General features: G+C 39.5%; 4 protein-coding genes across 6 annotated transcripts; 1 reads left to right on the top strand and 3 right to left on the bottom strand.

Annotated features, from left to right (window-relative positions):
* Nucleotides 1-22,273: 22,273 nt before the first annotated feature.
* LOC122030473 (F-box protein SKIP24-like) lies at nt 22,274-25,521 on the bottom strand. 2 transcript variants are annotated; one of them, XR_006125434.1, is made up of 6 exons: nt 25,220-25,521; nt 24,975-25,148; nt 24,054-24,216; nt 23,835-23,967; nt 23,003-23,294; nt 22,274-22,860 (listed from the first exon to the last, which is right to left on the bottom strand). XR_006125434.1 is itself a non-coding variant. In XM_042589689.1 (5 exons), exons 1-5 carry the CDS (start codon nt 25,432-25,434, stop codon nt 23,236-23,238), a joined length of 744 nt encoding a protein of 247 aa, XP_042445623.1. In that variant the 5' UTR covers nt 25,435-25,521; the 3' UTR covers nt 22,467-23,235. The 2 variants fall into 2 exon arrangements, 1 of the variants encoding a protein (XP_042445623.1); XM_042589689.1 differs by having other exon boundaries at nt 22,467-23,294.
* Nucleotides 25,522-26,838: 1,317 nt separating this feature from the next.
* Nucleotides 26,839-48,466, bottom strand: LOC122030482 (regulation of nuclear pre-mRNA domain-containing protein 1B-like). Of its 2 annotated transcripts, XM_042589703.1 has the most exons (8): nt 48,208-48,466; nt 46,711-46,827; nt 32,573-32,820; nt 29,254-29,409; nt 28,984-29,140; nt 28,764-28,903; nt 28,636-28,671; nt 26,839-27,988 (listed from the first exon to the last, which is right to left on the bottom strand). In XM_042589703.1, exons 2-8 carry the CDS (start codon nt 46,784-46,786, stop codon nt 27,224-27,226), a joined length of 1,578 nt encoding a protein of 525 aa, XP_042445637.1. In that variant the 5' UTR covers nt 46,787-46,827; nt 48,208-48,466; the 3' UTR covers nt 26,839-27,223. The 2 variants fall into 2 exon arrangements, with proteins under 2 accessions (XP_042445637.1, XP_042445644.1); XM_042589710.1 differs by lacking the exon at nt 28,636-28,671.
* Nucleotides 48,467-50,106: 1,640 nt separating this feature from the next.
* LOC122030496 lies at nt 50,107-51,789 on the bottom strand. The gene is made up of 2 exons (XM_042589718.1): nt 51,686-51,789; nt 50,107-51,522 (listed from the first exon to the last, which is right to left on the bottom strand). The coding sequence occupies exon 2, from the start codon at nt 51,442-51,444 to the stop codon at nt 50,425-50,427; it is 1,020 nt and encodes a 339-aa protein (XP_042445652.1). The 5' UTR covers nt 51,445-51,522; nt 51,686-51,789; the 3' UTR covers nt 50,107-50,424.
* Nucleotides 51,790-52,042: 253 nt separating this feature from the next.
* Nucleotides 52,043-56,691, top strand: LOC122030508 (histone-lysine N-methyltransferase, H3 lysine-9 specific SUVH1-like). Its single transcript, XM_042589726.1, has 3 exons — nt 52,043-52,152; nt 52,661-54,791; nt 56,412-56,691. Exon 2 carries the CDS (start codon nt 52,749-52,751, stop codon nt 54,738-54,740), a length of 1,992 nt encoding a protein of 663 aa, XP_042445660.1. The 5' UTR covers nt 52,043-52,152; nt 52,661-52,748; the 3' UTR covers nt 54,741-54,791; nt 56,412-56,691.
* The last annotated feature ends 15,220 nt before the right edge of the window (nt 56,692-71,911 follow it).

Genomic DNA, 71,911 nt, shown 5'->3' on the forward strand with positions numbered 1-71,911 from the left:
GCAACCTTAGGTCAAGGTTGACCTAGTTGAGTTGTATTTTGATGTTTGACACTCGTGGAAGAGTTGTATTCTTGATATGGGACAAGAATAGATGTTTGGGAGATTATTGGTGCAACCGTAGGTCAAGGTTGACCTGGTTGACCTGATTCGGGAAAAAGTCCAAGTATGGAGACTTGGCAACGGAAAAGTCCAAGCAGGGAGCTTGGCACGCGAAAAGTCCAAGTATGGAGACTTGGCACTGGAAAAGTCCAAGCAGGGAGCTTGGCACGCGAAAAGTCCAAGTATGGAGACTTGACACGGAAAAGTCCAAGTATGGAGACTTGGCACGGAAAAGTCCAAGTATGGAGACTTGGCATCGGAAAAGTCAAGTATGGAGACTTGGCACGGAGAAGTCCAAGCAGGAGCTTGGCACGAGGAAAGTCCTAACGGGATGTTAGGCGGTTGGAAAGTCCGGTGAGTGAAGCCGAGTGAGGAAGTCCTAACGGGATGTTAGGCGGTGTGGAAAGTCCTGAGTGAGCCGGGCACAGGAAAAATCCAGATGGATCAAGGTGATCGGACATCGGTGTGGAGAAGTCTAAGTGGGTCAAAGGATTGACCCGGACAATTAGCGGGAAGTGCTAGCAGTCAAGGGAGTGACCGGATGCTAGAATGATGTACCAACAGTCAAGATTGACCGAATGTTGGTGTGGAAGCCTTAGGTCTAGGGCTGAGTTTTGATCGGTCCCGTGACCGATCCGGTATCTGCGTTTGCCCGATCGGTCGGTGATCGATCGAATCGATCGCTGGCTCATCGATTGAATCGATCGGTGCGGAGACCGATCGAGGCAACGCAACCTCGCGAAGAAAGCCGTAGATCGGTCTGGCCGACCGATCCACCCATGGCTCGATGGTCGGCAAGACCGATCAGCATAAGCTTGATCGGTCGTGGACGATCGGGGCTTCGATCGCGACACCGAACGGCGGGGACCGATCGGTGACAAGCAAGCTCCATGCGCTGGGTCGATCGACGGACCGATCAGGGTTCTAGCCGTTGCGACGCAACGGCTAGTTTCTTCGCTGTCTTCTTCGCAGGTATAAAGGAGTCGAGGGCTGCTGCTGCACGACTTCTTCTTTTTCTTCCTTCCTGTTGCGAAGTGCTGTTGTGCTTGAGCTTTGTTGAGCTCCTCCTTGTCGAAGCTTCGCGTGAGCTTCATTCCACGACTGGATCAGCTGCTGCTGCTGAGGTGCTTGTTGCATCTGTCCGTGACCCCAGTCGACGAGAAGGCAAGCTACTGTGTTTACATTCCTGTTGTATTTTGTTCTTGCTATTCTCTTGTACTCTTAGCTTGCTGTTGCAAGTGATTGTGGCGAGGTTTCTCCACCCACAAGGAGTTTGATTTAGCCGGTTTTCCGGGGACTCATCCACCGACGGATTAATAGGCTTCGTCCACCTTACGGACACGCCGAGGAGTAGGAGTTTCATCTCCGAACCTCGTTACATCCTTGCGTAGAGGTTTGATTTCTTCTCCTGTTTTCTTTCTGCATTTAGTTTCCGCTGCGCTAACCCTAGTTTGTAGAAAGAAACGCGAGCAATTGGGGTCGGCTATTCACACCCCCCCTCTCTAGCCGTACGAAGAGATCCTAACAAGTGGTATCAGAGCAAAGGTTTGCTCTTCATCGGATTAACACCCGGGGAGCACGAGCTAGAGGATGGATCTACTCGGAGAAGATGTCACCATTCCACCATTCTACGAATGCGGTGACTTCGCGTATTGGAAGGTAAGAATGAAGTACTTTCTTATGACTAACATAATGAATTGGTTTTGTGTACAAGAAGGTTTTATTCCTCCGGTGGATAAGGAAGGAAAACCACTTGAGAAGAAGGAGTGGACAAGAGAACAAATTCACAAATCCGAAATCAACGAAGAGGTAACGAGAATAATTGAATTTTCATTGCCTACTAACATCTTGTGTAAGATAGGTTACAACAATGCCAAGGAATTATGGGATAACTTGGCCAAGTACCATGAGGAGAGCTCCACTTCAAGCCATGAAGAGGAGCCTAGTGAGCCAAGTAGCTCACATCATGGAGGGAGCGAATTGGGAGTTGAGGGCTACTCAACATCCAAGGAAGAAGAGGAGGAGAGTTCCTCTTGTTCAAGATCGGAGCAAGAAGAAGATTCTACCTCCGGAAGGGATAAAGAAGAAAGCTCATCTCCATCCACAAACCTAGGTAACTCAAACACTTTAATTTCGAGCAAATTACATATATTATGCTTTGAGTGTAGGGAGTATGGACATTACAAGAGCAAATGTCCAAAGAGAGTTAGGAAGACTCCACCGGCGCCTAAGGTCAAGGAAGCCGGAGGCCCGATACGCAAAGGCAAGGAGCACGTGGTGTGCTTCCAATGCAAGCGAAGGGGACACTATAGGAGCCAATGTCCGAGGGGGAGGCAACCTCACAAGGACAAGAAACCAAGCACATCAATAGGGGGCTAAGGCAAACCCTAAGGTAATCTCTAAGGTTCATTATTGCAATTCTAATAAAACTCATGCTAGTAGTTTTGTTGCAATTGTTAATAATGATAAGCATGTTAACTTTAGGAACCAATACATGTGCTTAGGAGCTAAACATGTTAGCCTAGGTAAGGATAACACTAGAAATACCAACCCTAGGATTAACGCTTCTAAAGTTAAGGAAAACCTAGGTAGAAATCCCAAGAAGACTAGACACATGCCTAGGAATATCTCAAGAGAAAATGACAAATTAACACTTGAGGTATTAGAGAGGGAAAATCAAGTCTTGAGGTCAAGACTTGACAATTTAGAAAAGGCTCTTAAAAACATGGAGAAGTCATCTCTAGGGTTTAAGAGTCAAAAACCCAAGTCCAAGGACAAGAAAGGTTTGGGTCACAAACCTAAGTCCCAAGTGGTCAAGCCCACTTATCATAGTGTTCCATTCGATTATGGAACAAAACCTAGGGCTAGGAAGACCACCACCAAGGTCACAAGGGGAGTCACCCCTAGAGTTGATCTTGATGAGTCCCAAATGACCAAGGCTTCAAAGCCTAAGAGGGTCATTAGGAGGGTTGCTAGGGAAGACATCCCTAGTGAATATTTAGTGAACCCAATGAGCTCACATAGATATTGGGTTCCTAGGAGCATCTTCTCTATCCCATAGATGGGTTAGAGAGTATCAACTCCAATTAGAAGGGTAGTTAACCAAACTTTGAGGAAATTGACACTCAAGGAGCATTTTCAAGGTTTTGATAACCTTTGAAAATGAAAAAGAATTATTATTTACTCCTTGAAGAGTAATTTGTGTCATATTTGAAAAATATCGATTTTAATCTTATTTGGCACAATTTAAGAAAACCTAGAGAAATACCATAATTGGGATTTTGGTTTTCTCTTAGGGATATATGGGCAATCTAGGGTTAGATTTTAAGTTAGCTAAGGCTAAGGATACTTAGATAGGGAATTTAGGTATTTTATTTGTGCTAACTTGCCATGATTGATTGCCATATTCCATGCCATGACATCATATTTATTTTATTGTCATTTGAAATGTCATGATAATGCTTAGGCTAGTTTATATGTCATGCTTTATTTAAGTTTTCAAACTTTATGCCATGACATCATGACATTGGCACATGTTTTTACTTATGATATCATTATATGCCATGTCATCATCTCTTGCATTATAATCAATGAAATTGATTTGAGGACAAACATATAATTTGATATTGAGATCAAATTGGTGTTTAGAAAATGCATGAGAACTTAGCCTAAGTTGACCTTAACCCATATCTCACATCAAATTGACTTGAATGTGGTTTGATACACCTTAGATGTGTGTGAGATATTAGGATCATGAGTTAGGATCAAGGTGCATTGTCCTTGTACCTAGATGACCCTAATTCAAGAAATTAAGGATCATAGGGAAAGCTTGTGTACAAGTCATGTACATCTAGCCCTAAGATTATGGTCCTAAATTCAAATGGTTTTAAAAGAATTTTAAAATTGATTTGAAAAACCTTGATGAAGCTTTCCTAGTGATAGCATTCATCATTGAACATTGTGATACAAAGTTGAGTTAAACTTGAACTATTTCAAAGTTTTTGAACTTTGTATCAAGATTGAAAATGGAAGTTATTTTCATAGAAAACTATTTTTCCATGATAGTATATGTTATGAGGAATGTATCCTCAAAATTTCACAATTTTTGAATTTTCTGAATTTTCTAGGAGTTTCTGAATTTCGGGAAGGAAATTTCGAAATCAGAGTCAGAGGTTGGGGACCGATCAGGAGGTTCCCTGATCGGTCCAGGTCTGTATGGATCGGTCCTGGACCGATCCAGAAGGAGCTTGGTCGATCTGGTGACCGATCAGGGCGGGCCAACCTGGGTCTGATCGGTCTGGGGACCGATCAGAGCGTGCCAGTTTCTGATTTTCAGCTGTTGGTCTGAAATTTTAGCTGGAAGTTGGGTTTTGTGGATTTCTAAAGGTTTGGAACTCACAAAGACATTGTTGGTGCAATGGTCAAGGGGGAGTTTTACCTAATTGTCAAGGGGGAGTTGACTGTCAGGGGGAGTTTTTACTCCTTAAGACTTTTGAGGATTAGTGATATGGGATTATCACTAAGCTGATTGTTGAGTTTAGTATCAAGGGGGAAATTAAGAGTTTCAATGAAATGTATGGGACTTTCATTAGGAAGAAACTCTTGACCTTGATACCCTTTTTTCCTTTTTGATGTGTGTCAAAAAGGGGAGAGTGTTCATTGGAGAATTATTGGAGAACCCAAGTTAGGTTATCGGGTTAACCTAAGCTAGGGAAAGAATGTCAAGGAATGTTCAAGAAAAGAACATTGAAATTCTTTTTGATGTGTGTCAAAAAGGGGGAGAATTATTGGAGAACCCAAGTTAGGTTATCGGGTTAACCTAAGGGGAGAATGTTCAGAGAATGTTCAAGGAAAGAACATTGGACATTGGAAGATGGTTGGAAAACCTAAGTTAGGTTATCGGGTTAACCTAACTTGATTATGGGTTTTGTCAAACATCAAAAAGGGGGAGATTGTTGGTGCAACCTTAGGTCAAGGTTGACCTGGTTGACCTGACTCGAGTTGACCTGACTCGAGTTGTATTTTGATGTTTGACTTAGGAAGATTGTTGGTGCAACCTTAGGTCAAGGTTGACCTAGTTGAGTTGTATTTTGATGTTTGACACTCGTGGAAGAGTTGTATTCTTGATATGGGACAAGAATAGATGTTTGGGAGATTATTGGTGCAACCGTAGGTCAAGGTTGACCTGGTTGACCTGATTCGGGAAAAAGTCCAAGTATGGAGACTTGGCACTGGAAAAGTCCAAGCAGGGAGCTTGGCACGCGAAAAGTCCAAGTATGGAGACTTGGCACTGGAAAAGTCCAAGCAGGGAGCTTGGCACGCGAAAAGTCCAAGTATGGAGACTTGGCACGGGAAAAGTCCAAGTATGGAGACTTGGCACTGGAAAAGTCCAAGTATGGAGACTTGGCACGGAAAAGTCCTAACTGGGATGTTAGGCAGTGTGGAAAGTCCTGGTGAGTGAAGCCAGGCAGCGAGGAAGCCAAGCAGTGAGAAAGTCCTAACTGGGATGTTAGGCAGTTGGAAAGTCCTGGTGAGTGAAGCCAGGCAGTGAGGAAGTCCTAATTGGGATGTTAGGCAGTGTGGAAAGTCCTGGTGAGTGAAGCCGGGCAAGGGAAAAATCCAGATGGATCAAGGGTGATCGGACATCTGGTGTGGAGAAGTCTAAGTGGGTCAAAAGGATTGACCGGACAATTAGCGGGAAGTGCTAGCAGGTCAAGGGAGTGACCGGATGCTAGGAATGATGTACCAACAGGTCAAGGTTGACCGAATGTTGGTGTGGAAGCCTTAGGTCTAGGGCTGAGAAGTTTGGATCGGTCTGGTGACCGATCCAGTGATACTGCGTTTGCCCTGATCGGTCTGGTGATCGATCAGAATCAGATCAGTGGCTCACTGATTGTAATCTGATCGGTCTGGAGACCGATCAGGAGGCAACGCAACCTCGCGAGAAGAAAGCCGTGGATCGGTCTGCCGACCGATCAGGGCTTCGATCGCGACACCTGATCGGTCTGGGGACCGATCAGGTGACACACAGACGCTTCATGCGCATAGCCTGATCGGTATGCAGACCGCTCAGGGTTCTAGCCGTTGCGCCGCAACGGCTAGTTTCTTCGCTGTCTTCTTCGAAGGTATAAAGGGGTCGAGGGCTGCTTCTTTGACTTCTTCTTTTCTTCCTTCTCTTGTGCTTGAGCTTTGTTGAGCTCCTCCTTGTCGAAGCTTCGCGTGAGCTTCATTCCACGACTGGATCAGCTGCTGCTGAGTTGCTTGCTGCATCTGTCCGTGAAATTGCTACTTCATCTGGGACCCCAGTCGACGAGAAGGCAAGCTACTGTGTTTACATTCCTGTTGTATTTTGTTCTTGCTATTCTCTTGTACTCTTAGCTTGCTGTTGCAAGTGATTGTGGCGAGGTTTCTCCACCCACAAGGAGTTTGATTTAGCCGGTTTTCCGGGGACTCATCCACCGACGGATTGATAGGCTTCGTCCACCTTATGGACACGCCGAGGAGTAGGAGTTTCATCTCCGAACCTCGTTACATCCTTGCGTAGAGGTTTGATTTCTTCTCCTGTTTTCTTTCTGCATTTAGTTTCCGCTGCGCTAACCCTAGTTTGTAGAAAGAAACGCGAGCAATTGGGGTCGGCTATTCACACCCCCCCTCTCTAGCCGTACGAAGAGATCCTAACACTTACCTCGATTTCGGACTCTTCTGTCGGTGGCTCGGTGTCTATCGAGGTGTCAGCTTCTGAAGGTTCTTCGTAGAGCTGCAAGAACTTTTCCCAAAGTTCTTTTGCGCTTTCATAATCTGCGACCTTTTTGAAATCTTCCTTTGGTATTACATTCAGAAGATAATATTTTGCCCTCCCATTTGCCATAGACTTCTCACGTTGCTTTTCGTTCCAGAGGCGTAGATCGAGTTTTTCTCCGTTCGTGTTCTTTGGTTCTTCATAACCAAATTTTATTATTAAAGAAATACCAGAATCTGAGTTAAGGTATACCTCCATTTTTTGTTTCCAGATGGAAAACTCCCCCTCGAGTGCAGGTGGGTAGTCGCTAGCTCCGGCCATCGTTTTTGTTGCGTCAGACGGCGGTTAGTCCTTCTGAGGCGTACTCGGCTCTGATACCACTTGTAGGACCGTTGAGCCGGCTAGAAGGGGTTGGTAAATAACCTGTTAATTAAAAACAAAAAACCCTTCCTCGAACGATTAAGCTAACACTTGTAAAATGAATTAAGCAGATAAATAAAAGCATAAAAGAAAAGACGAGGCACCAGATGTTTACTTGGTTACAACCGATGTGGTTGTTAATCCAAGGAAGAGAAGCCTCTTACAGCGTTTAGGCACAGAAAATAGAAGCTTAACTACAACTAAAGATACAAGTGTTTAGAAATAGAATGATCGTGATTGTTGAAAGCCGGACCAAGGCTATATTTATAGCCTTGGTCGCGGTGCCTTGGGTGCCGGCGGGGATAAAATTTATCCCCAGCGGTTGGATCGAGTCAAAGCTCGATCCGTGAAAGTCCTTCCGGCGCCTCGGATGGTTCCGGGCCCGGGGCCCCGGATAGTTCCGGCGCCGGGCCAAAAGTCAACCAGTTGACTTTTGGTCCGTGCTCTCTTCTCTGGTTCAGCTCGCCTCGGTCCGGTCTTCCGCTCGGCTCCGCTTGCTTGGGTGATCTCGACATCCGGAATAGGGCTCACCCAACCCATCTTCGGTCTTCTCGAGCGTGCTTCCTGGCCCTCAGAATTACCGCGTGTCCCTTCTCGTCCACCAGCGTACTCATCCGCAGACTTCGTCCCTCGGTCGCACCCCGTGCCGACCTTCGCGCTAGCTGCGTCTCTTGCTCCCCGAGCAATCTTCCGCTCCGGCTTTCGTACCTCGGAACCATCGCGCGCACTTCCTTCTCGTCCGCCGGTGTACTCTTCCGCAACACCTCGTCCCTCGGATGCACAGCGTGCCATCCTTCTCGCTAGCTGCGTCTTCCGCTCGAGTACCTGTGCTCCTAAGCTCCTGCACACTTAGACACAAGGTTAGAAACAACGCAGGACCTAACTTAACTTGTTGATCACACCAAAACAAGCTTGGGGTTCCAACAATTACTTTGATCTCAAGAATATATTCATTCTCCCAAGTCCTTTATATCGAATTGTTTGGACAACCATACCCTTACTTCTGACAACATTTTGATATTGTTTCCAACTACCAAAAATGTTATCTACATATAGTACAAGAAATAACACCACGCTTCCATCACACCTTTTGTATACACAAGACTTACCCGGTTACTAAATAAATCCATAGGTCTGAATTACTTTTGATAAACCAGATGTTCCAAGACCTTGAAGCTTTACCTCAGTCCATAGACTGATTGAGCTTTACACAAGATACTCTTAGCTCTTTGCAATGAACCCTTCTGGTTGCTTTATATGGATGCTTTCTTCAAGACTTCCATTAAGGAATGTTGTCTTGGCATCCACTTGCCAAATAGATAAAAGAATCTGGATAGACTTAAGCATGGCTACCAGTGAAAAAAGTTTCCTTTTTCATCAAGCCTTGCTTTGAAGGTTTCTACCTCCCTGTCTATCCCTCTTTTTTTCCTATTATAGACCTTTTACACCCAAAGGCTTTTACACCACTTGGTGGTTCTACAAGCTTCCAGATTTTATTAGAATACATATATTATAATTCTATTATTCATTACTCTTTGCCAAGATGCTGCATATTTATCTTGGAGTGCTTCGTCATATGTCCGGAGATCAGGTTCATGTCCTTCAGGGATCGAGTTCAAAAACTCTTCCAAAACATGAATCTTTTAAGGTTGCTTAACAACCCTCCCACTATGACAAGGCATTTTCTGCAATTGTGTATCATTTGTGATACGTGTTACAGTTTTCTTGTGATATCTCATCTTGTACAGTTGGTACTAGATTAGACATGTCTTTTATTATTTCCTTAAGAACAAATTTACTTATGAGCACGTGGTTCATTATATAGTCCTTTTAAAATCAGTCATTGATGCTAACAATGACCTTCTGATTTTTAAGACTATAAACCTACTTTTGTTTATCTAGGATAACTTACAAACAAGTGAACTCCTATCCAACTTATCATTATCTCTCTTTAACATATGTGCTGGATTACCCAAAATCGAATATGCTTCAAAATAGGCTTACGCATATTCAGCAATTCTATATGAGTAGAGAGTTCTAACTTGGAAGGTACTATGTTCACTTTCGTTTTCAGAGTTTTATCCTTAAAACAAACTTGGTAATTCTCTGAATAACTCATCATCTATCTAATTATTCCATAAGAGTCCTTTACCTTCTTTCTACTACACCATTCTGTTGGGGTGTATCAGATGCAGTTAGTTGGGATTGAATCTCTACTTCTGATAAGTGACTCCTAAATTCTCCCAAGAGGTACTTGCCATTATGATCTCACCATAGTGTCTTTTTACTTTGTTGTTTCTCCACATCAGCCTTAGTACTCTTTGAACTAATCAAAGTACTTAGTCTTGTGGTACATTAAGTAAATTTATTTGTATCTTGAATAGTTGTCTATAAAATAGACGAAATATTCAATACTACCTCTTGTCTGGATAGTCATAGGGTCACACAAATCAGAATTAACCAATTTCAACATATCTTTGACTCCATACCCCTTAGACTTAAAAGCTTCTTGGTTATTTTTCCTTCCAAGTAAGACTCGCAGGTTTGGAAAGATTTCCACTACTAATGAACCCAAAAGTTCATCAGCTACCGATGAATCCTACTTAAGTTAATATAACCTAGCTTTAGATGCCAAAGATATAATTGGTTCATTTCTAAAGGTTGCTTTATCTTAAAATTAGAAGATGTGTTACTAATTTCCATTTGTTGCATCGTGGGAGTTATTGGATTATAAATTGTCAACCATCATACCAGAATAGATAACTTCCCTATTTTTCTTGATAACAACTTTGTTATCAAAATAGACACAATATCTATAATAGTTTAGAAACTGAAATCAGGTTCTTTCTAAACTTGGTACGTAAAGACAATTACTTAAAATCCATATTTTATTCTTATCAAAAGATAAACATCTCCCACTGCAACAGCTACCACTTTTACAGTAGTGCCCATGTGGACGGTGATTTACCTTTCATTTAGTTGTCGGGTTTCCTGGAACCCTGCAATGAATTGCAGGCATGATTAATGGCATCTTGTATCTACACTCCAGGTTCTGGTAGATAACACCACTAGACATGTTTCAACTAATGAATTAAATACACCTAAATTGTTCTTAGTTCTAAGAAGACAGTCTACCTTAATGTCCAAGTCCTATTTCCAATCATTACAATTGGGACTACTAAGTCTTTTTCTATAGTATGACTACTAGGGATTGACAAACATCCTAAGAATCACAAAAATATTTGGTCAAGATCAACTCCTTAAAATTTCCATGAATTTTGTGTATACAAAATCGAAGAGGAGATTTTATTCATTAATTTTATTATCTCGTCAACTTTACTTTATGATGAATAAAATTAATAGTTGATCTGTCTTTGATCAAATATTTGGTCAAAACTTTGAATTTAAAATAACATTGATTCCTCAAACAATATTATTTAAATTCACCAACACCTCAAACACCGTGAATTTTGCATGCCACGTTAGTGTGGACGTATACAAATTCATCATTTGTAAGAGGAGGGTTTTACCCATTGACTATCTTGTCAATATAACTTTTTGACAAATAAAATTACCTCAAACACCATGAATCTTGTATGCCACGTTAGTGTGGACGTATACAAATTCAAACATTTGTAAGAGGGATTTATTAATTTTATTATATTGCCAATCTAGTTTTATGACAAATCAATAGTTGGTTTCCCTTTGGTCACACAAGTGATAGTAGTGACTCCGTTGGGGAGGATACTATTAAATGTGTCTAAGTGTATACCATTACTTGACACTAAGTCCATTAATAAGATTATGTCCCTTCCGTTGGGGAAGATCACACGCTCTTAATTAACTTCCTATAGTCATCCAAAAATGGAAGTCTGTTCTAGTGATCCACAAACAAGCTCATCCGTTATGGAGGAAGGCACTCAGAGCCAACGCGCAAGCTTGTTTGCATCACTTACAAACCAGTAATGGAGACCATGGGATTTACTTAAAAAATCCTCTCCCACTTAGTTATTTATAAATGAGGAATTTTAACTATGCTAGCCTACTAAATATATAAACCAACAGCACAATATAAAAGCAATAAATAGAAAATCTAATTTTCAACTATTATGGCTTTTATCTCTAGTTGTCCTCCGTGTGTTGTCATCCCAAGCTGTTGCCATATTTGGCCACCGCCACCGGGTCTAGCTGTCGCATCCATCTTGCTCCTAGTTCCGCTGCGCCTCTGGTCCTTAGAAGGTTACACGCTTTGCAAGATTCGATCCGCGACATAAATAGAATTTTACATTTTTGATCCTATATTCCATAAAAGGAATGTACATGTATCTAGATCAAAAATAAAATCCTAATAAAACTAAATACAGCTCCTGCTGTATTTTATAATACAATCATGCACACACATATAAATGCCCTTGATATGTCCAAGGGTCCAATCACACACATAATAACTAAAAGCCATAATAGTTGGATCCTGCATCCACAAAGTTAGCACATCCTACTATTATCCTGCCTAAATTATGTATGACATGTGCATAATTAAACTAATACCAAATACACAGAGGCAAAACCCTAGCTCTGATACCAATTGTTGGTTGCTACTCGGAAAACCTAGAGGTTCCACTGTACAAAAATTTTGTACAAAGGTCTGAACCTTTTCTTAGCTACCATGTGTTCTTTTAAATTAAATTTTGGATCGCCTGTGGAACTTAACACGTTTGATCCAAAACTTAATCTATTCATTCTTTTAGGTTTTAACTTGGGTCTCCTGTGGAACTTAACACGTTCGACCCAAATCGCCTTAAGTTATTAATTCCATTAAATATTAATTTCTATAATTGGTTCCCAGTACTGACGTGGCGAGGCACATGGCCTTCTTGGATATGGGAGCAACCACCACCGACTAGACAAAACCTTTTATAGAAATCTAATATTTAATTTCCTAAAATAACTTTAGGTTAACCGAAAAGAACAATCAAATCACAAGGAAAAAAATAAAACAAAAGAACACAACTTCGAAAAACATATTCGAAATACTAGAACGTAAGCCTCTTGTATTTGGTATTATTTCCATAAATAACTAGCATGATGAGGAAAGAAAAATTACTAGTTATACCTTCTAGAAAGACCTCTTGATCTTCTACCGTATTCCTCTTCTAACCTCGGGCGTTGTTTGGGCAACGATCTTCCGAGATGAGAAACCACCAAGCACCTTCTTCTTCTCCTAGCTAGGTTCGGCCAACACAAAAGAAGCTTCACCAAGGACGAAGAACAAAACACCAACCAAGCTCCAAGGGATACAAGCTTTCTCTCCTTCTTCTTCTTCTTCTCCAAGTAGTATCCGGCCACCACAAGAACTCCAAGCAAGAGATTAGTTTCGGCCACCACAAAAGAGGAAGAAAGAAAGAGGATGGCCGGCCACAATAATTTTCTTCAAGGATGAATAATTTCGGCCACCACCAATGCTCCAAGGGATGCTAGAGATGAGACTTGCTTTCTCTCCTTCTTCTCCTTCCTTGATCCGGCCACAAACAAAAGCTCCACCAAGAAGATAGGTTTCGGCCAACAAGAGGAGAAGAGAGAAAGGGAAGGGCCGGCCACCACACCAAGGAAAAGAGGGAGAAAAAATAATAGAGGTTGTACCCCATGAAGGCACCCCTACCATTTCTTTTATATTCCTTGGTTTTGGCAAATAAAGAAATTTATTTATAATAAAATTTCCTTAACTTTCCTTGACAACAATTAATTAATAAAAAATTAAATAAATTTTCCTAATTAATTGTATGTGGCCGGCCACCTCATGTAGAGCAAATATGATAATTTTAATCAACAATTAAAATTTCATTTTTTTCTTTGGAAATTTTAAAAAATAAAATTTCCTTTTAAAATCCCTTCATGGTTGATAAAAAGAAATTTCTATAATTTTAATTTTCAACATGTGAATAATTTTTCAGAGAGTAAAAATAAAATATGTTTCCAATCTACAAATAAGGAAAGAGATCTAATCTTTTTCTTTTAATCCTTTTGTAGATCTTTTTAAAGAGAGATATTTTAATTTTAATTCTCTGTAATAAATTATATCTTCCACATAATAAAAATAAAAATTAAAATTCTTTTTAATTTAATGGGGGCCGGCCACCTAAGCTTGGGTTCAAGCTAGGGCCGGCCACCCATGAACCAAGGCTTGGCCGGCCCTAGCTCGAACCACAAGCTAGCTTGGCCGGCCCCTTTCTCATGGGTATGAAGGTGGGTATAGGTGGGTATAGTACTCTATAAATAAGAGGCTACGATAGGGACCGAGAGGAGGAATTGGTTTTGGTCTCCCGATAAAATTAAGCATCCCGTGTTCGCCCCGAACACACAACTTAATTTTATCAATAATAATTCATTCCACTAGAGAACTATTATTGAACTACCGCACCAATCCCAAATTACATTTTTTGGGCTCCTTCTTATTATGAGTGTGCTAGTCTCCCTGTGTTTAAGATATCGAATGTCCATTAATTAAGTGAGTTACTGACAACTCATTTAATTAATATCTTAGTCCAAGAGTAGTACCACTCAACCTTATTATCATGTCGGACTAAGTCCACCTGCAGGGTTTAACATGACAATCCTTATGAGCTCCTCTTGAGTACATTATCAACCTAGTATCTCTAGGACACAATTTCCTTTTATAATCAACAACACACACTATAAGTGATACCATTTCCCAACTTATCAGGCTTATTGATTTATCAAACTAAATCTCACCCATTGATAAATTAAAGAAATAAATATCAAATATATGTGCTTGTTATTATATTAGGATTAAGAGCACATACTTCCATAATAATTGAGGTCTTTGTTTCTTTATAAAGTCAGTATAAAAGAAACGACCTCAAATGGTCCTACTCAATACACTCTGAGTGTACTAGTGTAATTATACAGTCAAGATAAACTGATACCTAATTACACTACGACCTTCCAATGGTTTGTTCCTTTCCATTATGGTCGTGAGCTACTGTTTATAATTTATAAGATACTGATAACATGATCCTCTGTGTGTGACACCACACACCATGTTATCTACAATATAAATTAATTGAACAACTACATTTATCATAAATGTAGACATTTGACCAATGTGATTCTTATTTCTAGATAAATGTTTATACCAAAAGCTAGGCTTTTAGTATACACTCTAACAACCGCAAGTCTGAGTGCTTTGATAAGTTCAAAGAATACAAGGCTGATGTGGAGAAACGACTAGGTAAAAGTATCAAGACACTACGGTCTGATCGTGGTGGCAAATACCTCTTAGGAGAGTTTAGGAATTACTTATCAGAGGCCGGGATTCAATCCCAACTGTCCACACCTGGTACACCCCAACAGAATGGTGTGGCAGAACGAAGGAATAGGACTCTTATGGAAATGATTAGATCGATGATGAGTTATTCAGAATTACCAAATTCGTTTTGAGGATACGCTCTGGAAACAGCAGTGTACATTCTGAACTTAGTACCTTCTAAATCAGTTTCTACTACTCCCACAGAATTGTGGAATGGGCGAAAGCCCAATCTAAGACATATTCGGATTTGGGGTAGTCCAGCACATGTGCTAAAACCAGATGCTGATAAGTTAGAATCTCGTACAGAAGTTCGCGTGTTTGTGGGGTATCCCAGAGGAACGAAAGGTGGTTTATTTTATAGTCCTAAAGACCAGAAGGTCATTGTTAGCACCAATGCTCAGTTTTTAGAAGAAGACTATATAATGGATCACAAGCCCAGTAGCAAAGTTGTTTTAGAAGAACTTAGAGAGGACCCGTCTACTTCAGTACAATACAAGATGAAGTACCACAAGAGATGCAACAGTGTCACACACGATACACAACCACGATAGTGCCTCGTCGTAGTGGGAGGGTTGTAAGCTGAAAGATTCATGTTTTGGGAGAGTCTTCGGACTTGATCCCGGGTAAACATGAACCTGATCCCCGAACATATGACGAAGCACTCCAAGATATAGATGCAGCATCTTGGCAAAAGGCAATGAATTCTGAAATAGAGTCTATGTACTCTAATAAGGTCTGGGAGCTTGTAGAACCACTTGATGGTGTAAAAGCCGTTGGATGCAAGTGGATCTACAAAAGGAAAAGAGGGACAGACGAGAAGGTAGAAACCTTCAAAGCTAGGCTTGTAGCGGAAGGGTATACTCAGAAAGAGGGAATCGATTATGAGGAGACTTTTTCACCGGTAGCCATGCTTAAGTCTATCCGGATACTCTTATCCATTGCTGCTCATATGGATTATGAGATTTGGAAAATGGATATCAAGACAGCTTTCCTTAATGGAAGTCTTGAAGAGAACATCCATATGAAGTAACCAGAAGGGTTTATTGAAAAAGGCAAAGAGCATCTAGTGTGCAAGCTCAATCGGTCCATTTATGGACTGAAGCAAGCTTCAAGGTCTTGGAACATCCGGTTTAATGGAGTAATCCAGTCATATGGATTTATTTAGTGTCCGGATGAGTCTTGTGTATACAAGAAGTGTAACGGAAACGTGGTGGTATTTCTTGTACTATACGTAGATAATATTTTGTTAATTGGCAACAATGTCAAGGTATTATCGGACGTAAGGGTATGGTTGTCCAAACAATTTGATATGAAGGACTTAGGAGATTGTGCACACATTCTTGGGATCAAAGTTATAAGGGATCGCAAGAAAAAAATGTTGTGTCTATCCCAAGCTTCATATATAGATGCAATCCTTGCTCGTTTTAGCATGCATGATTCCAAGAAAGGTTTCTTACCTTTTAGGCATGGAGTAGCTCTATCTAAAGAGATGTCTCCGAAGACATCAAAGGAGATAGAAGACATGAAAGTAGTTCCTTATGCTTCGGCTGTAGGAAGCCTTATGTATGCAATGCTATGTACGAGACCTGATATCTGTTTTGCTGTGGGCATGGTCAGCAGATATCAGAGTAACCCTGGACAAGGACATTGGACTGCGGTAAAGCATATATTAAAGTACCTGAGAAGGACTAGGGATTATATGCTAGTATACCAAGCAGACGATTTGCTCCACATGGGTTACACGATTGATTTCCAATCGATAGGGACAGAAGTCTACATCGTGTTATGTGTTTACTTTAGAGGTGGAGCCATTGCATGGAGGAGTGTTAAGAATAATTCGGACTCAACCATGGAAGTTGAGTATGTAGCAGCCTCTAAGGCAGCTAAAGAAGCAGTATGGCTCAGGAACTTTCTAATGGACTTAGATGTGATTCCTGGTTTGCCCAAAATCATCAAAATTTATTGTGATAATAGCGGTGCAGTTGCAAACTCGAAGGAACCACGAGCCCATAAGGCAAGTAAACATATAGAGCGCAAGTACCACCTGATAAGAGATATCGTGAAGCGAGGAGAAGTTGTCATCGCCAAGATTGCATCAGCAGATAACCTGACAGATCCTTTCACTAAGGCCCTTCCAGCCAAAGCTTTCGATTGGCATGTGGAGGAATGACAGAAGATATGGCAGCTTAGTCGTTAGTATAAGTGGGAGATTGTTAGAGTGTATACTGAAAGCCTAAGCTTTTGTAAACATTTATTTTGAATAAAGAATCACATTTGGTCAAATTGTTTACATTTAGTTGTAGTTGTTCAATTAATTTATATTGTAGATAACATAGTATGTGGTGCCACATACAGAAGATGATGTTATCAGTACCTTATAAATTATAAACAGTAGCTCACGACCAAAATAGAAAGGAATAAACCATTGGAAGGTCGTAGTGTAATTAGGAATTAGTTTATCTTGACTATATAATTACACTAGTACACTTAGAGTGTATTGAGTAGGACCATTTGAGGTTGTTTCTTTTATACTGTTTTTATAAAGGAACAAATACCTCAGTTATTATGGAAGTGTGTGCTCTTAATAACAAGCACATATATTTGATATTTATTTCTTTAATTTATCAATGGGTGAGATTTAGTTCGATAAATCAATAAGCTCGATAAGTTGGGAAATGATATTACTTATAGTGTGTGTTGTTGATTATAGAAGGAAACTGTGTCCTAGTAATCTAGGTTGATAATGTCCCCAAGATGAGCTCATAAAGATTGTCATGTTAAACCCTGCAGGTGGACTTAGTCCGACATGACGATGAGGTTGAGTGGTACTATTCTTGGATAAAGATATTAATTAAATGAGTTGTCAGTAACTCACTTAATTAGTGGACATTTGACATCTTAAACACAGGGAGACTAACACACTCATAACAAGAAGGAGCCCAAAAATGTAATTTGGGATTGGTGCGGTAGTTCAATAATAGTTCTCTAGTGGAATGAATTATTATTGATAAAATTAAGTTGTGTGTTCGGGGCGAACACGGGATGCTTAATTTTATCGGAAGACCAAAACCAATTCCTCCTCTCAGTCCCTATACCCACCTATACCCACCTTCTATACCCACCTAAAGGGGGTCGGCCAAGCTAGCTTGGGGATCAAGCTAGGGCCGGCCTAAGCATGGTTTATGGGTGGCCGGCCCTAGCTTGAACCCAAGCTAAAGGGGGTCGGCCCTAATGAAATTAAAAGAATTTTAATTTTAATTTTTTCTTATGTGGAAGATATAATTTATTGGAGAGAATTAAAATTAAAATATCTCTCTTAAAAGGATCTACAAAAGATTAAAGAAAGAGATTAGATCTCTTTCCTTATTTGTAGATTGGAAAGATATTTTATTTTTTCTTTGAAAATTATTCACATGTTAAAAAATTAAAATTATAGAAATTTCTTTTTATCAACCATAAAGGGATTTTAAAGGGAAATTTTATTTTTTAAAATTTCCAAAGACAAATAAGGAAGTTTTAATTGTTGATTAAAAATTATCTTATTTGCTATCCATGAGGTGGTCGACCACATACAATTAATTAGGAAATTTTATTTAATTTTTCTTAATTAATTGTTGTCAAGGAAAATTAAGGAAATTTTATTGTAATTAAATTTCCTTATTTACCAAAGCTAAGAAATATAAAAGAGGGGGTTGGGGTGCCTTCATGTGTGACAACCTCTACTATTCTCTCCCTCTTTTCCTTGGTGTTGTGGTCGGCCATCCTCTCTCCATCTCTTCCTCTTTGTGGTGGCCGAAACTTTCTCTTGTTTGGAGCTCTTGTTGGTGGCCGGATACTACTTGGAGAAGAAGAAGAAGAAGGAGAGAAAGCTTTCATCCCTTGGAGTTTGGTTGGTGTTTTTCTTCATCCTTGGTAAAGCTTTTGATTTGGCCGAACCTAGCAAGGAGAAGAAGAAGGTGTTTTGGTGGTCCTCATCTTGGAAGATCGTTGCCCACACAACGTCCGAGGTTAGAAGAGGAATACGGTAGAAGATCAAGAGGTCTTTCTAGAAGGTATAACTAGTATTTTTCCTTTCCGCATCATACTAGTTATTTTTGGAAATAATACCAAATACAAGAGGCATACGATTTTAGTGTTTTGAATTTGCTTTCGATGTAGTGTTCTTTTGTTTGTTCTTTTCCTTGTGATTTGATTGTTCTTTTCAATTGACCTAAAGTTATTTTAGGAAATTAAATATTAACTTTCCTTAAAAGGTTTTGTCTAGTCGGTGGTGGTTGCTCCTATATCCAAGAAGGTCATGTGCCTCGCCACGTAAGTACTGGGAACCAATTATGGAAATTAATATTTAATGGAATTAATAACTTAGGTGATTTGGATCGAACGTGTTAAGTTTCGCAGGAGATCCAAGTCAAAATCTAAAAGAACAAATAGATTAAATTTTGGATCAAACGTGTTAAGTTCCGCATGCGATCCAAGTTTAATTTAAAAGAACACATGGTAGCTAGGAAAAGGTTCAGACCTTTGTACAAAATTTTTGTACAGTGGAACCATTAGGTTTTCCGAGTAGCAATCAACAAGACTCTCCACCTAGACTTGCAAGCCAAATGAAGATAGTCAGCGCCAATCAGGAAAGGTAAAGAAAAGACTTCATTAAACTTACCCCAGTTGATTTCTGGGTGAAATCGTCTGTGAACTCCCTAGGCAGGATGGTTGCCACACAGATCCTAGCGACCGCTCAGACTTGCGTTAGAGGACCTTGGATTGTTATTTGATGCTGGGGGAGCGTGACTCAGTGTCATCCGAATGGCACCATTCATCAGTCGGCAAACAGAGGATTGCTTTGATGTGTCTACCACCGCTCAGAGTTGAAGGTGTTGAGGAGGTCAGGCCCTTGGATTTGGACTGCGAGGAGGAGTGAATAATGGACATGGGCGCTTCTACACTAGTTGGTGGAGGTGGAAGATAGGCAACTGGCAGTGCGATTATTATCTCGGACAGCAATACGGATAGCGAGGGGGTCCGATCATAAGAAGGAGGATTCGGCAGCACAACCTCCCTCTCAAGAATCGTAGAAGTAGAGGATTCGCCTTGCTAAGATGGAGGTCGGGAGGTCGTCGTTGGAGCCTGGGCCTGCAAAGCCGACGTTGTAGAGCGGGAGGATGATTCCGCTCGGTGCCACTTGTGGCGTTGGATAGCGGCTCGCCAGAAGTGACCGACTCGATGGGATCGCAACAGGCACCATGGATGGGCACTCAGGTGGCATCTCGCTAGTATAAGTGGTTGCCTTGCTAACTGTCACCCAGCTTCCCCCTGCCTCGCTTGCTGCCTCCCGACTTTCTCTTGCCTTGTTGGTAGGCTCGTCCGAGTGCTCGACTGGCAATAAGTCGCGTCTCTGCAACTCGGCCACGCCCTTGGCATTGATGTTCACATCAAAGAGCTTGCACTTGCCACTTAGCAACGCTTGGTTCATGATGTGATCTATAAAAAAAGAGAGAGAAATAAGTTAGATTCAAAGACGACGGGTAGAAAAAGAGGTATACCTAGCAGGACGAGCAACCGTGTTTAGATCGAACTTAGCCCAAACATATACAAGACCTCTTCCAAGAGAAGCTTGTGTATATGGTATTTCTGACCAGCCAAGCTCGTGGCTTCTTCGAGGTAGATCGATGAGCTTCGGTACCTTCTGAGTGGGGGAGGTTTAGACAACTCGATCTGCCAACCGGTCGGAAAGGCCAACCAAACGGGCAAGCGCACATAGAAATAGCGCTCTTTCCAATGTTTATTTGAGGAGGGCATTTTGTAGAAAATTACAGCGCCCACTCGAGCTTGGAATAGAAAGGTACCTAGCTCAGAAAGCTTCAGGTAATAGTAGTGGAAGATGTGAGCCACAAGAAGAATCCTGTGCAGACGGAATAATACCACAACCCTACAAAGCAGTATGAAGGAATTGGGTACTAACTGATGTATAGAGATATGAAAATATGTACAAATTTCGAAGAAAAAAGGATGAATAGAGAGGCATAGACCGGCAAGGAATTGGTCTTTGAAGAAAGGCAAAAAATCATCGGGAGATAGGTGAGGGCGGTCATAAGCGGAGGGAATGGCGATTTGATAGCCATCATCAAAGTGATAGGTGAGTTTTATTTGATCGACCTCATCGCCAATAAATTTGGATTCGATGGAAGTGTACCACAACCTAAGGGCGATCGAGAGTGGGGAGGGAGAGACTGTCATCGAACAAAAGACAAAAATTGAAGGTCGGAAGGCAGAAAAGAGATGAAACTTACGGATGAGAAGGAGATTGCCGATGATGAACAGAGAAGAGAATAGACAATGAAGACGAAGAATGCAGTAAGGAAAAATGTAATGGCTAAGGGTTTAAAAACCATATGGGCAATCGACTTGAGACGTCCGATCAAGAGTTTTGGAAAACGAGATTTAACTGGGGTCGTTGAATTCGAAAAGACCCTCGTCGCATCAAACCCAAATAGTCATCTGTCACATCACGCATGCAGCGGCATGCAAGGGCAACACGTGGTATTCGGTTACAGGTGACATTAATGAGGAGGCGCAGAGCATGATTATAGGGCATGGTCAGGCGTGCGTTGCATTAATGGTTGGGGATTTGAATGACTTTCAAGAAATTATAGTAATGTCAACGGTAGTTAAAAGGCACTACGTGGGCTGAGTGGTTGGAGCAGAGAGCAGAACGAAGACAAAAAACGGCTAAGTGTTAGTCAAGATATCGCCGAGCGACAGTAGAGTATCGTAGTCGAGCGATAACTATAAACTCTTGAACAAAGAAGATCACATTCGAACGACGACAACAAACTCTTGAATAAAGAAGATCATAATCGAGCAACGACTATCACAATCGACCAACGACTATAAACCCTTGAACAAAGAATATCACAATCAAATAGCGACTATAAACCCTTGAGCATCGAGTATCACAGTCAAACGATAGCTATAAATTCTGGAGTGGTAGACATCACAGCCGAACGACGACTCTAAACTCTAGCACACTCGATTGGGAAGAAAGAATGATATGCCACACTAACTGTCTAGTGAGTCAACCTTGCAACCTCCTTCGACTAGACTTAAAAAGAATGCTTGTGATGCGGGGATAAAGAGGGGCCCGACCAAAGATAGGCCAGAGAAAGGAAGACCAGCTGATATGGAAGTTAAAGTCAGCCGAATGAACAAGTTACGACAGAGTGGACGACATGTCTGAGTGGACGAACAAGGCCAAACGGATAACTTAGGTTAAGAGACAAACAGGCAGTACATCGCCCGACTATCATCCCTGCCGAGCGGTAGGTGCGTCCATCCGGATGAGAGACAGGCCTCCGACAACAAGAAAGCTGAGTGAAGGGAGAGTGCTCAGTGCAGCACGGTCGAGCGAGCATGTCCCGACTGAGCGACCATCGCTCGGCCTATAACAGGACCCACCTATGTATCTCCTCGTACTCTTTTGGAAGTTTGTGTCACTGACAACAAAGCATATTCTGCAAACAAATTGTACTTTAGAAGCTTTCAACCTGTCACATCAGAAATATGGATGTTCACTTAAGGAAAGGTGTCAGAGACACTTTTTGTCTGATCTTTTTATAGAACACTCGGTAAAATGTGCACAATGTGAGATGCATGCACAAACATTATAGTGACACTATAAAAGAAAATTCCCATCTACAAGAACAGATATATTTACTACAACATTTTTGATATTTTCTACATCGTCGGAGACTAATTTGAACATCACAGAGCCAACGCCGAAAACCCCTTCCCATCTCGGTATTGACACTTTTGTGTTACATAACCACGGGGAGTCTTCACTTCATCAACTTTTCAGCCACATTTCCAGCTAACCATCTTCTCCACTTTCGAACAAAAACATCTATTATTGAATTCTAATAAATATCTCAATCAGATGAACTATATCTATTGTATCATTCTTAAATAATAACATTCTCATTATGATCAGACGAGATCCTCTGATCCCCTCTGCCCTGATCCACCCGCGGATCAAGGGCAGTGATTAGAGGGATTCAATGATCCTCATCTATTTGGCAAATAAAAATCATTAAATCCTTCCAATCAGACCTGATCCGCTTCTGAAGATCCTGCTCCATTATGATCTATCGTCAAATTTGATTTAAGTTACAAAGATGAATATCCAGTCCACTCAGCTCGAACGACAACATGAGCTTTTTATAGCAATCTCTCCGAGGGATCCTTCTGAAAAAGATTCACTAGTTGCCCGACGATTTATCAACTGAAGATTAAACAGAAGAGAGACCTTTAATTAAATGCTGTGGGATGGGCAATGGCAAATGGATCCAAATATCTTAAATCTCTCCAATTCGAGCCAGTAATTTGTTAGCTAAAACACAGAATCGGTAGAGGCTTCGCATTACCTCGTATTATCGCCTCATATCATCAAACAACACTTGTGTGCAAGGACCCTGCACATGAGTTTCCTTTCTTTTTCTTTTTCTTTGTGTGTGTGTTTTGTCGAAAAGATTTCTTTAGGTAGCTTCAAAGCGAGAGCTGATACATGATCTTTAAGCTGTAAGTAGTCCTGTGTTGCAGGTTGATCGTAATCAAAGATGGAATGCTATGGTACATGCAGCATACAAAGAGAGCTTAATCAGAAGCTCTCTGCCTTTTCTTGTTCGTCCCATTCGAAAGCAGCACTAGAAAGCTTTGCTGCAACATAAAATCAGACTACAGTAAGGATTCAGAAATGGAAAATACATATGACAAAGAACAGTTATAAATTGTCATGATCTTCAGGTGTATATTATTAGGGCATTTTTCTGAACATGCCAAAAACAAATCCCAATGAACAAACAAGAGAGATCAGCATCTAACAGTTTATGTATGGGCATGTTTTACCAAATCATGATTCATTTTCCCTTCATATCGAGAAATATTGATCAAGCACAAGTTCTCAAATAAAATAAATAATAATTGTTCATGCACAGTTTCATGATTTTACCTTCCATCCATCGCCACACTAGCCGGATTCAAGGCATGCAAAAACAACGCTCTCTCTTAAATAACTTCCATGGATAAGTTTTCTCAAGTCGTGGAAATTAAGTACCTATTGCATTGAGTTTCTTTTCATTCCTTATTGTTGTGAGATATGTTCTTCTTTCTTGTTTTCCTTTTTATCTTGCTCTTTTTATTCTCCACATTCGAAAGATCAAAAAGCATCAAGCTAAACATTCAAGAAAAGTGACTTACAATCACTACTTAACTCCAGTCTTTTCCTTTTGTTAGAATCACTGGGGGTTGAATTAAAATGGCTTTGAAGTGGATGATATTCCAGCGATGCCAGTGCCTGTTTGTGCTTCCCTAATTTTTTCTTCTCCTCCTCCTGTCAAACATAAAGACAAGTTACATAATAAAAATGGCGAGCTGCAACAATTCTACATATATAGAACAAGAATATCAGAGTCATACATAAGTCTTGTTAAAATTAGCAATCTGTTGCTTACAGACTTGAACCTCCATCTTTAGAGCACAGACACGAGATTCGATTGGTACAGTGCACTGCTCAACTATCTGCTTCTGTCTCCCACGAACGACCTCTGGCTGCCATACATTTAGAGCAACAGATGCAGTCCTGAAATATTAAAGTATTAGAACATAGACAACAGTAACAATTAGAACACCAAGCATTCACCTAGTGATAATAAACTAGGGCTTGGATTACTAATGTCGAAATCATAGCAATCTGAGTCTAAATGAAATAATATGCACAAGGATGATCTCATCACATATCCTACATTTGACTTTCTAGTGTAGTGTTATGCAGCCCATGCGTTCAATATTATGTTTCTTGTAACTTCAGTATGTCCTTCATGTGGCAGATGTAAAATTAAAAATTTTGGTTACACATATTTATGCAATTGTTATGACTACAATTAGTGTCGCATACCACATGTGCTTTATGAACTAATGATTGCATGTCCTTTGAAACCATGATCTTACACATTCAACATATCCTAAGAAAAAAGGCAAGCCAGAACACAATTTGATAATTTGATTTTTTGAAATTCCAATCATCCATACATGAACTTCATGTTGAACAATGCCAAAGTTGTCAAAATTTCTCTACCCCCCTTAGCATCATGAACTAGCTCCCTTGATTAGTACACAAAACATAGGCATTTCGATCTATTCTTTTATCTAATACAATAAAAGTTGGGGAATTAATGCCCTCAGTATGCTCGAAGAAACCAGTCCAGAAAAAGCCTATGAGTTTTAGTAGAAACTGAAGCAGTTAATTTGTGATCAATCCACAATGAACATATCATGACGAGAAGGAATGAAAGTGTTCTTGCTATTGAAACAGCAGATTGAATTCAAACAATAAAGCACCTGGCTCTCTCCAAGTTTCTCAACTCTTCGACAGCGGCCTTGAGCCGGTCGCCTTCCCGCACCAACGACAACTTCAGCTCTTGCAGCCTCTTCCGAGAAACAGCTACCTTACTCTGTGCGAAGAGCATCTTCGCTCTCTGAAGGGCGGCCCTCTTTGCTTTTTCCAACTTGAATCTAAATCAAAACTCAACTCCCGCGTCAAAGATGGAGTAGAGAAGGAAGGCAGGCAGGCGCGCGTCGCTTACCTAGTCTGGTAGAGGGCTTTGGGTGACGGGGAGACTTTTTCTCCGTCAGGAAAGTCGATGGCGAGGAGGGTAGACCACAGGGCGGGTTCGGCTGAGAGGCGGCTGAGGCGGCGGGAAGCCATGGCGAGGGCGCAGAGGTCGCGGTAGGTGAGGCTGGCCGAGTCGGTGCCGATCTCCAAGATATGAGCCCATATCTCGTCCGGCAACATCGCCATGCTCTCGCCGCCGCCGACAACACGAAGATGACGGATAGGCAGCCGGTCCGCCGAAGAAGGATCGAGAGAGATTGAAGGAATATTTCTGCCCTATTATTCACTTATTTATTTTATTCATTTTCCATGTCAGATTCGGTATATTTAGTGGAATATTTGTCCTTTAACCCTTATAGTTTCTTGTTTTGCTAAAATAAGTTAAGATTCAGGTACATACCTCTTGGTATAGTTTGTTTTCTCGCTCAATTGAGCAGGCTGGATTCCGTAAATTTTTTACTTGAGGATAGTTTGTAAAATTTGATTTGTGATTATGATGGACCCTGTTAAATAGGTGGAATCTATCAAATTTAACCAATTCATATTATGGATCATCTTTGATCCATAATTTATGGATCATCCTCATTCATAATTTATGGATTAGATCCGACCTCTCAATTGAGTGAGGTAAGATTAGAATCTCTTTTAGTTTTTAGCTTTGCCCATGTGCTCGCCCACAACTCTCCTATAAAGTTTGTTTATGTATTTATTTTCACATTTGATAATTTTGCTTTTGAATATGTTCTTTATTTTGGATTAAATTGTAAATGAATCAACTATTCCTTTTTATAAAAAATTATTTATATTCATTCAGTATAAAATAAAATAAAATAAAATAAAATAAAAACCGATGTATGAAACTTGCAAGGAAGAGGGGTTTTTGCAATTCAAACTCATGGCTTTATGATAATAATTTTATAGTTTATGACAGCCGTCCATCTAGATTAGGTTAGTTGAATTAATCCCTTCCGTCAGATAATTTAAATTGATTAAATTAAAATTTTATTAATTTATTTTAATATGGATTCAGACAGGTCTCGCATCGATCAGCACGAGCCTAGGTTGCAAGCAGATTGAGAATTTTTTTCTTCTAAAATTTAAAACTAAAATGAAAACTCAATGCGTTTGTAGTTTTAACTGGCCTAATCCGTAATCTAAATTTCAAATTTTTAATATTTTATTTTAACCTCTTAAATTAGGTTGGAGATTTTTCAATCGGGTAGAATGGCGGACCAATCCATCCTGTCTGTCATATGATAATTATTTTTTGATAGAACGATCTGCCTCTCCAAACGATCGATTTTTGACGGACGATCTGACCCATTTGACATCTTGGTGCTCATTTAGTATACACAAGTTAATATATTCTCATTTGAATAGCAATGCGTCGAGCAGAGGAGAGGAGACGGTGCTTGAGCTGGACTGGTGAAGTTGCGATCTTTATAAAACCCTTGACATTTTGAATGTAAACAAGTTTGATGCAAATTCCATTGTGAGCTTTTTTTTATACTTTTAGTATGACAATTATATAGATTGATTTAATGAGCTAATTTAGGCTAGACAATTAGCATCCTCAAGCAAAAGAACAACTACGGGAAAACTTGTCGTCAATTCTGCTCCCCAGCAGTAGGTGGGTCATCATCCATTACAATACTGAAAAACAAAAAAAAAAATATTAAAAAAATATAAATCTACACAATCTGTATAGATTGGTTAGGGTTACAACAAACTCAGTAAATTTCCCATTGTCAAATGGGTTTCTCCATATCAGACTTATGGGTTAATGTTTCGGCATTGGATGATTATAGAAGGTTTACTGATAATCCAGTGCCGCCTGATCCAACCTTGCCGCGATCGACGTGGCCTAATTTATCAATCTGTGATACGTTAATGAAGCTACTATTGATAGTATACATAGCAGAACTGGAGTGAAGACTGCAAGGCATATGCAACACTCAAAAGTGTGATAATGGCTTCACTGCGGTTGGGCAGTTGGAGCTGTCTGTGGCTGACCATAGAACCCAACCCCTGGAGATTGGTAGAAGCCCATCGAGGTTGATTGCTGGTGCTGCTGTGGTGGTGGTGGCGGCGGAGGTACAGGTGGGATAATAGGTCTTGTGAACCCCAGTGATGCGTGGGATAGCGGTGGAGGCAGCACTGAACTGCCTGGAAATGGAAAAGGTCCCATGTTTGTTACCCCGTTTGTTTGTGCACATTGCTGCAGTGATGGTGGTGGCAGTGGAGGGAGAGGCGGCAGTGGCGGTGTAAAAGTTGGAGGTGCCTGAATGCTCTGGGATGCAAATGGAATTGACTGATGCTGTTGCGGCTGCGCCTGGCTAAAGTAGGAATGTATGCCCATATCGGGTGTGGAAATCAGCTTCTCGAGCCGGGGTTTCTTCTCCAAAGGGAAAGCAGCTTGGCCATCAGAGAGGACTTGGGAATTCAGGCTGTTGCCCATTGAAGCAGCTTCCTCTGCAGCCAAAGACGACAGGATAGAAGATAGAACCTGCGCCGATGATGATGATGCAGCCAGCTTTGCAGCAACTGCAGCTGCAGCTTTCTTGTGATCATCTTCTGCACTGCTTACGCTGCCAGCGAATGAAGTTACAGAGTGTGGTGGTGGAAGTTGAGGATTGGACATTGGTAAGCTAGAGGTAGGGTCAAAACCGCTTTCCCCCGCAGCCAAGAGTAGTCGTTGCCGCCGCATGCTACCGGCATGTTCACTGAGGGAATGGGCAATCTGGAAATGAGATGGCAAAAAGAAACACTTACTAACTCGAGAAGAATTCACATAAATATAATAAATTTATGTCAGAAGCAATCAAAAAGGTCAGAATTCATCTCTGATTTAACTATCTCATGATCTTATCAAAACTAGGAAGTGGTTGTTTCGAGGCAACTATAATTTTGAAGGGACTAGGAAACTGGAATGTGAAAGTGCCAAGTAACTGACTTCCAATATAAAAGTTATTGAAACAATCTACAAATGATCGATGACAAAATCGATTCACTAGTAAAAATACAATCAGAAAGTTTGTATCTTCATCCAGCAAGAAAGTGCACCCGTAAAGAGTGATAAAAAAATTCAGGATAAGCATCAACATTCGATACGTAAATACAAACTAGTAGCACTTTATAGTAGTAGATATCCTTGCAAAGAATATATCCCAGAATCATCAGGTAACAGACTACTAGCAGGTTTCGAATAGAAAAACAGAACAATTAAGTCAAATGATGTAGTGATTAACCAAATACCAAGAATAACATACACTCACAACAGTTGCAGAATTTTGTATTGGAACGTGACAAAGTGATATGTAAAGTGCATGTTGGATATTAAATTTACTTGAACAGAAAAATTATAAAATCCTCAAAGATATTTCTTACCTGTAACTTATCATTAATGAGATCCAGCTTAAATTCCTGAAATATTTATTTCCAGTAGAAAGTGAAAATGCATTAGAAGAAGAGTCTAATTTTATCACCTAGAACCTTAGGTGGATGAGAAGTAACACCTGCTCTTTTAGAGCTTCTGTCAGCTGATAAACCAGTGTAGCTCTAGTTGATTTTGCAGTTTCTAGTTGTTCGATACATTGTTTAAGTACAGCTTCCTGATTCTGAAGATCAGTTATAAATGTCGGCCCTTGTTGGTCACCTGACCAAGAACATCGTCATAAGAGGATCAAGAGAATATCAATGAACATACTATCAAACAAAATTGCAAAACTGGAGTACCTTGTTTAGTTACAATATCAATGTTCTTTTCCACCCTCTCCAGAACTTGAGCAGCATCATTGCATTTACTCAAAGCAGTATCTTCGTTGGAATATTCATCAAACACAGACTGATATGCAGTCACTATCTTTTCAGGCATTTCACCAAGAGCTAGTTTCTGACAATAAAAATCCACAAGGAATGAATATTAAACAATCTGCTTTAAATGGTCAAATACTCGAGTCCGTCAAGGGGAAACAAAAAACAGGCAAAGTTAAATTGTATACTCACTACTCGTACTGAATCAGCATCTTTCCGAATTAATTTGATGGGATTTGAATTGCTCTTGCCATTGTTTGAAACAGGGGCAGGGACAGTACCAAGGATCTCATCCTTTAGGCCTCGCCCACGAGAGCCAAATACTTTTCTTTCATCCCAAATCTCTACCTTAAGTCATCAGATAAAATGCAACAATACAAAAAAAATGTCAAATTATCCAACAAATTGGAGCATTATATTACCAGTCTCTTACTAGTATTAGTAAACCTTTTTTTTTTTTTGCATTTTCACCCTAAATTTACATTTAACAACACTGGGCAAGTGATGATGACACATCAAATCAAACACAGACAAGCGTCAATCACAAGTATCAGATTTGGGGGCATTCATTAACACATCAAATCAAACACAGATAGTAGTCAGTCTAGATAAACTAAGGTTTAACTTTCAAAATATCTCTGATTTGGGGCATTAATTTACCGTGTAATTGCATCTGAAGTGTACATATCTCAAGTATCATAGAAATGTATCTATAGTTTCATACATCAATATGAAATATGAAGTGATTGCAACTCCACCCAGTTTTACTACTTGCATGTGTTAATTATCAGTGTGATAGGTTATTAAAGGACAAAATTAGTTAGATTATTGTGATGTCTTGATGATATACCTTCTATCGTTACTTGCCTTCAGACTCTTGCACTAGGCATTCATGGTTTGTTAATTTTGAGTAGAGGGATGCCATGCTTAGTTATATATGCTCCAACATCAGCTAAGATCAGGTACATCTGGCAAAATATGTCATTCACAATTCAATGAATTGACTACAACTGGACCCGATTCTTGCACTAGTCATTCATGATTTCTTAATTTGGCATAGAGGTATGCCATGTTTAGCTATATACTGCTCTAGCATCAGCTAAGATCAGGTACATCAAGCAAAGCAAAATATACAATTCACAATTCAATGAACTGGCCCCAATTAGATCATGACAGCTTAACTGACAGAAATTGATGGTCAATCTAACCAAGAGAAACCAGAATGAGCAAATTCTAAGCTAGATCCAGCAAAAAAAAACATTGGATTGGTTGAAGGTAGGGGGAGCATGTTGAGAAGACATGATAGTCATACTGCCAGTAATGATTTGGGTAGGTGGCTTCATATGACTAAGAATTGATCGATCATTGGACAGAGCAAAATCCCATCACTTAAAAGCCAATACAACATTGTGAAACACTATGAATGGAGAACTTGATATACTACAATTAAACTCTCAGCAGAGAAGGATGAAAACCAAAGAGACAGCCACAAAGAAATCATCTTGCTTCTTTTGCCATGCAAGATGATCCTATATGATCTTTTGATGTGATGAAAGTATCTCTGAATTAAGAATATTAAAGGCAAGAAAATTATTATAGGACTTATTCTGCGAATGCAATCTTGTGTACCCTTCACAGACTCTTAAAACAAACTTTGGGGGCAATAGAAAATTCATACTGTTAAGGAACTAAGAATAACATAATCAGACTCCTGCCACTTCGAGAATTTGAAGACATTGATTTTGTGTGGTGAGTTCCTCGTGAGATTCCTCATCAAGCAGCATGATTGAAAGTTGAGACCAATCAAAATAGTCACAATAATTGAGTTTGATGGTTATTAAACCTGAGTAGATCAATCAATTAAACAATAGAATTTTGGAAGCAAAACCTTGATTAACCAGCTGTATTTTTATTTTCTAAACACATTACAAATTATATATGTCTTCAAATATTCTGAAATAGACATTGAGTACAATGGGTTGACTGGCCAATTAGTTGATTAAATTAGTGATCCAAAGCTCAACCAAGTCATTAATTGGATGGGAATTAGATGCTAAGTATGAATGAAACAATGAAGAGAGACAGTTTTGAATTGTTAATGGGACAAAGAGATCTTTTAGGGTATGGAAGCCCGCATCATTAGAAAGGATAGGGAGAGACAGTAGTGAGAGATGGTGAACCATAATACAAGAAAGGAGGTGGGATCCTACATAATTGAGAAAGAGAAAATCACAAAATAGAATAAGATAGTAAACATGTTGTCAGAAGCATCTAAAAATAACAACGTAAAATCATCAACTTCAAAAGGCATGATGCTGAAAGCGATGATGAGAGGTTATGCTTGCTCTACCAACTTGTACTGATTGAAGGCACAAATAAATACTCCAATCCATAGCCTTCTTTTCACTTTTATTGCAAGGGATCCCTTCCCTTTTACACATTACATGAAATTTTATTCTGTAACTTATTCAGATTTTTGTTGGTATGCCATTTCCTCAAATACACTGGAACAGAAATGGATAAATTCTTTGTATCTTCGTCAAACAGCTTTCTGTATAAAGCTTGAATTCTCCATGCAACAAAATAAACTCATCAAAACCTTATATGGTACATGTATTCAGATGGTTATGCACTCAAGTGCACAAGCAGATGAACACAATTGCACGTGAACAGAAAGGCGAAAAATTCTCACAGGATCATACATAATTAGCTAGCTACAAGAGAAATGAAACAGGGTTACATAAAATGATTTTTAAAAAAACAGGGGCAAAATCACTTCTGAGATTGTTAAGTGGAGAAACACCCTTCATACTGTGAAAGGGTTGGTCATAAAAATGAAAATTTTCATCATAGTCTGGAGATGATAAACAATGTCATAGATTGAGATTGCATGCTGACCAGATAAGTCTCATAGATTGAGAAAATGTAGAAATAGGTATATCAAGTAATGACAAGTGGTACATGAATACATCCGTAAGAAGATAAAACCAGAATATAAGATCAAGAAAACGCATGAAACCACACGAAGACATCCAGTCTAGGATGTACCAATAGTTGCAAATATTCAGAGGAAAAAACAAACTACGTTCTGCAACTACCTATGTACTAAATTATCACTTTAAACACCCACAGATGCTTGATCTACTACAAGTTGAAGTCCAGAGATGAAACATGTTGAGAAGAATTAAGCATTACAGCAAAGAAGAAAATGGGTTGTAGTGGCATGAACCAAATATGATCATATTGGAGTTAATTCCACAAATAATCAACGTTTCACCTTAGATTTATTTATTTGTAACCATTAAGAACACACCAAAAGAGATTGCCTTAATTGTAGCATAGAAAATAAGTTCAAGAATTATAAACCCAACAATATCAATCATAGCCTAAGTATGTCACTAGTTGTGTACAAAATATCTAGAACATCTATTTGCAATAATAAGAGGGATACCCAAACATAGTTCCAGAAAAGTTCGCGCAAATATTTAATGTAAAAACTAAAAATACTTACTAATCGATTCACCGCTTTCTTTCCGTGATCTTCACCATTCTCATAGACATTCTTTAAACATCCAGGAAGTACTTTCCAAAATTCATTCACAAATTCACTTCCTTGGCGTCTACTATTCTGTAAGATGTCATTGGCCAAGTATAGAAAAGGCACTCTTTTTTCTCTTGGAGAATTGTTGAAAGCTATGTCCCATGTCTCAACTATATTTTTTGCTTTCTTCCGGTTAATGACACACCAATTTGACAAGGCTAATCCCCAGTTAAGAAGCAACAGATACTGCACTTACTATAACAGGATTGAATAGGGAAAAATATGAAGTATGTAACAACTATTTCAATTAAATCAGCTTTTAATTGTTAATAAAGATAATAGATTAGAAGAAAACAAAGGAACACACTTGACATGGGAATACCAAAAGAAAATGTCATTTTTCAGGATAAAAAGACAGAAAGCTGCCAAGTTATTCATAGAGATAGACGAGCAACCATCAAAAGAAAGATAATGGTCCTTATTGAGTTTGTGAAAGCTGAAATATTATTACATAGGTTCTTTTTTTTTTTTTGACAAATAAATCTCAAGCCCCTCAGTGACTAATATGTCTCTTATAAATATTGTTAAAATCACATGAAAGTAAACTACCATAACCACAATTTTGGATCTTTTTTACGACTCCATGGTGGAGACTATGCATGCATATTTATAAAAACCTTGCAGATTGCTGGATATTACCCTGGGCAACTTGAGAAATAGGCTTTCTGCTAGTTTTGGATATTACTCATCAAAAGAAGAATGAGGTAAGCTCGTTGAAGGAGATTTTGTTAAGTCACGAGACTTGCCAAAATTTTGACCACCGCAATCAGTGAAGGGGCAACATCTCAGAGAGGAGTTGTGACTCACGAACTAGGAGGGAGTTAGTCACTTTTTTTTCCTTTTTTTTTTTTTTTGATAAAACTGTGTGTGTGTATATTATACAATTACAGTATTAGTCTTTATAATATTGTATGATAGAGTATTAATTGATTTATTACTATTTAATTTAGTGTACAGTATTTATTAATTTTTATAATACTGTGTAATTAGTTACTAGACTAATTAATCATTGTATTTAATTATAAATCCTTTCTGCATTAATTATCCCTCTATATTAATTTATCTAATATATAAAAATTATATGTTTATATAATTATGTAAGTTTTATAGGTTAACTATATAATTTATGTAATATGCTACATAAATATCATATATTATTTCTTATTCATAATATACATAAATTATGTCATATATAAATTATACCTTATATTATAATAATTATATTTATCAAAAGATGAAGTTATGCTTTAAGTAGTTTATGCAATAACTAGTTTAAATTAAATTTATTAAATCAGATAAAATATGATTAAAAATTATTGATTAAATTAGATTTAATTTAATTATAAATCATAATAACTAAATTATGTATTAAATAAAATTATGTAATATGGTTATACTCAAACAAAATGAATTTGAATTAGTCGAAATAACTAACTGATCTGGTTGAAATAAGGTTTTGCTTGATACCAAAATAGGAGTTGCGCACACAAGACGGAAGGTTTTGGAAATTGATAAGTTAAAGGCACACTAGAAAATACATTGATCCCTCAAGTAAGGTTCGAGTGAACGCTCGATGCCCTTGCAAGAGGCTAAGCTTCCTCTCTTATAGCAAACGCCGGGTGCTCGGTGGGTCCCATCGTCACGTTTGTTGATAAGAAGATAGGAAGGAATCACATCTACTTTTCTAAAGTAGTATATTATTGATTACACTCCTCTATTATAGAGTTACATCTGTCACATCTACTTTTCTAAAAGTAATGCATTATTGACACACGAATCTTTCTTTTGGGACCATCACGATGCTGCCTTTAGATTTTGAAGTTGCTCATCCTTGTCACGCAATCTTGGAGAAGATATGCAGCATGTGATAGTTGTTTGTCGCATTGCTCTACCGCAGGATACCAGTCGTTCCACCAGTTATCCTTCCCTCGACATTTATTACATTCCTGTTTCTTAAGGGAATGGATAAGTCTAAGTTGTTGGGCATTGATGGCTCGGGCGACTGTACTTTGTTCAATATTGTGTAATTCTTCTGAGATTTGGTGGAATTCGTCAAGTGGGACTGGTTTCCCATGCCTTGTGTCAAGCGTGTACTGGTATTGTTCAGCGAAACTAAGAGGGTTTGCATCATCTTGTTCAATAGCTCCTGAGCATGAGGATGTGGCTGGCTCCTGACTTCTTTGATGGCTAGTGCTAATAAGGCTAGTTGGCCTAAATGCTGCTCCGATCATTCTGAAAATATTAACACAGAAATTAAACGAGATAAAGAGTCAGCTACCTGATTATTTTCCCGTCTATATGCTCGAATTGTATTGTTGGTCCGGCTCCAGTAATATAATCCGTAAAAGAGATCCATCGTACTCTAGAAGGTTTATGATTTGCCGTCTTTCCAAAAAAACTAATAATTGCCTGGCAATCTGTTCTGATAAGAAGCTCGGTTTTATCCAAGAAATAGATTTTTAAGGCTTCCATGGTATTCATGATTGCATAGATCTTTGCATCAATTGTTGATTTGGGTGGATTAAATTTGCCGTTGGAATAAGCACATATTTTTTCTGAAGAAATGGGATCAAATTTTCTTTTCTTCCATTTACAAATGCCTCCCCATCCGTCCATGCATCCGTCTACTTCTAAAATTATATAACACTTGGGTGGGGGTAGCTCAAGATCATGCAACTGTTTTACTCTGGTCTTGATCTGATGAATTAGATCCCAATCCTGCTGGTTTAATCTCTTCTCTCCATTAGGGGATGTTTTAGCATATAAGGGCCCAAGTAATTTTCCCAGATTCGGGATATAATTTCTTGCATAGTTTAATAACCCTAGCCAGGATCTCATTCCCTTGGTTGTTTTCAGCTCATCATTAAAATCAGCGATTTTTGTAATCACATGGGGCTGAAGCTTGATTCTACAGTTTCCAATAATAGCTTCTAAAAATTCAATTTCAGGTACCGCAATTTTCATTTTTGTGGGATTCAGAATTAACCCATTCTTCTAGCATATACTTAACATCTTTTGGAGGTGCTGCTCATGGTTTTTCTCATCCGGAGAGAATACCAAAATGTCATCTATATATACTGCAATAAAATCTTCCGTTCCCTTAAAACATAAGTCAATTTTCCTTTGGAAAATTGCAGGTGCATTTTTGAGACAAAATGGCATAACCAGCCATTCATATAGGCCGTCGGGAACCAGAATGCAGTCCATTCAATAAAATCAAAATGCATAGCAACCTGATGAAAGCCACTTTTCAAATCGAATTTAGAGAAAATACAACTATTACTGACCTTTTTAAGTATGGTGTTGATGCCTGGTAGACTATATTGGTCTTTATGTGTGATGTCATTTAGACGTTTGTAATTGAACACTAATCTTTCCTTTCCTTTCCTCCTTTGTAATAGGGTCAATAATAGTTCCTGAATTTACAATAATTGTTGTTGTTCGATGTCGGCTTTTACTGGGTCGAATGATACCAAGATCTAATAAGGCCTTAACATGCTTTACGAAAGATTCCTTCTGAGTGGGGGTCAAGTGCTTTAGAGAACTGTCTTCAATAATAAACTCATGATTCTTGATATCCAACTGGCATAAAATCTAATTTTTTTGCCAATGTTGTAGGGGATTTTCCCTAATTATACCCTGATCCTTTAGTTTTTGCAAGAGAGGCCTAAACTTTTGCTCAAAGGATAGGTTTCTTTTTCCGACTGATATATGAACCATCTCCTTTATTTGAATGTATTCTTCTTCTTCTAACTCCAGTTCTTCAATAGCTGTATTCACAGAGGGTAAAGTATTGATAGTTGTTAGATTCTTATAAAAGGTTACCGTGTTTCCTTCAATCCTTGGTCCTCCATGCATAGCTCTTATGAAGTTACATCCAATGATGAATTGAATATTGTCTCCCAAAGTCATAGGAAAACTATAGGTGTAGGGGATTCTAAAAATATTATCACCAATCATCATACGACCATTCTTTAACTTCATCTTTGCTGTTTGTTGAGAATTTACCCCACTGAAATTTACAATAAATGTATATTGTTCTAATGATTCTTTGGGAACTGACCTTTGATCAACACAGCAGGTGGTAGCCCCTGTGTCCAATATTACTTTCAACTTGAATCTTGGAATCCCTGGAATATTCATTTCAACCGATAGGTTATACAGCATGTTTTTTACTAACCTTGGACTTGGATTTGAAGCTACCACTTCTTCTATTAACATATGAGCGGCCTCCTCGTCTTCCTCCTCCAAATCTTGGAAATCCTTTTGTAATTCTTTTTCCAGTTGCAATGCTTCAAACTAGAACTTAAAATACTTGACTTCTTCTTGCAGCCTTTTCATTTATTCTTCACACCATATAATATAATTACGTTGTTCGTGTATTAGATTGTTAGGATTGAATGTGTAGCAGGAGCAGGAGTAACTGATACCTCCTTATTAAAGTAGTAGGGTCCGCAGAGATTGTAAACCGTAAGGAAATAATCTGGGCAGTGTATTCGCGCCCTTTGCACAGTTGCTCGTTTGCAGCAGGTACACATATGAGATTGAGGAGCAAATATCCTTTCATTGTTCTTCCATTGATGAAGGCAGTTAGATTGCCCTTCCGTTAGCCGAATTTGTTTGCCTATATCCTCCATCTTCTAGCCAAGCATATATATAGAATTTATTTGGAGAGTTTGAAGAGACTGTCGTACCTCATATAGGCTGTCTTCTCCTTCAGATAAGCTGAAAATTGCATCACTCTGAGCCTCCCCTCTTGTACTGATAGTATATCACAATCTTCTGGAAGGTCTAGTTGTTCAAAAATTGCAACATTTCTTTTTTCATTAGGGCAGTCTCTGGCGAAATGCCCTTCTTGTCCGCATAAGTAACATTTGCATTTTTTTATTTCGTAGTAAATGCTTTCTCTTTTCAATTCTTGTATGAGAGCTATGGGGTTTACTTTTATAGGTTTTTGTTTGCCGCATCCCCATTTTCTTAGCTCCAGACTTCTGATAATAGCCAGGGATAGGAATCTGACTACAGAATGACAGATCTTTTAATGACCTTTTAAATGCAGCATCTTTACATTCTTGTTCCAGGAATTTATGGGCGAAGATGATTCTTGGGAATACTCCCACTGTAAGACTAGGATGCTTTGCTTCAAAAGCTGCCTTAATTCTATTTCCAAGGTCTCCTGGCATTTTGAGCCAAAATTTTTTCGACAATTCTGGTACTGCATACAGTCTTCCAGTCTTAGCTGCTAACCTCATATAGTCATTAATATACTGGATTATATTTTTTACATTGTCGCAAGATAACTTCTCAAGATCTCTGTAAGCAGAGTTCTGTATTTCAGTTGACCCTTGGGTAGGATCTTCTACAGAGAATACCCTTCTCATTTGAGATAATATATTCTGAGTTCCTTCTCTGCCTTCGTTGATAGTTATAAGGGCATCATACTCTGCTGTATAAGTCATCCGCCATTATATCAAGGTTATCTTCTCAATTTCTCCTAAAAGATTTTCAATAAACTCTACCTTTTCCTTTGTGTCTGAAAATGATTGTGATGCCACAGTTCTTTGTAATAGACTCTCATCTAGAGAAAGCATCATCAAATAGATTTATCTGCTCAGGAATTACGAATAATGCATTAAATTTTGTTTTGGTGGTTCTGCTCGTAAATCGTTGAAAGGTGGGAGGGTTTCTTGTTGTGTTATCTGTTTGAGGATAACTGGAGGTCCCATGTGTCAGCGATATGGGGATATCAACAATTGGTAAAGTAGATTTGTTCGGTCGCGTGTTAATTCCACAAATTGTTCTTGCTTCCCACCACCTTCGCTTGCAAAAGGGTTGGTCCATTCATCAGAGGAAGGATAGGTATCCCATTGCGGCTGCTGTTGGGTAGTAATTGTGGATAAGTATTGTATATAGTCCAGATAAGAATGCTCAAATTCCTCATAATCAAGAGTAGAGTCCATGGACCGTGGTACAGAGGCCCCTGGGCTTGTATCCACTGCATGGTCTTGCTCAAAATTATTTTGGATTGAGTTATTCTGAACAAGGACTGTTGCTGATTCCCTTGGTAACAGGAGGGAAAATATGTCTTGAGTTCTATATAACTAAGATGAAATTCCCTATGGAATCAGCAAGACGTATTTTCCCTCCTGTTACCAAGGGAATCAGCAGCAATCCTTGTTCAGAATAACTCAATCCAAAATAATTTTGAGCAAGACCATGCAGTGGATACAAGCCCAGGGGCCTCTGTACCACGGTCCATGGACCCTACTCTTGATTATGAGGAATTTGAGCATTCTTATCTGGACTATATACAATACTTATCCACAATTACTACCCAACAGCAACCGCAATGGGATACCTATCCTTCCTCTGATGAATGGACCAACCCTTTTGCAAGCGAAGGTGGTGGGAAACAAGAACAATTTGTGGAATTAATCCCATCAAAATGTGAAGAATTAATCGCTGGCAATGTTGAAATGGAGTATCCCTGTCTAAGAAGATTGGTAGAAGAAGTAACACCAACCATCGTCGAACAAATCTACTCTACCGATCTTGTGATATCCTCATATTTACACGACAACAAGAATGGGACCTCGGTTATCCCAGCAAATAATACAAGAAACCCTCCCACCTTGAGAGCACGCTTGACCTTTGAGGAGGAATGAATAATGGACGACAGCGACCTTCGTCCTTCAGTTCGTACGGTGAAATCTCTTCGATTCTGATGGATGACTCTAGATGGGAGTCTATTACAAAGAACTTTATCACAATCATTTTCAAACACAAAGGAAAAGGTAGAGTTTATTCTCTTTAGGAGAAATTGAGAAGATAACCGGATACAATGGCGGATGACTTATAATGATGCCCTTATAACTATCGGGCAGAAGGAACTTAGAATATATTATCTCAAATGAGAAGGGTATTCTCAGGAAGATCCTGGGTCAATTGAAATACGTAACTCGCTCTGAGAGATCTTGAGAAGTTATCTTGCGACAATGTAAAAATATAATCTAGTATATTATAACGAGGTTACAGCCTAAGCTTGAAAGAAGATGTCACGGCGTGCCGATGCGTGCTTGCAATGCCGGAGACCTTGAAAGCATCCTAGTCTTGGTGGGAGTATTCCAAGAATCATCTTCGCCCATAACTCCGGAACATGTAAAGATCTTGCATTTAAAGGTCATTAAAAGATCCATTTCCTGATCTATACATGTGGTGGAGCTAAGAAAATGGGATGCAAAACAAAACCTATAAAAGTAACCCCATAGCTCATACAAGAATTGAGTGAGAAAAAAGCATTAATACAAAAATGCATTATCTTATGCGGACAAGAAGGGCATCGTAGACCCGCTCTAATGAAAAAGAAATGTTGCAATTTTTGAACAACTAGACCTTCCGATTGTGATATACTATCGGACAAGAAGGAGGCTCAGTGATGTTTCAGCTTATCCGAAGGAGCTATACTGTGTCGGCGAACCTCTTCCGAATAAATTCATATATATGCTTAGAAGATGTAGGATATAGGCAACAAATTCGCTAACTGCAATCTGCGCCTTTCATCAAGGAAGAACAATGAAAGGATATTTGCTCCTCAATCTCATATGTACCGGCCCGGGCGTCAGGTGATACATTCCTGTTTCCTTACGGTTTCGAATGGACCCTACTACTTTAATAAGGAGGTACCAGTTACTCCTGCTACACCATTCAATCCTAATTATTATATGGTGTGAAGAAGAAATAGAAGAAGGTGCGAGAAGTAGTATTTAAGTCCTAGTTTGAGCATTGAACGTGGGAATTACAAGATTTCCAAGATTTGAGGAGGAAGAAGGAGGCCGCTCATATGTTAGTTAGTACTTCAGTCAAGTCCAGTTAGTAACATATTGTATAACCTATTAGTTGAATTGATATTCCAGGATTCCAAGATTCAAGTGCAATATATCAGGTATTGTGTGCTAAGTTGCGCCGAGGTCCGGTTCAAGGTTAGTAGAATCATTAGAACAAAATACATGTTTCGTGAAACAAAGAAAGATGAAGTTAAAGAATGGTCGTATGATGATTGGTGATAATATTTTTAGAATCCCCTACACCTATAGTTTTCCTATGACTTTGGGAGACAATATTCAATTCATCATTGAATGTAACTTCATAAGAGCTATGCATGGAGGACTAAGGATTGAAGGAAACACGTTAACCTTTTACAAGAATCTAACAACTATCAATACTTTACCCTCTGTGAATACAGCTATTGAAGAACTGGAGTTAGAAAAAGAAGAATACATTCAAATAAAGGAGATGGTTCATATATTAGTCGGAAAAAGAAACTTATCCTTTGAGCAAAATTTAGGCCTCTCTTGCAAAAAGTAAAGGATCAAGGTATAATTGGGGAAAATCCCCTACAACATTGGCAGAAAAATCAGATTTTATGCCAGTTGGATATCAAGAATCAGGAGTTTATTATTGAAGACAGACCTCTAAAGCACTTGACCCCCACTCAAAAGGAAGCTTTCACAAAGCACATTAAGGCCTTATTAGATCTTGGTATCATTCGACCCAGTAAAAGCCGACATCGAACAACAACAATTATTGTAAATTCTGGAACTACTATTGACCCTATTACAAAGGTGGAAAAGAAAGGAAAGGAAAGATTGGTGTTCAATTACAAACGTCTAAATGACATCACACATAAAGACCAATATAATCTACCAGGCATCAACACCATACTTAAAAAGGTCGGTAATAGTTGTATTTTCTCTAAATTCGATTTGAAAAGTGGCTTTCATCAGGTTGCTATGCATCCTGATTCTATTGAATGGATATGTTTTGGGATATGCCAAAAGAATGGGTTAATTCTGAGTCCCACAAAAATGAAAATTGCGGTACCTGAAATTGAATTTTTAGAAGCTATTATTGGAAACTGTAGAATCAAGCTTCAGCCCCATGTGATTACAAAAATCGTTGATTTTAATGATAATGAGCTGAAAACAACCAAAGGAATGAGATCCTGGCTAGGGCTATTAAACTATGCAAGAAATTATATCCCGAATCTGGGAAAATTACTTGGGCCCTTATATGCTAAAACATCCCTTAATGGAGAGAAGAGATTAAACCAGCAGGATTGGGATCTAATTCATCAGATCAAGACCATAGTAAAATAGTTGCATGATCTTGAGCTACCCCCACCCAAGTGTTATATAATTTTAGAAGTAGACGGATGCATGGACGGATGGGGAGGCATTTGTAAATGGAAGAAAAGAAAGTTTGAACCCATTTCTTCAGAAAAAATATGTGCTTATTCCAACGGCAAATTTAATCCACCCAAATCAACAATTGATGCAAAGATCTATGCAGTCATAAATACCATGGATAAAACCGAGCTTCTTATCAGAACAGATTGCCAAGCAATTATTAGTTTTTTTAGAAAGACGGCAAATCATAAACCTTCTAGAGTACGATGGATCTCTTTTACGGATTATATTACTAGAGTCGAACCAACAATACAATTCGAGCATATAGACGGGAAAAATAATCAGGTAGCTGGCTCTTTATCTCGTTTAATTTCTGTGTTAATATTTTCAAAATGGCCGAAGCAGCATTTATGCCAACTAGCCTTATTAGCACCAGCCATCAAAAAAGTCAAGAGCCAGCCACATCCTCATGCTCAGGAGCTATTGAACAAGATGATGCAAACCCTCTTAGTTTCGCTGAATAATACCAGTACACGCTTGACACAAGGCATGGAAAACCAATCCCACTTGACGAATTCCACCAGATCTCAGAAGAATTACACAATATTGAACAAAGGACAGCCGCCCGAGCCATCAATGTCTTACAGCAACTCAGACTTATCCATTCCCTTAAGAAACAGGAATGTAATAAATGTCGAGGGAAGGATAACTGGTGGAACGACTGGTATCCTGCGGTAGAGCAATGCGACAAACAACTATCACATGCTGCATATCTTCTCCAAGATTGCGTGACAAGGATGAGCAACTTCAAAATCTAAAGGCAGCAGCGTGATGGACCCAAAAGAAAGATTCGCGTGTCAATAATGCATTAATTTTAGAAAAGTAGATGTGACAGATGTAACTCTATAATAGAGGAGTGTAATCAATAATGTACTACTTTAGAAAAGTAGATGTGATTCCTTCCTATCTTCTTATCAACAAACGTGACGATGGGGCCCACAGAGCACCCGGCGTTTGCTATAAGAGAGGAAGCTTAGCCTCTTGCAAGGGCATGGAGCGTTCACTCGAACCTTACTTGAGGGATCAATGTATTTTCTAGTGTGTTGTTTTCCAGTGTGCTTTTAACTTATCAATTTCCAAAACCTTCCGTCTTGTGTGCGTAACTCCTATTTTGGTATCATATGGAACTCATTGAGGAAAATTAATTTATTAACACTATTCAATTAATTGTATGATCAATTATTGTTAAACCAATCAACTTAATATATTGGCTCAAATATTAACCATTACAATTATAAGTGGCATAACACAATACCAAAATCACACTGTTCTTTCTAATCAAAGATTGAAACTCACACTCACAGCTTGAGATTTTAAATGTTGACTTGATTTCAATAGAATCAATTCAACTAAAATTATAGAGTTTATAAATGAGCCACTATAGTTTTGATTCTCACATTGGGCATATTAAACGGCCACGGTGCTCGAACCCCTTGTGATGTTGGGCCGCCCGCCAGGACCCATCTGCACTTCCCGGATTTACTTGGTGCCAGTATGTGGGACCGGGCTGTCCACCCCAGCATTAGCTGTCCACCCCAGCATTAGCCGGGCTACAAGAATTGGATACCTGATAAAAAAAATAAGATCTGAACAGGGACTTTCAACACCCATTTTTCTTTGTTCCTTATAATATTGTCCTATTCTATATAGGTGGGTGATAACAATAGGCAATTGTACCAGCATTAGTTGAAGCAACTGAGGCAATTTTGGCATGAGAGACATGATGGCATACCCAAATCTCATGGTTGGGAGATGATTCTTATCGGTCTTTAGCAGCTAGTGATAGCATTATTAGAGATGATTGTAATTGGTTGCCTCATTCATCACTTGCATGATAACAAACAAGCGAACTCTATTTTTTCAAGAGTTTGGTCAACTCATCTAGCTCCCATGAAATTCAGTGAGCCCTAATAGAACCAAGGGTATTTAATTGTTCCTTCTAATGCTTGAGAAATTGAAAAAAAAAAAAAGTTTTGACAATGGTAGATTTTTATCCAACTCAACTAATCTTGGAAAAAAAACATAATTGACAACGGTAGATTTCAATCCAACTCAAAATCAATCAATTTTGCATACTATGATGTAGGATGCCCTTGAGGCAAGTGAAACCAATATTTATGCAAGTCTAGCAAAAAGACATGGATAAAACAACACCATTTCACCTAAGCCACTCTAGACTTGGACCATGTCTTTAGAGTCGTTAGATTCAATTATCAAAGCAAAGATAGATAGCTTATCACTCTTATACAATGAAAGGTGTTGCAATTTGTATTAGTGTTCATAATTGTCATATAACTGTGGGTTGATATAACAATAATAAAAGTTTTAAAAAATCAATTCATATTGAAGAAGATAAATTTTTAAATTTTAATCTATTTGATAAATAATTTAGTTATAACTCCTTGTCATTTTCCAAATCATCTATATGCTTCATTTTGTATTGTGTCGTCACCAACAAGTTTAGTCCAATATTTGCTACCTATAGATAAGAGTAGTGTTTTAAACGGTAGTAGGCGGTTATGGGCGGTCAGTGACCGCCTAATGCCTAGGCGGTTGAATTTTTTTTACTATTTTTTATAAATAATCATTTTATAATATTTACTTTTAATAAAATATATTAATTAAAAATTAAAAATCAAAAATGTAATCTAAATATTTAAAAATATACGTGTCTTTGTCATGTCAAAGATCAGAGCATATATGCTGTGTCTTTGCCGCGTCCTTACCGGAAAATTTTTTTTTGAAGTATCGAACACATATACAGATACAATATGCAAATACGCTTATCGGATACGGCCAAAAACATGTCGTGGACTTTTTTGACATTTTGGACACGGCAAGGACATGGCAAGGATACGGCTAGGATATGTTTTTCCAGATACGTTTGGGCAAAATTGAAAATATGTAAAATTTTTAGGGGTTAATTGGAAAAACTTGAAATGTTCCCAGACTAATTGGAAAATAATTAATAAAAATGAATTGGGTTGTGAGCTTTTAAACCCTAAACCTAATCTTTTTTTGTTCGCCTCTCATCGCCTCTTTGACGTCGTCCGCCTCCCTTTCTTCTGCCACTGCCACGGCCCACCATGTAAGCCCTAAATTATTATTTCTGATTTCTGCTTCACTCATCTAAAGTGCTTAAACCCTAATCATTTTATTAAAAAGATTTGGTTTAGAAATTTGAATATAAGCCCTAATCTTTCAATATCCTTTTTCTTCTTTTTGTCTTTCAATTTTTGATGAACAGTATCTAAAAGTCTCAGTTTTGATATCTTTCATGATCTTACATGCCACTGTACCAGTTGCCACTCATTCTCGATTTTGATCATCTTTCATCTATTGACTTTATGTTTTCTTATTTCAGCTATTTTGCAATGGATGTTTGATTTCTTTTTACTTGCTTAAGATAGATTTGGTGTTTTATATTTCGTACTTGAGATATTATGATTGATGAAATATGGCTTTCCATCTCTATAATATTTAATTTTCAATACACACACACACTAATGATTGTTGTATCTTAGTCGTATCGTATCTTATATTTTCAAAATTTGTTGTATTGCCGTATCTGTATCGTATTCGATACGATACCCGTACCCGTATCCATGGAACATAGTTATCTAATATCTTGGTAGCATATTGAGATATTGACTTTAGTTGTGTATAAATTGACCTCCATAATATGCTTGAAACTAAGCAACTCATTATTTTGCATATGGAATTGGACCAAAGAGGTTTTGTGCAGGTTTGAACTAGTTGGCAAAGTCTACTGCAAATTTCTCCCATGTTAGCATGGGTTTGCTACGTCAACAACTAAAACTAATACAATGATGACGGTTGATTCCTTGTGTATACGAAACAAACTTAATATCTGTCTCTAGTAGACTAAATTAATGAATTAATAGGTTAATGTTCTTTATTTCATTCTCATCAGAGTTCTTACCACCTGATTAGCCAAGTCTGCATATACTATGATAAATCTTTACTGCTTCATGCACAAGCTTAATATATCTGCTCTAAAGTACACTGGCAACTTATTTTTCTAACATAATAATGCGTGTAACTACACCATATGCTCAGCTCCTACGATTACTAATCTCTTACTAGTCAAAGCTTAAATCTAGAGTATTCAACCCTGAGCATGCTTGCAAAGGGCTAAGGATTGTTGAGTAGACAAGAACTATCAAATTTATCTACCCTTTGGAGAACCCAATAAAATATGACTTAATTACCATATCTGTCAAGTAGGCTCTGATGTGTACCATGTTAGTAACTATTCAAAAACACCAAACATTAGCAAAGTTATGGCATTTGCTCCTAGCTTAAAAGAATTATCAATGACCAACTTGGCAATTATTCATCATTTAGGTTAAGGCAATCTCTCACAAAGAACAAAAATTTCTGAGAACAAACCAAGCACCAACTTCAAAACTATTAATGCAGTGCTGGCCTAAATGACGAAGACATAGAAGAGAAACTCTCTAGATGAGAAATTGAGTTATATAAACCACCATAGTTATTGTGTTGAAAAGTTTAATATCAATACTGATAACTCCAATGCTTGGGAAACACAATGGTGTTAAACAGATGAATATTGATAAATACAGTAGAAAACATAATTCACTTATATTTATTACCAAAAGAGCAGTATGTCATGAACCTTAATGTAAAAAAAAAAAAAAAAAACTTGTTGCCATGCCATGATTTTGCTTAGAATTTCCTAGCATTTGAACTTTAATTGTTCAAATCCAATATCTGAATGAATAGATAAGATAGACACTAATAATTTGAAACAAAGGATACTTTGAATACTTTGTTGTGAATTATTGAGCTTCGAGAGCTTCTCAACTAATATCTGGTTGTTGAAAGCATCAGTCATGTCTCTCTCTATATATAGCTGCTCACTGAAGCAAGAGATTTCTGACACAGAGGTTCAAAAGTTAACCAGGATGTCATACCAATTAACTCAAGTACCATGTAAATTCCTTCATTCTAGCAAAAAAGAAAGCTTATAACAAACCAATATGTAAGTATAAAAACAGCAAATGTGTACGAAGCATATTAAGAGAATTATAAACGACACGAATTATCCATTCGATCTATGAAAGATCAGTTGATCGTGACTTATTATAAATTCCCATAACATTTGTTCCTCAAAATCAAATATCCATTAGTGTGGTATACTTACAGAGCATGTGACTTTCTCTATCAATAAAGCAGAGACATGTACTTGAAATCATCTATGCAACCAAGGTCATTTTGTTGGCGCATTAGCTCTTTAGGAAATTAAAAAAAAAAAAAAGGTAGGCATTTAACTCCAAAAATATTAATTAGCTCTCAAACTGCTTCTCAATTCTACATATATGAACAAAACTTAAAGCAACTTTTATGGAACCAACATCTATTTCCTATTCCAGTACATGAATAAAAAAGGGCACCTCGGTGCACACCAATGTAGAGTTCTGGGGAAGGGTTGGACCACATTGAGTCTATTGTATGCAATCTTACCCTGCATTGCAAGAGACTATTTCCGTGACTTGAACTGTCACATGGCAACAATTTTACCATTGCACCAAAGCTCCCCCTTCTATTCCAGTACATGAATGTGCCATCAAAATTGGGTAACTCAGGCATTCTCAATGTCTTGATCTATACTCAAGAAATCTTAACAATTTATTCATTCTTGACATAGCTACACAATTTGTTTCATTTTTGTGAGAGCAAAATGCAAAAAAAAAAAAAAAAAAACTTCTGTCACCTAATACTTCTAGCTTCTTAAATGAGTAACCATCACATTCAATGAAAATTTGAGCACTTCTTTTAGCAATGATGGTGCAAAAAGTGCACACGCACTTCCTGTGATTCATGTATCAAAGTACAACTTTGAAAAAAGAATCTCCCATACTCCCCCTTACTTCCTTCCACCTCCATGTCCTAACAATATTTCATTTTTCTCCATTTTCATCACACGTTTTCTGTATCTTGTCTCATACTGCTTCAGTAAAATTCCTACTACGGTTTTCTGGTTATGAATTAAACCCTAAACTACGACAATCGACCACATCGTCGCTGTACCGTTTTGGAGCAGCGAGGTTACATAGCTCTTATAATACTGAAATAATACCGATCCCTGGACTCTAAATCCGCCATCTACTTTAGCTAGTGTTCGACGAGGCCAAGGAACGCAATATCAGTTCAGAAACATATTGCAACAAAAATCCCTTAAATAAAAACCATCAAGAGACAGTACAAAAGTACGATCTTTGGCATCAAGAAAGGTGGCGGGGTAAAAAAACTAACCCGGCAGCAGGAAAGAAGCACTAGGCTGGGAAGGACTCGACGACGGTTCGGCCGATCTGGAAAACGGCCGCCAGCGCGACGCAGTGGAGACGAGTAGGACTGCTGGCGGCGGAGATGGGCAGCGCCCGCTCGCTCTGCTTGCTGCTCCCTACCGAAGAGCAGGAGGCGAGGCGAGGCGAGGCGAGGCGACGGTAAGCAGGAGCCGAGAAGAAGGGGGGATGAATTTTCTTTTATTCCTTGCCAATTTAATTCGATCGAGGATGTCGATTTTGTTCTGTTCCACACCGATTTAAATTTTGCTTGATTAGGGAAAAAAAAGAGTAATCTAATAATATTTGAAATTTCGAAAATTATAATCTTTTTAGCTCGATTAGATCCGTGTGTTAGAGATTTCAAATCTTTGAGGACTCTTTAGGAAAAAAAAATGACATTTTTTAATAATTTTGAAAATTAAACAAATAGATATTGCACAGAATTTTTAAAATCCTAAAACTATAAGGGCAAGAGTCAAAATGATGTTTTTTCCTAAGGCGTTTTATTTTGATTTTTTATTAAAATGATAATTCATCCTACAATTTGTATAATTATTCAACTGTTCTCTAATACTATTTTAATATTTTTTTATCTCTTGTAATATAATAATTATGATTTTATAATTATTACACATATTATAGTAATTATAATTTTATAACTACTATAATACATATTTAATTTATTCAATGTTAATAGAGATTCACATTCCACCAGTATTGTAGCTGCTATATTCGACCTGCTCATCTAATATTCACATTTTAGTCGTTACTACTGAAGTACTACGATTGTTGTAGTAATTACGAATGCTACAACATAAATTTAATTTGCTCACATAATATTCATATTATAGCAACTACCATTTAAAAAAATTAAGTGAGAGATAACAATATTGAATAGTACTGAAGAATAGAGTAATTATATATAAAAAATATGGAATCGTCATATCAACGGGCCCCCTAGAGTCGGTCCCACGGATATGGAAGAAAGTAAATACATGTATATAGTTGAAAGCGCATGGTCGAGATGCTAACCCCAGACAATGACACCCCGAGGATCAAACTCTGGATTTCTCGACCACGAAACAATGTGTCTCCAATTGTGCTATGCCCTTGGGGATGACAGTTGAGTAATTATATATGGTTGAACAAAGAGTGGATGTCCTTTGAATAAAAAATAAAAGTGAATTGATGATTTAGTAAAAAAAATGAGATATTTTTTATTTTTACCCAAACTATAAAAAAAAATATCTCACATACATCCTTTTAAATATATCTTTATAATTTTACATGGTAAAGATGATCAATATTCAAGTCTAATCAGGTAAACCAAACTACGACTAAAATTAGTTAACTATGTTGATGAAACTGTTATTCAAATTTACTTGGTCTTTTTTGTTTTTTAGTTTGAGTTTGGTTATTTACCTTTTAATTTAAATTTGCTATTTGATTTTTTAAATATATTTTTAATGTTGTTTTGGTTGATTAGTGAGTATATATTTTGAATTTTACTTATTTATAAGTTTGATAAAGTTTTAGAAATGTATAAGCTTTGTAAAATCATTCATGAATAATTCACATATTCTATATAAACTTGTTCATTGAGTTGTTTAAATCTATTCATAGCTTATAAATGTTATTTTGGTAAGAGGGAGGATACCCTACGTACCTTATGTGGTACTCCTCGTGCATATAAAAAAAAATATTTTAAAAATTTGTTAGTACTTAATATTATAATTCCACCTTCAAATCCTAAAAGTAAACCTTAAATGATATAACCGTAAGTTAAAAAAATAATAAAAAACGATGGTCCGCATATAAATGTTGTATATAATAATTCTCATTATATGAGATATTTTTCCAACAACCCTAAGAAGAGAAAGACACATTGACCATTCATTGCCCCGACTAACAAGGTGTTTGAAACCGAGTTCAATCCACTTCAGCCCCGACTCGAAAGTGACTCCATCCAAGCACCTTGGTTGGACTAAGCGCACCTCGATCGAGCTAGGCCCACACTTTTGAAACCAAGTTCAATCCGAGCACCTCAACTGGACTACGGGTATACTTCAATCGAACCAGACCCGTGCTAACCGACCGACCCGACCGAACAAGTACACGAGACAACACACTAGCTCCATATGCAACAACATAAAGAACTCAGCTTCATGCTTCCATCGGTTTCAGTCTACATCCTCATTGAAACCACACTTGACCGCAGCAATGCCTTCTTAGCTGCTGCTGGTGCCGGCACAGCCCTGCTCACAACTGGGCCATCGGAACCGAAACCTTTGCGAGCTCTGTACATTTCATGCCCGATCACATCCGCCTCCTCGATCACCGACACCTCCTTCGACAGCGATTCATGCTCATCGACCGATGCCAGACTCAATGCGAACCAGCTAAATTGATCAGCTCCTGTTGCATCAGGCTTCTTGTTTGCCTCAGATGAAATCGATTCACATTCATTGTGTGAATTCGACGAATCTGAACTACAATTCGAATTCTCCTTGGATATTGTAGGATCATGAGGAAGATCGAACGGGCTTTGCGCCGAAGGGGTGGCTGAGCCCGGTGGCTCGGTTGAGTCATAAGGATCTTCAATTGGGTTCTTTCTTGATGCATTGATAGAAGAGAGATGAGAATGAAGAATTGGCTTGTCTCCTCCATTGTCCACCATCATCAGCCTCCTTGCCTTTCGAATGGCAATTACCCTCTCCAACCGCCGGTTTCTTTCGAGCTCGGAGTTCCCGATTTGAATGAGAATTCTCTGATCATCTTCACTCCATGACACGACATTTTTTTCATCACCATCTTTCTCTCCATATGTCTCTCCAACGTCACTACCATCGGCTGACTTGAAATCGGAAAGATCGCCGTCCTGTTCTTGATCAATTTCATGCCATTCATCACTATCGGCATCCTTCTCGTCACTTGCTTTCTCAACACAAATGGCACTAGAAATAACTCTTCTCACAACTGTCTTCCTTGTGGCTCTAGAATCGGGCTCCAAACCTTCCTTTTCAGTGACTGAATCCTTCCTCGTTCGATCGCGGCTACCGCGGGGCTTGTGCTTGCGGGTGTTCGGCTCGCTGTGGACCAAAAGGACTCCAAGAAGAAGAGTTGTGCAAGCAATGACTGGAAGGGAATTCAGGAACAAAACAAACAGAGGGGGAAAGACCTTGTGCAGCACAAACAAGAGCCACATTACAGATTGTTTTTATTTGCTAATCTTAAAGCCAAAAGTAATCCTTCTTCTTCTCCTCTCTCCTCCTTCCTTGAGTGTCTGTTCATAACAATTGGAAGATGATCAATCAACTAATTCAGAATCTCTATTCAGATAGAGATATCAAATTTCTGAAGGGGAAAAAAACAATATCGAGAAAATGAATAAGATTTCCTTTCCTAGAGAAATAAATATATGGAAGAAAGAACAGAGGAAGATTTACCTTTGGAATTCAATATTTGAATCTCTTGAGGAGAAAGAGGAGAAGAAAAGAAGTAAATCTTTCATCTTCTTCTTTCTTTAGGCCAAATTTGTGCATGATTAAGAACATCTATTAGGGAGATCTCACTGGCTGACCTACCAACCACTTGTCAAGATTTGATTGGTTCGGAAAATATGTCACAAGTAATTAACAGTGAACTGCAAAGGGTATTTTAATAGTATTTATAAATTTGAAGGGTAAAATGATATAATTTGATGGAGCAAAATGAAAAGTTTCAATCGGACGGCTGGTGCGGCACCACGTGGTGCATGGGCGGCAAGGTAAATAAAGAAACAAAGTACGGGATGGAAAGCCAGAAGGCGAAACGCAAAGCGCAGACGCGAGGAGCGAGCGGCGGAGGAGGAGGGGAGGCAGCCCGAGGTCCCCGAGGCGAACCCCAAGCGCGCATCCTTCAGCCGGCGTTACTGGTACTTGTTTGACCCTTCTTTGTCCTCTGCTCTTTCCCTGATCGGGTTCCTGTACGGCGAGAGATTCGCGTGAAGCTGCTTCTGCTGTCGAATCTGTGAGATCCCTTCGACTTCGAGTTAGGGTTGCGACTTTCGTGCTTGCGGGTTTTCGAAGGTTCGTTTTGATGAACTTTTGGGGTTACTTGGGTTACCGAGAGACCCTGAAGAGTGGTTAGTCATGCCGCAACTGTTTTGGGATACTCTTTTTGATCTCTAGTTGCCTTTCTTCTTCGTACCCTGTTTGAGTGATATGGACTAGGATTCGCTATCTCATTACGATATTTATTTTGGCAATATTCTAAAACTTAGATTTTTTTTTATGTATTTTTATTTTATGTTTACTTCCAAGCTTTCTGATGAGCTCCTAGATTCCTGAATGGTTGGATACTTTATAGCTAATTTGTTTGTTACTTCTTCGCCTTGGAGACTATTAGCTGTGATTTGAACCTTTTGTTTGCATTTTCTTCAGTAGTTCATACGGTTTGAAGAAGGGAAATGAGCTACTAGTTTGTCAAACTTGGTTCTTCTTGTTCTGCGCTTCAGTTGTTTGCTTTGTCATGGAAAGAAGATCCAATAGGACTCCTCCATCCGAGGAAAAAGGGGTATTGGACGTGAAGCCTTTACGGACTTTGGCGCCAATGTTCCCTGCGCCATTTGGCTTTGACACGGTTACACAGTCAACTGTGCCTCCCATTGTTTGCATCACTCCCTCTGGCTTCTCTCTTTCCTTTCCTGATCCTGTCGACCAAGGTACCCAGAAAACGGTTGCAATGAAATATGGTCCTAATGGCTCCATAAATGAGACAACAACTAGGACATCATTCTCTAGCTTCTTTTGTTCAGCAGGTACTACCATTGCACTCTCCGATGATGATGACGATGACGACCCTTCTTTTGAAGGTAATACAACATCCTCAGGCAAGAGAGCTAGAAAGGTACGAGCAGATAGCCAGAAGACAGATGCCAAAAGTAAACGACCTATCAAGAGTCCAATAAAACTACTTCCCTTGTCCCTATCTATGCCAGATGACCCTAGGGAATCTGTAGATATGATACTTATGATGTTTGATGCACTCCGTAGGAGGCTTCTTCAGTTGGATGAGGCAAAAGATGTGGTCAGGCGCCAAGACTTGAAAATTGGGTCCATCATGGCTGCTAGGGATGTGAGGGCTAATGTAGGCAAGAGGATTGGATCTGTTCCAGGTGTTGAAGTTGGAGAAATTTTCTACTTCAGGTTTGAAATGAACTTGATTGGATTGCATGCTCCTAGTATGGCAGGTATTGATTACCTAACAACTAGCTTTGGTGACAAAGAAGAGCGTGTTGCCATTTGTATTGTGTCATCTGGTGGTTATGATAATGAAGATGATGATGTTGATGTCTTGATTTACAGTGGCCAGGGAGGTACAGGCAGGCATAAACAACCAGATGACCAAAAGCTGGAAAGAGGAAACCTTGCTCTTGATACAAGTTTTTACAGGAAGAATCAGATTCGGGTTGTACGTAGTGCTAAAGATATTAATTGTCAAACTGGTAAAATATACATCTATGATGGTCTTTATAAGATTGAAAGTTCATGGACTGATAAAGGCAAGGCAGGGTTCAACATGTTCAAGTACAAGTTACTAAGAGAGCCAGGGCAGCCTGATGGAATTGCAACCTGGAAAATGGTGCAGAAGTGGAAAAAGGATCCATCTAGTAGAGGTAGAGTGATACTACCTGACATATCATCAGGTGCAGAGAACTTTCCAGTTTGCCTTGTCAATGATGTTGATTATGAGAGAAAACCAAACCATTTTGTATACATAACAAATGTTAAGTGTTCACACCCTACTAATGTGATGAAGCCTTTACGGGGTTGCATGTGTCTTAGTGTGTGTCTCCCTGGTGACCGGAACTGCTCTTGTGCCCAGCAAAATGGGGGTGATTTACCGTATAATTCAATGGGCCTTCTTGTATGTCGTAAGCCTTTAATATATGAATGCTGTTTATCCTGCCAATGCTCTTTTAATTGCCGAAATAGGGTCACTCAGAAGGGCATTAGGCTCCACTTTGAAGTTTTTAGGACAAAAGAATGTGGTTGGGGTCTTTGTTCCTGGGACCCTATTAGAGCAGGAACATTTGTCTGTGAATATACAGGTGAGATTATTGATAGTAGGGTTCAAGATGAAGATGAAGGGGGTGAGTATATCTTTCGAGCTACTTATCTCGGTGAAAAAGTAATGAGATTCAATTATAGGCCTGAATTATTGGAAGATCCTGAATTAGGAATCGCTAATGAGGTGTTTCGGCCATTTCCCTTTACAATAAGTGCGAAGAATTCAGGCAACATTGCACGTTTTATGAATCATAGCTGCTCTCCTAATCTTTTCTGGCAACCAGTTTTACATGATCATGGTGATGAGGAGTATCCGCATATAATGTTCTTTGCGCTGAAACACATTCCTCCTATGACTGAATTGACATATGATTACGGTCCTGGCTCAGAATCACTTCGAAGCAGGAAATGCTTGTGTAAATCTCCAAATTGTCGAGGCTATTTTGGATAAAGCTTGATCAATAGTATATCAAGCACTGTAAACGACTACAGATCCATCAGGGTAAGGATTTGCTCCTTATTTAAATATATGTTTTATTTTCAATTCCAACTCTTCTGAACATCATGCATAGCTGAATGCTTTCTTTCTTGCATCAACTAAATGAATCATTTACTTTGTATTTTCAATAATGCCTATTTTATGTTTTTGTTTATATTGCATATCATGAAAAAAAAACTATCACCATTTGATTTTTCTATCTCATGAGATAATCTCATTATTTAGGATTAAGCTTTATGGACATGACTTTCTTCCCATGAGGCTTATATCCAGTCTTTCATGTTTCTTCTTTTCAATTGTAACAAAATAGACATATCCCTTCCTTCTAAACCATTTTTTAGTGTATGAAGATGCACATATCCATCCTGGCAGTCATATATTACCTTATTATCTTTGTTGGTGGTGATGATGGAAAATCATCTCTTTTCAGTTGTAGAGCTAAGGCGGTCAAGACAAAGCTTAAGAAGTTATGAATTCTAGGAGTGTCTACAAATTCATGCCTTTAAATATTGTCCTTCTGTTTTAATGTGTGTAAAAAAAACTATTAATTTTGCTACCACTAGATGTGTGACTATGTACAGAGCAAGCATAATCGGTGTGGGCAAGGTCATTCAGGGTAGTAAATCAATCCGGAGGCCATGCGTGTTCAATCAATGAGGCCATTGTGCAACAGTGAACAGTTTGGACTCTTTGATGATTAGACAATGTGTAACTAGGTGTTATTGGATGGATGCTCATTCATAGGGTCTATAAAAGAGGAATTCTATGGGAATGGATACTCATTCATTGGATGGATGTTCCTATAAAAGGGGAATTCTAGTCGTGAATGACAAAAAAATCACTCATCTGGGACATTCTTTGATATCACTGCAACCCATTCCAAGTCTTCTCCACTTTGATCCATGACTACAAAAGTCTCCTCGAGCTGCAATTCTAATTCTTTTCCTGGATACATTGAAATCATAAAATCCAATCAATTCAGTCACTAGTTAAACTCCGTATCATCCCATCCCATCTACTCCATCTAAACTAAATTCAGTTTGGGCAAATTTCCCAGCCTAATCAGAACTCATTCAATTTTCTAACTTGAGCTCCATTGGCTTCATTCCTGACAGAGGTCTAGGCAAAGTGCTATAGTTGGCAGATTTCTATAAGCTGTCATAAATTAATCATAACAAATTTGGCATCGTATATGGGAAAACTAAGCACTGACTATGGAAATAAGGAGGGAGGAGAAAAAAAAAACTGCCAAGCTCATTGAACTCATAGTTTAGACGAACGTTGATATGAATAGCTTTATAAGGTTAATTTAATTTCTTAATGGCTTAGATTTACTTTAATGATTTTTCTCTCCTGTAGTTAATTCATTCCTTTACCAAAACAATTTCATCACTGGATTAGCTGCAGTTTCAAATCTGACAAATTGTTGTTTTATTCATCCTGATGTATATGGTTGTGTATCTTGTGTATATTGCAGTTCTCGCTCTAGCTGTTTGTAATCCCTGTTTGTTCATTGTTCTTTAACATTTGCATGAGATAATCTTCACTAATTCTACATTTGGATGCTTCTGCTGAACAGCGAAGAGGTTTTTCTAACTCGCGGCCTTTTGTTGCTCTTTCCAGTTTGATGTATTTTGTTATGCCGCAACCAACAAACTGTTTTTGTTGTCAACATGGCGTCGGCTGATTGCATTATGAGATCTTTGGACATAATCGAACTCAAGTCAGGAGCTGATGCTTTGTAGTGTAGTGTAGGCTACTGACTGCCTATCTCTTTCTTTCATGCTGTGGTAGTCTTTCTGAATTGTAAAATGTGTATTTGATGGGCAAAATATTGTTTTAGTTTGAAAGTAAGTGATGAATTCAGTTTTAAGTATTAATTAGATCTGATGATTTTAGATCACATTCAGATGGTTTAGTTATTATTTTATTTCTATATTTTAATTATTTTTTATTATTATTAAATGGAGACTGATTGCTCAAGCTGGAGGTGAACCCACTAGTTCATGGAGTAGAGGTGATATTTTCAGTAGAATTTCACAATCAACATCATTGGGAATCAAGAACGTTTTGAAATTTTAAAATCGCTAGTATAACATCAAACAAGCAAGAAACAACTCACCAAAAGAAACAAATAGAATTTCACAATCGACATCATTGAGAATCAAGAAAGGCGTTTTGCAGATTTTAGAATTGTTAACATCAAACAAGCAAAAAATAATAGAAAACAGAAGACTCGATGGAGCTTTGGTCAGAGTGAAAACAGAAGAGATTAGCTTTAAACAGGGATGCTATGATAGAAGGAAACGGAGAGACAGGAAGACGGCTGAGAAGAAGTGGAAAGCAGCGATAGGCGAATGTGAGGAAGAGAGGAGAAGTCACGATTTATGTACTGTTTGAGAAGAGGTGAGGAAAGCAGCGATAGGCGAATGTGAGGAAGAGAGGAGAAGTCACGATTTATGTACTGTTTGAGAAGAGGTGAGGGAAGAGAAGGGAAGGGTAAGAAGGGAAAGGGAAATTTGAAATCCTATTTGGAGGGAGTGAGCTGTGAGCTATGGAAAGAAAATGTAAGGAAGGATAAGTTTTAACCTTAAGAATTTTTTACATCCTGATTTAAAATGTAAAGAGGGGTAAAGGGAATTAAAAAAAAATTATATTCCAATTTTATATTATTATATTATATTAATTCCAATAATTATTATTTTTGGTATTTTTGTGTCACAATGAAAAATACTTGCACTACCCAACGCTCACATTCTGTCAATACTGACGTTGACGTGAACTTTGACGTCGACGTCAACTTTAAGGTTGACGTCGACGTCAACTTTAAGGTTGACGTCGACTTCGATGCCGACTTTGACATTGATTACGACGTCGACTTTGACGTTGATGTCGACTTTGACTTCGACGTCGACTTAGACACTGACATTGATGCCGACGTCGACATCGATGTCGATTTTAACAAATGAGTTTCAATTACTTGAACGTGTAAGTCTTAACCAATAAATGTATGTAAAATGTACTAGATTCTTGAACGCATAAGTTTTTTTCCTCCCTTATGTGCTAGTCACTATTCCAAAGATTAGTAGCCGCCCGTGATTTACCTCCTCCGTGTTGGCCCGGCCCTGAGACGGGTTGACAGAAGCGCTGGGGACAAGCGTATTCATCTTTTGCCACTTTGAACGCATAAGTTTTTAATAAAAATGAGGATAATTTTATAACTTTATATATTTAACCTTCATTATCTTCACTTTCTTCTCAAACACGGCAGCACATGCACGTTACTTTAATGAACCTTCCCTCTCTCTCAAATAAGGAGAATATAAATATTTTACTTCCCTTTTCTCTTCCTCCCTTTTCCTTCTGTTAATAAACCTTCACTCATCTCATCCAAACATAGAGAAAAAGAAGAGTTGCGTGAGAGAACCGCATAAGGAGAGAATTAGGATTTCTATTAGCCTGGATAGATTTAGTTGGATTTGGTAGGAAAAAATCGGTTTATTCGATTTAATAGAATTTTAACTTTCAAAATCGAAATCGAACCAATTAAATTAATATATTTTTTAAAAAAATGAATTTATGAATAAATAGAATTAAAAATTTTAAATTTAATCGTTTAATTCGAATAACCTAGCTCTACTGGCATGACTGCCCAAATTAGAAGGGCTCGATTGACAAGGAAATAGAGAACTTAGAAGGGTTACTTGTAGTCGTGCACATTGAGAGCTAGGTCGGGCAAGAATTGAAACTGTAGTGGACTGCTTTTATATAAAAAAAAATTAATTTAATATTATACTGAATCTTAATTAGAGAAAAATATATTTTTTAATACATCAGTTTAAGTTTAAGATATTTTTAAAAAATTTTCTGTTCATAATTGAATTTTGAACTCTAAATTATTTATTGATTAATGAAAAAAATAAATTGATACGATTATAAAAATTATTAATAAATCTTGAGATTATTTTTAATATAAAAAAATATTAATATAATTTTATTTTAGATTTCATAAAAATAATTAATAAAGAAGACATATCCTTACTCAAATAGTAAAATTAATGCAGTTATGTTTTTTTTTCAACTATTTCCTCATTTGATTTTGTATATTTGTTATAACTTGATATTTGTCTTTGTCTGTTCTATTGTAATTTTTGAAAATGAAATGAATTGAACGAGACAGGTGAAAGGCATTCCATGAGAAGGATAATTTAAAATAAGAGTGTCGCGATTCAACTCTTTATTGTAACACGTTTGACGTTGAATTTAATTAAAAACAACTTGATGGATGAAAAAAAGTAGAAGTCGGAAAGCTTTTTTTTTCATGTATATAAATGTTTTTTTAATGTTCATAATATAATAGATATATTGGACCAAAATATACTTGTTATTACCGTTGACATTTTTACATTATCAACAAAAATTTTAAATAAATTTATTATTATTTTTATTTTACCAAAATATACTTGTTATTACCGACATTTTTACATTATCAACAAAATTTTTAAATAAATTTATTATTTTTATTTTTATTTTTATTTTTATTTGTTCATGTGCGAAAGCGGAAAGATGGAAAATTAAAAATTTGGTGACTTCGTTGATCGGCTGAAGACCTTGCTCCGCTCTGTAAAACAAGTAGGGTTAGTGCCGGGCAAGGGAAGGAATCCTCAGCGCGTAGTGTCCCTCTGACGCTCAAATCAGTCACCGAGAATGTGGAGAAAAGTGGAGCAACTGTAGAACTATGGGCAAACAATAGATAACGCGTACCTCCACTGGTGATGAAACTCCTTTATATAGAGCCCTAGTAGATGACGTGTTTGCTTCTCGAGGCATGGACACACTCTCCAATGTGTCCCATGAAAGGGTCTGTCATGAAAATACTTCTGACACCATACCTTAATAGGACATGCATATCCCTGACAAGCCAATAGAAGTTTTCATCGTATGATCTGTCTGTCGATCATGCCTCGTGTCAGCGGCACTACCACCCAAAAGGATGCCGAGAGATACTGTAGTGGTCCCGTTGTTGGGTCGAGCGAGGTAGCAGCTCGGTTGGGATTCCGCTCTGTCCATGGCCAGGTCATGCTGCTTGTCCGAGCGGGGTAGCATTGAGCCGGGACCCCTCCGCTCTGTCGACCTTAGTGGCTCTTCTATGTGATGGCTTTGTAACACCTACCTTCCCCCGTTCGGACAAGCTACCCGATCTCCCTCAACATCCTACTGCTCAGTATCGAGCGTCGGATGTCTTACGCATCATCCCGAGATAGATTGGAGGTCTGCTCGGACGTGTCTTCCACCGATCGGGACTTGACTACCCAACCGACCATTGTCATTGTCCTCCGTTCGGCCCTTTGGCACCCGGGCATTGACCACCTTGACTTTGACCTCCACCTTGACAATTGACCCCGTGCCAAGTAGGCATCCCTCCATAGCCGCATCACAAGTCTCCCCCTCAAGTCTAGTCGAAGGAGGCTGCAAGTCCGATTGACTAGACTAGTAGAGTCTTCAATGGTTCCCATGTCTTTGCCATTCGGCTTCGCATTGTCAAAATGGGTATATAACTGCTGCTCGGCCCAAGCCTTTTAAAGCAAACTGTGCCTTGACTGTTCGACTGTGTGATAATCACTTATCCGTGCCGCTTGGGCAATGGGTGACAATACTTAGCGAAAAACTTCTCTTTCTTATGCTTCTCGGCCGCCCTAACGTCATTCAAATTTTTTAAAGACCGTGCAAATTTTCGATCATTATGGTCGAGCACAAAGTCATACCTTTTTAATTATGCCTCATTAATGACCCCCGGTGATTGACTGCCATGTGTCCTCCTTTCTGTCGCCACACGTTTAACGTGAGAGGCAGATATCTGCTGGTGACACGACAGACGCCTTTTCAAATTCAATGACCGGATCTCCTCCTAGTTTTTCGCAATCTTGGATTGGACGGTCTAGGACGATCAACCGCGAGGCTTTATAAACCCCTCGTGTGTCGCCGTCCTCTTCTTCCTCACATCTTCGTCTTCGAACTCTTCTGCGGTGGCTCACCTTCTCTTCTTCTCCAACGATCTCTCCTTTAAGCTGTTGGAACTCCAAGGTTGTTTTGGTGTGATCAACAAGTTAAGTTAGGTCCTGTGTGTTTTTAACCTTGTGTCTAAGTGTGCAGGAGCTTAGGAGCACAGATAGTCGAGCGGAAGACGCAGCTAGCGAGAAGGATGGCAGTCCGAGGGACAAGGTGCTGCGGAAGAGTACACCGGTGGACGAGAAGGAAGCGCAGTGGTTCTGAGGGACGAAAGCCTGAGCGGAAGATTGCTCGGGGAGCAAGAGACGCAGCTAGCGAGAAGGACGACACGCGGTGCGTCCGAGGGTCGAAGACTGCGGATGAGTATGCCGGCGGACGAGAAGGGAACACGCGGCGATTCAGAGGGACGAGAAGCTGGAGGGAAGCTCGCTCGAGAAGACCGGAAGTTGGGTTCGGGTGAGCCCTTTTCCGGATGGCAGAGATCACCCAAGCGAACGGATTCGGAGCAGAAGACCCGAACCGAGCCGAACCGAAGCAGAGGTCCCGGACGAAAAAGTCAACCACTGTTGACTTTCGGCTCCGGGGCGTCTGGAGCAGCCCGAGGCGTCCGGAGCAGCCCGGGGCGTCCGGAGCAGCTCGGGGCGCCCGGAACCCTTCCGGGCGCCCGGACCTATTTTGTTGATCAGATCTGAACATTGGGGATAAAGTTTTATCCCTCCAGGGCGCCCGGAACCCCTTCCAGGCGCCCCGACCAAGGCTATAAATATAGCCTTGGTCCAGAAGCTTTTCATCAGTTCAGAAATTGTTACAACAATTGTGTACTTCCACTGCTTAGAATAACTTCTCTCTTTCTGTGCCTAGACTACTGTAAACGAGGCTTCTCCGCCTGAAGGAGTTCTTAGTGCGACCATCTTCCTTAAATTAACAACCTTCCCAGTTGTAACCAAGTCAAATCCGGTGCCTCGTCTTTATGCTTTATTTTCTGCTTAATCTATTTTTCAAGTGTTAGCTTAATCGTTCGAGAAAGGGTTGTGTTTTATTCAGGGCTATTCAACCCTCCCTTCTAGCTGGCCCAGCAGTTCTACAAGTGGTATCAGAGCCGAGACGCCTCAGAAGGACTAACCGCCATCTGAAGCAACAAAGAGATGGCCGGACCAAGCATCCACCCGCCGAAATTCGAAGGGGATTTCGCCACTTGGAAAAAGCATATGCAGGTATTCTTTACCATCGATATTGAATTAACTTTAACAATGAAACTTGGCTTTAAAGCTCCAGAAAACAAAGAAATATATCAATGGACAAAAAAGGAGCAGACCGATTTCGTGGCGAACGGTAAGGCAGAATACCATCTGCTAAGCGTTCTTCCGCCTCAAGAAGTCAACCGGATCGGGAACTATAACTCCGCAAAGGAACTTTGGGAGAAGTTCCTCGAGCTGCACGAAGGAACACCGAAGCCAAGCTCGCTAGGCGAGATCTGCTTCGCAATTAGCTCACCAGCCTGCGACTTGGGGAAGATGAGACAGTCGCACATCTGCACTCCAGAATAAAAGAAATCATCACTGGACTCACGAATCTTGGAGAAAAGGTAAGTAACCGAGATTCGCTCAGGTACGCGTTAAATTCATTTCCGAGAAATTCAAAATGGGCATCACTAGTAGATGCTTTTTACATTTCGAAGGACTTAGAAAAAATTTCATTAGAAGAATTTTTTTCAACATTTGAAGTACATGAGTCAAGATGTGCAGGAATGAAGGAGCCCAAGAACAACGTCGCCCTCAAAGCTTCGAGAGACGAACCTGAGACGGAATCTTCTCTCGACGACGAGGAAATGATAATGATGGTAAGAAGATTCAAGAAACTTTGTAAATCTAGATCTACTAACCATCTACAGGGGAAAAAGAAAAGGACAATCCGCTGCTACCACTGCGACGAAGAAGGGCATGTCAAGGACAAGTGCCCCAAGCTGAAGAACAAAGACAAGGAGAAGGGTAAGAAGCCTATCGAAAAACGAAAGGCCCTGAAGGCGACGTGGGACGATACGTCGTCCGAATCGGAAGTCGAAGCATTCTCCGGACTCGCACTGATGGCGAGTCATCAAGACGACAACTACAATTCAAGCTCTTCCGAAATGAGCATCGAGAGCATCGATGAAGGGGGAGACACGTCGGAAGAAAGCAGCAGCTCAGGGGGAGAAACGGACAACGAGATCGACAAGGTAAGTCAGGTACGATCTCTTCCTCCAGATAAAATATTTAAGTTCGTTAAACTTTTAACAAAAGATTGCTGCAAATTAGAAAGTGAAAATAAAAATTTAAAAGTAATTCTAGCTAAGTCTTGTCCCTTAGAAGAATTAGATAAATTAAAACTAGCAAATGAAAAATTGAAACTTGAAAATGATGATTTGAAAATTCAAGTAGATAACTTGAAAAGCTATTCATGTTCATCTAAAACCAATTTTAGAAGATTTAATAATTTAAATTGGTACTTTAAATATCGCTCGGGAAAAATTAAGAACATTTCAAGAAATGTCCCTAAAAATTTTTTGGTTAATCAAGTAGGCTGGAACTTATATTGGGTTCCGAAGTCATGCTTAAATTAATTTTAAAATTAAAATTAACTCTTTAAGTGAGAAAATTAAACAAAGAATTTCTTTATGAGGCTTTGTCAAGGAAGTGGTTGTTGCTCCAATAACCAAGAAGGTCTAGTGCCTCTCCACGACCTGAAAGCCAAAATATTGAAATAAATATTTAATTAACTTACTAATAAAGCATTAATGCAAGAATTAATTAATGCTTTAAAAAGGTTATTCAAAATATTTTTTTTCAATTTAGAAATTTACTTACTTAATTTTTTTTTAAAAATTGACTAAGTCATTTTTTTTATTTAGAAAATTTTTTCTAAAAAATTCTCAAATGATTAAGTTAGAAAAATTTCTTTCAAAAATAATCTTTACTTAGAAATTTTTTAAAATTTTTTTCTTAAGTTAAAAGATTTTCTAAAATTAGAAATTTATGCTCAAATTACTTAGAATTTTTTTAAAAAAAAATTGCCTAAGTCAGATTTTTAAAACTTTACTTAGAAACTTTACTTAGAATTGTTTTTAACTTAGAATTTCTTTTAAATATTTTTTTTCAAATTTACTAAATTTTTAACCCTTAGATTGTTTTTCTTGGAACCCCATTTTTTTGTGATCAAAGGGGGAGAAGGGAAAGTATAAGTCTAGGGGGAGGTAGATAGATTTAATTTTTTTCTATCTTTTTGTACTTAAATTGCAAATTAAGTTAATTTACTTAATTTTATTTAATGTCTATTTTAACCCTACCTTAACTTGGGTTGATCACACCAAAAAGGGGGAGATTGTTGGAACCCCAAGGTTGTTTTGGTGTGATCAACAAGTTAAGTTAGGTCCTGTGTGTTTCTAACCTTGTGTCTAAGTGCGCAGGAGCTTAGGAGCACAGGTAGTCGAGCGGAAGACGTAGCTAGCGAGAAGGACGGCAGTCCGAGGGACGAGGTGCTACGGAAGAGTACACCCGCGGACGAGAAGGAAGCGCGCAGTGGTTCCGAGGGACGAAAGCTGGAGCGGAAGATTGCTCGGAGAGCAAGAGACGCAACTAGCGAGAAGGACAGCACGCGGTGCATCCGAGGGTCGAAGACTGCGGATGAGTATACTGACGGACGAGAAGGGAACACGCGGTGATTCCGAGGGACGAGAAGCCGGAGGGAAGCCCGCTCGAGAAGACCAGAAGTTGGGTTCGGGTGAGCCCTTTTCCGGATGGCAGAGATCACCCAAGCGAACGAATCCGGAGTAGAAGACCCGGACCGAGCCGAACCGAACCAGAGCAGAGGTCCCGGATGAAAAAGTCAACCACTGTTGACTTTCAGCTCCGGGGCGCCCGGAGCAGCCCGGGGCGCCCGGAACCCTTTCGGGCGCCTGGAGCTGTTTTGTTGACCAAATCACGTCAAACGCGATCTGAACGTTGGGGATAAAGTTTTATCCCCCCAGGGCGCTCGAAATTCCTTCTAGGCGCCCCGACCAAGAATATAAATATAGCCTTGGTCCAGAAGCTTTTCATCAGTTCAAAAATTGTTACAACACTTGTATGCTTCCACTGCTTAGAATAGCTTCTCTCTTTCTGTGCCTACACTACTATAAACGAGGCTTCTCTGCCTGAAGGAGTTCTTAGTACGACCATCTTCCTTGGATTAACAACCTCTCCGGTTATAACCAAGTCAAATCCGGTGCCTCGTCTTTATGCTTTATTTTCTGCTTAATCTATTTTTCAAGTGTTAGCTTAATCGTTCGAGAAAGGGTTGTGCTTTATTTAGGGCTATTCAACCCCCCTTCTAGCCGCCCCAATGGTCCTACATAAGCTTCCTCTTTTTTTCTTGTTCCCATCTGTTCATTGTCCTTCGTCGAGTCTGTTTTCGATGGCCAGTTCCTCACAACCCCCCGTCCCTGTCCTTAAACACTGGTATACTTCTACCGAGTCCAGGTTCGACGAGAGCGATGCTGAGAGTTTCAAATCCGCTTATGAATTTCCCCTTGACTACTAAATTGGCATTCCTTCTGCATTTGACCGGCCACACGAACCACCACCGGGTTTTTTATATTTCTTTAGGGACCAGTTCACAGCCGGTCTACGGTTCCCTGTCCACCCTTTTTGCTCCGTAGTCTGTAAATATTTCTGTATTTCCCTTAATCAATTAGTGTCGAACTCCTTTCAGTTGTTGTGTGGAGTAGTAGTCTTGTTTCGCCTGCACGACATTCCTTTGACTCCTCAGCTTTTCGATTACTTTTATTATCTGAAATTGTCTGAACCGGGGACTTTTCTCTTTCAAGCCTGAGTGGGCTTAGTCTTCTTTGATAAGATGTCGTCCTCCAACAAGCATTGGAGAGACTACTATTTCTTTGTTTGCTTTCTCGAGCGGGCAGATTTCCCGACCAGATGGCAGCTAAAAGTGTCGAACCCTCCGGAGCTTAGGAAGTACAAAAGCCGATTGGACTATCTCTAGGCAGCTTCAAGCTTGGCCAGTCAAAAGTACCATATCCACAAGTTACTGTTGGAGAGCGTCCTCTACGTGTTCAGCTTGAGTCTGATCCACATGAATCTTCCGTCCAGCCTAGGTATGCTCTTTCTTCTCCCAATATTTGAATCTAACTGATTTTTCCTCCTTTTGTGCAGCTCGAATCATGTTGCGAGTGCATTTAGCCAGCAAGTGCAAGCTCATAGGCGCCAAGATCAACAATGCGGTTGTGGCCGAACTGGAAGGCCGCGGCCTGCAGTCAGTCGGCTCCCACGAGGATCCGCTCGGCGACTAGGAGGGAACACAAGCGCTGGGGAGCGGAGGGGGAGCTAGCCAGACGGCAACTAGTGGAGCGGTAGCTACTACTGACCTTGTGCCCGAACGATCGTCGATGGTTTTGATTGCGGTTGCTTCAGAGTCAGCTACCTCCGGTGAACCCTTGCAACAGTGCAAGAGACACTAAGCGGAAGGTTCCTCCCGATTTGCGACTTCTGCCCTGCAGACCCCAACACCGGCCGTCTCCCGACTCTCCTCCGAGCGGGGTGAGACCTCCATTCGTCCTCTCGAGCAGTGAATCGCAGAACTCCTTGTTTCCATATCATCCGATCGGACACCTTCGCTGTCCGTGTTGCCTCAGGGGACAATTTTTGTGCCACTGGTCGCCTTCATTCCACCATCTTTGCCGTTGCACAAGCATCCCGCATCCGACCAGTTCTAGCATCTCGGTCTTCGGGCAGGGTGACTTCAGATCCTTTTGGCCCGAGCAGCCAGAGACAAATAACTGCGATCATTCATTTGTCAACTTACGAGTATCACAGTGCGGATGACCCAATGTCCCTCACCGCCGAGCACCAGATAAGGATCCAAGGGTCACTCGCACAAATATGAGCCGATGCCAGAGCCCATGTGGCGGTCATCTCTCCGAGGGAGCTCGCCAATAGTCATACCTAGATGTCCATTGGGGTAAGTGCACTGCTTTTGCATTTACTTTTCATCCGTTCGACATTTACAATTTTACCTGTTGTTGTAGTTCTGGGTGGAGAGTCTGGCCTGTTGGTGCAACATCCCTCAGGTCAAGGTTAACCTGGTTGACCAAGCTTGAGTCTTGGTTTGGGTTTCGATGTTTGACAATACAAGGTTGATTGAAGAAGAGTCAAGTAGGTTAAGGATGACCGGATACTTGACTGGGAAGTCCTAACTGGGATGTTAGGAAGAAGGAAAGACCTAGTGAGTGAAGCTAGGCAGTGAGGAAAATCCTAGTAAGTGAAGCTAGGTGAAAGTCCTGGTAAGTGAAGTTAGGCAGAAAAAAATCCTGGTGAGTGAAGCCAGGTGAAAATCCTAGTGAGTGAAGCTAGGTGAAAGTCCTGGTGAGTGAAGATAGGTGAAAGACCTGGTGAGTGAAGCCAGACAGAAGAGAAGTCCTAGTAAGTGAAGCTAGGCAGATTGGAAGTCCAGGTGAGTGAAGCCAGGCACGGGGAAATCCAGATGGGTCAAGGTTGACCAGACATCTGGTAAAAGTCCAAGTAGGTCAAAGGATTGACTGGATACTTGGCACGGAGAGATCCAGATGGGTCAAGGTTGACCAGACATCTGGTGAAAGTCCAAGTAGATCATGAGAGTGACCGGATACTTGGCAAGATGAAGAAAAGTCTAAGTGGGTCAAAGGGAGTGACCGGACACTTGGTGAGGGAGTTCTAGCAGGTCAAGGTTGACCGGATGTTTGTTTGGGAGGCTTGGGACTTGGTTTTGGGCAAAAACCAGAAGCCGAATCGATCAGTCGATCGATTGGCTGGAGCCCAATCGATCGGTCGATCGATTGGGGTGTCCCTGCGAGAAGCCTTCATCCCAATCAATCAGTGGATCGATTGGGAGGTGTTGGAACCCCGAGGTGTTTTGATGTGATCAAACAAGTTAAGTTAGGTCCTGCGTTGTTTAACCCTTGTGTCTAAGTGTGCAGGAACTTAGGAACACAGGAAGTCGAGCGGAAGACGCGGCTAGCGAGAAGGACGGCACGGGAGAGAGCCGACGGGCTCGGTGCGTCCAAGGGACGAGGTGTCCGCGGAAGAGTACACCGGTGGACGAGAAGAACATGCGCGGCGTTCGAGGGACGAGAAACCGGGAAGGAAGGCTGCTCGAGGAGAAGGCCGGAACATGGGTTCGGGTGAGCCCTATTCCGGATGGCCGAGATCACCCAAGCTAGTGGAGCCGGAACAGAAGACCCGGACCGAGACGAGCTGAACCGGACCAGAAAAAGTCAACCAGTTGACTTTTGGGGTCCGGGCGCCCGGAATGAGGTTTTTGACCAGATCGAGTCAAACTCGATCTGAACGTTGGGGGATAAAGTTTTATCCCCCCAGGGCGCCCGGAACCCTTCCAGGCGCCCCGACCAAGGCTATAAATATAGCCTTGGTCCAGAAGCAAATCAATTAATCAGAACGACGAACTTGTAATCAACTTCTGTGTGCTTTACTTTTCTTCTTGTACGTTCAACGCTGTAAGAGGCTACTCCGCCCAGAGGAGAATCAGATAGTGCGCTTACATTCCTTGGATTAGCAATCCCCTGATTGCAAACCAAGTAAAACTCTGGTGTCTGTTTTTCTTTACTTAGTCTCTGCCTTTTTAATTACAAGTTCTTTTAAGTTAGTTGAATATCCGAGAAGGGTTTTTGGTTTTAATTTGTAGGGCCCCTCCCCTCTTGCCGGCCTCCAAAGGGACCAACAAGTGGTATCAGAGCAAGGACGCTTCAGGAGGACTAACCGCCGATCGAAGCAACAAAGATGGCCGGACCAAGCATCGTTCCACCAAAATTCGAGGGGAACTTCACAGACTGGAAGCGTCGTATGGAGGTATTTCTAAAAACCGAGATTGAAATTTATTTTATTATGAAATACGGTTTTGTAGCTCCAACAAATCAGAACGGTGAAGAAAAAGAAGAAAGCAATTGGACAAAAAAAGAGCAGAATGAGTTCGTAGCAAACAGCCGTGCGGAACATCACCTGCTAAGCGTATTACCGCCTCAGGAAGTAAACCGCATCGGAAGCTACTCATCAGCTAAAGAACTTTGGAAGAAGTTTCTAGAACTCCACGAAGGCACATCCGAAGCGAAGCTCGCTAGAAAGGACATCCTCCAAACAAACTAATGAACATCCGCTGGAGAAAGGTGAGAAAGTAGCCGGTCTACATGCAAAGGTAAAAGAACTAGTTATTGGTCTCGAGAACCTTGGTGAAACGGTAACAAATCGGGACGCTTTACGCTACGCACTCAACGCCTTTCCCGAACTCCGGAGTGGACGTCAATCATCGATGCCTACTACATCTCAAAGGACCTGGAGGTAAGTACATTAGAGGAATGTTTTTCTACTCTTGAATTACACGAAACTAGATGTGCAGGAACGACAAAGGATACAACCCGGTCTATAGCGCTGAACACAACACAGAAGGAATAACTCGAGTCATTCTCCGGAGACGATCAAGAAGCTCACATGGGAATAAATGTTAAAAATTCTTTAGGTTAAAATGCGGAATAAAAAGAATCAAAAGGAGGAAGAAATGTGCGATGCTACCAGTGTCGAAGGAGGGACACATAAGAGAAGACTACCCTGAACTCAAAAAGGACAAAAGGAAGTCTCCCAAGAAACACAACCTAAAAGCAACTTGGGATGACACTTCTTCATCTGAATCAGAAGCTCAAGAATACGCCGGGATAGCACTGATGGCAAGCTACGATGGACAAAGTATATCAGAATCGAGCAACGATGAAGAGGGAGCGACCTCGGATGAAGGCAGCGAAGCAGGGGGAGATTCAGGCTTTAAGTCCGACATGGTAAGTGAGGTATGCCTCTTACCACCTGATCAACTTTACTCTGGCATTAAGGCAATGACTAAATCCATGTATAAATTAGAAAAAGAAAATGCCAAATTAAAAAATGAAATTTTGGAAACAAAAGGAATTTTAGCAAAATCATGTCTAATAGAGGATTTTGATAAATTGAAAATTCACAATGAAAAACTAAAAGAAGAAATAGAAAGATTGAAAAAATATAAAAGTTCAAATATTTCTACTTTTAGAAATTATAGAGGTTTAAATTGGTATTATAGATTTCATCAAAGTCAAATTAGAAATATATCAAAAATCTATGTACCTAGGAAATACTTGGTTAACCCTGTAGGTAGGAACCTCTACTGGGTTCCAAAAACCTGTTTAATTTAACTTAGCATTTTCAGCAAGGAAATTAAACGACTAATTTCATTATGAGGCTTTGTCTAAGGAAGTGGTTGTTGCTCCAATAACCAAGAAGGCCTAGTGCCTCGCCACGACCTGGAAGCCAAGTATCGAAATGAAAAGTTTAATTGACTAACTGAAAAAGCATTAATTTAATTTACCTAATGCTTTAAAAGAGTTATTCAATTTATATAATTTATAATAATTTTTTTTGAAATTAAATTTTTTTTAATTGACTTAGAAAATTTCTGAAAATTATTAACTTAGATTTTTTTTTAACTTAGGAATTTTTCTATGAATACTGTCTTAGACATTTTCCTTTGAAAATTGCCTTAGAAATCTTTTATAAAAATTCACGTTAAAATTTTCTGAATATTGACTTAGAATTTTTTTTACTAAATATTCTCTTTTGAAACATTGCCTTAGAAATTAATATTAATTGCCTTAGAAAGTTTTTGAAAATTCACTTAATTTTTTTTACCTTAGACTTGTTTAAAGAACCCCTATTTTTAATGTGATCAAAGGGGGAGAAGAATGTTAAGTCTAGGGGGAGGTATATACACCTTTTTTATGAAATATCTTTGGACTTAATTACAAATAAATTGTTTTTATTGCATCTGTTTTTCCCTAGCTTAACTTGGGTTGCTCACATCAAAAATGGGGAGATTGTTGGAACCCCGAGGTGTTTTGATGTGATCAAACAAGTTAAGTTAGGTCCTGCGTTGTTTAACCCTTGTGTCTAAGTGTGCAGGAACTTAGGAACACAGGAAGTCGAGCGGAAGACGCGGCTAGCGAGAAGGACGGCACGGGAGAGAGCCGACGGGCTCGGTGCGTCCGAGGGACGAGGTGTCCGCGGAAGAGTACACCGGTGGACGAGAAGAACGTGCACGGCGTTCGAGGGACGAGAAACCGGGAAGGAAGGCTGCTCGAGGAGAAGGCCGGAACTTGGGTTCGGGTGAGCCCTATTCCGGATGGCCGAGATCACCCAAGCTAGCGGAGCCGGAGCGAACAAGACCCGGACCGAGACGAGCTGAACCGGAGGCGAAAAAGTCAACCAGAGTTGACTTTTGGGGTCCGGGGCGCCCGGAATGAGGATTTTGACCAGATCGAGTCAAACTCGATCTGAACGTTGGGGGATAAAGTTTTATCCCCCCAGGGCGCCCGGAACCCTTCCAGGCGCCCCAACCAAGGCTATAAATATAGCCTTGGTCCAGAAACAAATGAATTAATCAGAACGACGAACTTGTAATCAACTTCTGTGTGCTTTACTTTTCTTCTTGTACGTTCAATGCTGTAAGAGGCTACTCCGCCCAGAGGAGAATCAGATAGTGCGCTTACATTCCTTGGATTAGCAATCCCCTGATTGCAAACCAAGTAAAACTCTGGTGTCTGTTTTTCTTTACTTAGTCTCTGCCTTTTTTAATTACAAGTTCTTTTAAGTTAGTTGAATATCCGAGAAGGGTTTTTGGTTTTAATTTGTAGGGCAATTCACCCCTCCCCTCTTGCCGGCCTCCAAAGGGACCAACAGGAGGAAGTCGCGAGCGCACAGAATGCCTCTGGATCGATCAGCAGATCGATCCAGAGGTCCCAATCGATCAGTGGATCGATTGGTAAGGTGCTGTATGTCGCGATAAGCCCTAGATCGATCAGCCGATCGATCTAGGCGAATTTCCAGAGCACAGAGGCGCTCTGGATCGATCCGTGGATTGATCCAAAGCCTCCCCGATCGATTGGGAGCAATCCAATCGATCAGGATCCGACCGTTGGCGCAGATAAAGGTCGTTGGCGTGCGTTTTCTTCGGCAGAACTTCACCGATTCACTGAAGATACTCTCCAGCATCTCCATAGCTCTCTCCAAGCTCCAGAT

Source organism: Zingiber officinale, chromosome 1A (genome assembly GCF_018446385.1).
Source record: "Zingiber officinale cultivar Zhangliang chromosome 1A, Zo_v1.1, whole genome shotgun sequence".
NCBI classification, from domain to species: domain Eukaryota; kingdom Viridiplantae; phylum Streptophyta; class Magnoliopsida; order Zingiberales; family Zingiberaceae; genus Zingiber; species Zingiber officinale.

Excerpts from the sequence above, each read along its gene's own strand:
- LOC122030473 (XM_042589689.1), bottom strand. The coding sequence starts at position 25,434 with ATGGCGATGTTGCCGGACGAGATATGGGCTCATATCTTGGAGATCGGC. Across the intron at positions 23,968-24,053 it reads CTAATTTTAACAAGACTTAT|GAGGAGGAGAAGAAAAAATT; the intron begins GTATGACTCTGA and ends TATGTTTGACAG. Across the intron at positions 23,295-23,834 it reads ACTGGAGTTAAGTAGTGATT|CAAAGCTTTCTAGTGCTGCT; the intron begins GTAAGTCACTTT and ends TTTATGTTGCAG.
- LOC122030482 (XM_042589703.1), bottom strand. The coding sequence starts at position 46,786 with ATGACTGATGCTTTCAACAACCAGATATTAGTTGAGAAGCTCTCGAAG. Across the intron at positions 28,904-28,983 it reads TGATATTGTAACTAAACAAG|GTGACCAACAAGGGCCGACA; the intron begins GTACTCCAGTTT and ends GTTCTTGGTCAG. Across the intron at positions 27,989-28,635 it reads TCATTAATGATAAGTTACAG|ATTGCCCATTCCCTCAGTGA; the intron begins GTAAGAAATATC and ends TCTCATTTCCAG.
- LOC122030496 (XM_042589718.1), bottom strand. The coding sequence starts at position 51,444 with ATGTGGCTCTTGTTTGTGCTGCACAAGGTCTTTCCCCCTCTGTTTGTT.
- LOC122030508 (XM_042589726.1), top strand. The coding sequence starts at position 52,749 with ATGGAAAGAAGATCCAATAGGACTCCTCCATCCGAGGAAAAAGGGGTA.